Here is a 72,089-nt window from a genome sequence, read left to right as displayed (position 1 = left end):
ACACAGTGAAGTCATCATGCAGGAGGCTAATGACTGACAGCAACAACACAGACTGCAGGGGCCACTTAATCTCTGTGACTGTGGGCCACACTTGTATTTGCAAGTAGTGAAGTACCTATTGGTGTACAATATTTCCAGTAATTGCCAAATGAGCCCTTAAGACTACAAGTGTGTGGAAGATTTTCAGAACACACTGGGACACGCTTGGTGTATGAGTCACTGTTGTTAACAGGAACAATACAATTACAATAAACTGACATGAAATGGAAAACATTGAACACACAGTCAAGGGGATATATGAGGAACGCAACAAATAAAAGTCAATATGTGGAGTTATCTCAATAAAATTAGACAAATATCATAAAACTGCTAATATTCATATTGACAATATCAGATATGCCATTTGGGATATTACTCAAATATAAATATTGAGTTAAAGAAAACATTGTCATTTTTTGATAACCATCGTTGGATGTCCTGTCAAAACTGTAGTTTTTGTGTGTATTTTATTCCATAGCCATAAATATGTTACACCTGTCATATGGAAGAAGTAATCCAACATGGGATCATTTGATCATATCCAACATGTTTGTAAAATATTGTCCAACAGCTAAGCAGCTTATTGTTACAGCCCAAAACTGGACTGGTCTTATGCAGTAGGGCTTAATAAATGGTGTGGCACAATTGGCGCTAAATGCTGCTGTGAAGCCATGTAAGTGTGTATCAAGTTTGGGTTAACAGTGCTGCATGTTGACATTTTTAAGAGAAGGGGCACTTCCCAGATTTCCTGATTACAAGTGAACATATGCTTGAGTGCTCAAGACCAAAACTGCAGGCACCAGGACGGAGCCATGCAGGATGTGAAAGAAAATTATTTGGTCTTTAAACAATAAGCTACAAGGGGCAAAAATTCATCTAGTAGTATTTAATGAAAGAGGAAATTTTATAAAATAGCCCCAATTACCAGATGCATTTTCTAAATACATCATTTGACAAGTAAAACTTTACTGTCATGTCATTATTGTTAATAAGCAACTGTGCTTTGGTTTGTTATCAGCTGCAACCAGCTTGCTTTTAAAGTGAGTCATTCAGAATATAGAGTTTGTCAAACTAATGCTTTACCAGCTGATCTAAACTCAAAGAGATGCAGCATTCGGACTGAAACTCTTCAACTATGTCCTACAATGGGTAATATACAGTTCCTTAAAGGGTTACAGGTAAAGGAGGTTTTGACCATTTGCAGCACTATGAAGCAATTATTTATGAGTGTTTCCTTGTTTTGTTTGTTCTCATGCACAAGCACAAGCATGCGTGTAGCCTGGTATAAATTCCTACCAATGCTTTCACACTATTACACTGATCTACAGATGGCACAAATGCACAAAGAACTACAGCAACATCCCAACAGTGGCAGAGAAGAAGAGCATGTAAATCTGGATGTAAACAATGCAGGTTAAAAACTTTTTTTAAAAATTGGATTTGCATAAGTTTTATCAAGAAAGAAATTTATGCAACACATTCATTAGGACTCAAGGATACAAACATTGAGGTTTGGTAAGTAACACTGGATGTAAATGATAACTCACAAGAAAATTCCACGATACTGTTAAAGCCCCAAAAGACCCATAGCATACCCACACACTTATTTTGCCTAATTAGATGTCTTCTCAGGTCTGTGCCAATTCCATAATACAAATAATTACAACAACTACTACTACTAATTCTAAGCAGGTGTTGAGTATGTTGTGTGCTTACACTGGAAAAGTGACAACGTGAAGTATACTCAAAACGGTCGGTATGCATATACTAAAAAACTCAAAAGAAATGGAGGAGCTGCTCACAGCTGGAAAAAATTCAAACTGACTGTAGAAGTTGGTGAAACAGCTCCAACACATCAGGTAAATCACATCAGGTGTGTGTGTCCTCAGAGAGAATAAAGTAAAAATAATTGAACATTTTATCTCTTTGTGAAATGCCTCCAGCTGCCTCTCCCAACAGGATTGTGATTGGGGCTACTAAATGCCATTTTGCCTTTTTTTATTTGAATACACTGAAATCCCGTTCTCCCTGCCACCAGGTTGGCTTTGGCAAGACCAATTTCTGGGGATATGAGACATCTGTATTACAGCCATTTCATTACTCTCTGATAGTGGAGTGCAGAGCAAAGCTTGGCACATTGCCTTTCTTGCTCATATTTATGTGTCCAAACTACCTACACCAAGGTTCTATGTGATGACAAGCTTAATTTACAACAAAGACAAATAATGAAATTAAATTACACAATTACAACTCATCTGCATCAATGAATTAGCATCGAAGTATAATCGATAAATTAATGAAAATACATAAATTGACAGATTATTCTGTCAATTTATATTTGTATCTCTCATGCTGCCAACAACACTTTAGGGAATGCTTTATTACATACATTTTATTATAAGAAATAGGGCTACTATGATCCATATCAAAATATACATTGCATAAATCATCCTTCATCTCTTTGCCATTTAGATTCATGATTGTTCCATTCATGGTTGATGAATGTATGATGTATAGTATGTGACATTTTTAATATGTGCCAGTTAATTAAGTCAAACTCGATTCAGTGCAATGCGTCATCAACCTGCCTGACCGCACATTCAACCTTTCCAACCTTTCTGAGAGCACTCTGACTGCTGAGCAGGATATCAAATGACATGCCTATGCTATTATGTTATCATAAATGGTAACATGAAGGCACTGACAAGATCTGTGTTCACACTTTCCCAATTGATGTGTAATTTAATATAAGTCTTGACTACCCTGGTCTGGTTGGAGTGTCGCTTTGGTTGATCATTCTCTTTTGCTTGAAGAAAAAAGCATCACGCATTTCCGATCTCTTACTCTATGGTCTACTCTGTTGATTCTTCACTGTATACTTACCCAGTTGTTCCTGTGTGTTCCCTTCCTCCAGAAAGGTGATTCTCTCCAGGACCGCCCAGAACATCACACCTAGGGAGAAAATGTCTGCCTGGGCTGTGTAGGTGAGTCCACCCCACACTTCTGGAGCCATGTAGAAGTCAGAGCCACAGGTGGACGAGAAGTGCTGCCTGGTCAGATCCCCGTCCACCAGACCTATACTCATCTTGCTCAGACCAAAATCTGCCACCTAAAGGTTGGACAGGGAGATTAACTGAAAAAGAAATACAGTATGCTTTGTGCCGGCATATAGCTGAAGTACATTTTTCACAAACGTATAGCTCAAGGAAGTTTTTTTTCTTTTAGGTCTATACTTAAGATAAAAGGTATACAGTAAAAAAAAAAAAGTAATGGCCCGACATTTGATTTACTGTTTTATTCAAATTTTCAGATCAGTGTAAAATATGACAAGGATTTCTGACATGTGGAATTGTAGTACATGTCAATACAGTAGAGCTGAAACAATTAGTCAATTAATTGCCTAATCAGTTGAAAGAAAATTAACCAGCAGCCATTCTGATTGTTGATTAATCATTTTTTTTAATCAATAATATTTTGTTTAAAAAAAAAAAGTAAACATGTTCCACATTCTCAAATGTGAATATTTTCTGGTTGCTGCACATCTTTTGTGTATTTATTGTACACAGATGAGAGCATCAGAATTCCATTTTTATGTGTACCATTACCAAAATTAGATTTGGATAGGTTCCAGGTTCAGGCATCTGATGACTGGATGGTAAAAATTAATTTACAATTGACAGAGCTAAATCATATTGAGAACATAGAAGTGCTTGTTCAAATGCTTCCACAAACCCTTATTGGGATTTCTTAAATAAGGCATTTATCCCAAAAACTATCTGCATGAGTGTCTGGAATTGGAATTTTCTCCAACTTATCCTACTTCTCTTTTCAAAGCACCTGTGGTAACATTTTTTAACTCCTGATATGCACCTGATACTTTATATATTGTATGTTAATTGTTTGAATATTTTTATTTTTAATTAGTTTTGCTTATTTCATTGTTATATTATTTATTGTGTCTCAAGTTCATTGCTGCTGTGAAAACCAAACACCCCCTGAGAGAACAAACTATTAAGGCTTGTACTGCATTCAAATTTAAACAGTGTGAGTTTTCCAATAAGTTCTGCACTGACTTAAAGACAATGCCACTTATTCTGACATAAACATTATCATGTCACAACAATCTGCCTACCTTGACAACAGGGCCTTTTGGTGTGACACAGACCAACACATTGTCAGGCTTCAGGTCTCGGTGGGTGATACCGAGGCTATGCAGGAAGGCCACAGCACTGCAGAGCTGTCGCACCACGCTGTGGTTACGCTGGGCGTCTGGGGGCCTGGAGAGCAAGTACTGATTCAAATCACCCCCATCACAGTACTCCATCACGAGCCACAGGGCCAAGGAGCGCAGGGGTCCCAGCTGCTCTTCCTCTCTCTGGGCCAGTCTCTTCCTGGTTCTGTTTTGAGGCCTTCGTGGGGTTGTAGAATCAGATGCATTTGATTTAGTCTTGTCCTGGAGCTTAGCCCTAGCCTGAACAGTGTTGGTCCTGTCTTGAAGTCTTGAGACAGAGTTAGTCCTTCTCTTGGTGTTAGACTGGGCATTATTCCTTTCCTGACTATGCAGTGCTCCGACTACAGTGCCCTTCAGCACGCTCTCAACTAGACGTAGAGGCAGTTTCCCGGGTTTTAGGGGCTTCAGGCTTCTTGGCCCTGTCTGCAAGAGGCAGTTGTGAAGTGCAATGACATTGACATGGTTCTTGGCTGTGGTTGTCATTGCCCACAGCTCTTGCAGGTAGAGTTCAATGCACTCTGGGTTGCTGCAGGGCAGCCGCTTGATGGCCACCCTCTGTCCTGTTTTGGCCATATGGCCCTCAAAGACAACACCATAGTTGCCTCGTCCTACCTCCTTCTCTAAAGTGTAGAGCTCCTCCATCTCTCACAAGAGCTGGGCCTAATGTGAGTCCTAACACAAAACATAATTCAGGTTACCCAGATAAAAATGGAATGTAATATACACAGGTGTTAAATTAGTATTTAGTATAAAAAACATTGTAATTGTCATAGCTTAAAACACTTAACCAGACTGTCCCTCTGGTTTTTATTTTATAACAGGAGCTTCAGAATTAAGCCGGTGATGCTACATTAAACTCAGCTGGGACTATGAACGCTAACGTTACATTCACGACTACTGTATGTACTAGAGCTTACATTGCCAACGTTAGTGGCTACTTAGTCTCAAAATAATTCATCTTTACCCGTACTTTCTTTAAGTTGAAGTTAACCTACACAAATTTGGTATACAAAAAATAACTTATATGTTCAATGTGTCCTCGAGACCATACGTATTGAATGAATTTAACATGGCGCTGTCTGTAGCCAGTAGTTTAAAAGGGAAGCGAAACACAAAGCTCTAGCTTCAGATGAGCTATTGTTACTTTGATTTCACTTACCCACAAAACTCTCGCTGATATTACTAAATCGACTTGAAATTGCAATTTAAACGACTAACAAGCCGCCTCACACCATATTAAACGAATAGGGCTTTTTATTGTTGATAAACAACCGACACAGCAGAACAACAAAACTTGACACACTTCCGGATCTACATTCGGAGCGTCCCGCTACGGGTGTACGTGCATCGTGATTGGCTTTCAGTTGAGTTAAGTTGCGTGTTGTGATTGGCTTGTAGCGGAGCCGTAGAGTGTAATGTAATTCGAATTGTAAAAGCTAGCACAGGTTGCTACTGTTTATAAAGAAATTGGCACATACTTTCATCTGGTTTAATTATTTTTAAAGGGACGAAAATAGAATGTTGATTTCAGAAGGAATTAAAATAGTCATTGAAGCAATTATTTTAATGGATAAAGGGCTAATAAATCCATAATAGCTCAGCTACAATGCTTAAAGACGCAGTTTTCAAGCAGCAAGTTTTGTCAGAAGTTTAACCCCAAAGGAAACATTTAATTTCATATGCACTGTAGTTTCAAATAGCAAAAATAAGGAAGTTTCTCATTAATTGGATTTAATACCCCAAAACGAAATGTTATTATTTTGTCATATTTTGAGTCATATCAGACAAATTTTGCCATTCCATAGGTTAAAATATTCAGAGAGAGAATAAACAGAATAATAGAATAAAGAATAAATAGAACCTGGTCGGAATTATTTTTGCCTATTTTGGTGGATTCACAACTCATGGACAATATATGCTTCAGTGGGTCTTCAGTTTTCAGTACTGACAAGCATCTTGTAAAAACCATGAAAGAGATACTGAGAATGCTCTAATAAAATGATGTATCTGAATCACTAGTCTATTATAAGCTAGGAAAGTTTTTTAATCAAGCCATTTAATTTAAAAAAAAAAAAAAAAAGCTTTGAAAGTGCAAAAACACCAGACTTCCCTCATTGCTGTAATCCCATTTAATAACAAGACCTTCTGTACAAAACACATGCACCTATACACACGCGCAATGAGTGGGTGCTGCATCAGTATCATATCGACTATATTTTGGTGGAGGAGGGGCAACAGTGGTAACGACAGATAACAGCATTTGTCTGTGTGTGGGTGTGTGTGTGTGTGTGTGTGTGTGTGTGTGTGCGTGCGTGCACACTTACGTGTATGTGTTTGTTCTTCTGAGAGAATATAATAAGAAATGTGGTGTTTCATTGCACTAAAGCACACACTGTGAAAGAAAATAGAAGCTTTGATGTGTGTGTGATGTGTGCCTACTTATGTGATCCATAGCTTCTATCAGTGATGCCAAACATGAATACTCTTCATTACTTGAGGAAGCTGGAGTCAGTCACATTTGATTGGTTTTTATCTTGGGGCAGATGCCCTCTATTCAATTATCTCATCCCTCACTTGCTTTGACAGATATCTGGATGCAGACATTGGGCATACCATAGAAGGCATTCTGGCTGTAGAATTTATTAGGAAATATTTCGTGGGAACCACACAAAGGAGCCACAAAGAATTTCCTGAAAAATTCAATAAAGCTGTCCAGGCACCCCAAATAAGACTTTAATGAGTCCAATAAGAATTATAGTTCTAATCACCTCTGTTTTCAGACTAATTGTGTTTCTGTGGGGGCTTTGCTTGCTAATTATGGAGTCCACCCATAGGAGGAGCAACAGTAATTATTTCCTTGATTGAGGTCAAAACCCTTGCATTTAATCCTGAGGTCTATCCCGAGTTCCCCACACACCAAGAGTAAACATCAGTAAACAACCTCTTAGCATCCCATACTCAGTTTTACAAATGATAATTTTCCTTCTCGGTAAGCCAGCTTTTCAATGGGAAGTCTGTCACATTGTCTGCTACAATCTTCATTACATTATTGTAAACTCAGTGTCCTTTACATTAAAACACTAGTGGGCACTGGGTTAATTGCATAACACCCATTCTCTACAGTTTTTATGAGAAATAAAGTCCCCCTCTGGTTTCAGATCACCTCCTGGTAACTGCAACTGGCACTAAAAAGAAAATATCTTGAGGTAGTTATACAATTGGATTGATATATACAAACATATGAAATACGTCCTGCCAAATGCTCTTAAACAAAACTTTCCTGAGTTTTTTGGTGGTTGATGCTCCAGATTTTCTGAGCAGAGGTGAAATTCTTAATTGAAAAATTAAGGTGGATTTTGGGTGGAAATTCTTTTCTAGGCAAAATAAATTTTTGGCCCTGCTGTTAATAACAATCAATTGTGTCTTGACAGGTGAAAGTCCCGAACCGCCATAAACCACCACAGAGATCCCCCCTCCCAGGTTTCACATCATTGGGTTTTATTGTGGAGGAAGACAGTAAAACACCTCAGCTGGATGAGTTGAAGAGGAGACAAGGAGTTTGACTTGAAATGAACAGTGGACATGAGCCAAACAGCAGTCAGATTTGGTTGCAGCTGTCTGTGAGTTGTATGGACTCTTTTGGCAGGAGGCCCATGAGCCATCAGACAGCACATATACATCACTAAAAACACTCTGAGTTCTAAAAAAAAGTTCTTATAAGTCCAGTTATTAGTGCAGGAAATAAAAGTATAACTTGGTGTCACAAACAGCACACCAAAAAAGTACAGTATATGCAAATTTAGTAATATATTGCCATTTGCCTATATCTCTTTATTGGGAAATTGAGTTCATCAGAGGCAACTGTCTTGGGACAGATAATAAAATTATTCTGATTGGATAATAATTTCTGCTTTTATGTCGGCTATCATTCTCTCACAATTTTCAAATTGTCTATATAAAAATCTTGCAATACCTAGTAAAAGATTTAGTTTCTTTCTTATTAAGGCATTTTAACTAACATTCTCTAATTTATGGAAAAGGGATTTTTGATTGAAGTGCTCATATGAATGATTATTTACTGTGTTCCCATTGATACAAATCAATACATTTTCATTATATCACATCAGAAGGAATTAACTATCTTGTGATAGTTTGCTGTGATATTCTGTAGAGTTTAAATGTTGTCATATGGCAGTTTGGAAACCAATTGCACATTTCTATTGAGGGGTTATTTGCGTTTGTAATCCATGTGGAGAATTACCTAATGATGAAAGCTTCAGTCATAAACAACACTTTTTTGTAAACACTTGAATGGGTTGGGTTCTACTTGAATGAAGAAATAATCTATGTATTTGTTGAAGATTATTCTAGGAAATAATAGTATCCCCCCCTAAAAACTGATACTTTGACTTCATTTTAGAGATTAAGTAAAATGAAAAATGTTTATCAATGGGAACAAGAGCAGCTTGTGACAAAATATCAGGGTGTACGTGAGAAAGCAAGCGCACTATATCACAGCTGGAGTCATGAGAAATCCTCAAATCTCCAAAACCTTTTTAGAAAATGGGAAACAATTTATTTTTTCAGACCACAACATTTTTTTTGCTGATAAAGTAGGGTTTCAATGGATTCTGTGCTTATGCCATTGACAAGAAAATTTACAAAACATCAATTTCAAAAACTGGACTTAAAAGGTTTTAATGTGATGTGGTGCTACCAGAGGAAGCCTTTATGTACACTGGACAGCCAGTGGATAACAGCGATATCAATGACAGAACCATGCCTCACGATGGCTGCTTGTTCTTCAGGGCTCTTTATCTCAGCTGCACCGAGGGCTCTGTCCATGTACCCAATTCATCCATCACTATCAGACCTCACACAGGTTCAGGGCCAGCATTAACACTTTCAAAGGGAGCTAAAGCTAACGCCAGCTCAAGATGTGAAGGGAGTTGAACCTAAGTGTAACTTCAGAATCATTGCTATTTCTATTACATGTACTAACAATCAATTGCTACTGAGTGTTATGTTTTTAGCTACACTAGCATACAGGAATTCATGGCCCATCAAGGATGAATCCTAATGGCTTTGGGGATCCCCTGACTTTTCCTCGAGCACCAACAGTAGGTCAAAGCTTTCATTTATCTAGTGAAATATTTTAACATCTGCTAGATGGATTGGCAAAAAATTCGGTACACACAATCAGGTTCCCAGATGATGAATCCTAATGAAGTTAGGGATACCCTGACTTTTTCTCTAGCACCACCATGAGGATGACATTAATGGTTCTGAGTCAAATGTCTCAAGAATTGTTGGATGGACTGCCATGAAATTAACCCTTAACTTTTCATAAACAGGTCAAAATTTTAATATATTTGGTTTAGGACCAAACACCTGCAAAACTAATGATATTCCCATCAGCCTCAGCTGGACTTTTGTTCAATGCTAATTAGCAATTGTTAGCATGCTAACATGCTAAACTGAGATATGGAACATGGTAAACATTACCTGCTGAACATCAGCATATTAGTATTGTCATTTTAAGTTTGTTAGCATGCTCAGTGGTTTGAGCTAAATGTGCAAACCACTGGTTGTCAAGCAAAAAAGTTGAACCTGGCTAAATTTATGCTGCAACGTAACATCATCCGGCAAGGCGCTATGTTGGCTCATCACATACATGTAAACGCACCTTTCTGGTGGATTACTTTTCAGCATAATTCTACTGTCTACCTTGTGATTGTTGTGACAAAATGTTAAATAGTTGCTGCCATGATAACTTCCGAAAGTTGTAAAATCCTGTCTGTGAATATCACAAACCATTGTGCAGTGCTTTATCGCATTGATAAGCCTCTGAACATGTTAATCTCTTACTCCAAACTGGGTTTACTGGATCATATTGCATTTAATTGTCTCAGTACCTTAAAAAAAATGCTCCCACTAGTGCAGCTCCTGCATTAAAACAACGCCGGCTGTTTTTGGTCTAAATGCCCGCTTAGTGTTATCATTTTGATCTTTAGCTCACCTCTCCTACTTCTCTTCAGTCTCATTTTCATTCCCTACTTGTTTCTGTCTTCACTTCTTGCTCCATTGTTCTTCTGGTTGACATAATCATCATCACCTTAACCAAACATTCAACATATATTGTAGACTGTAGCTTACAGAGAAACCCCTCAGGACCTTGGGGCAGGACGTGTTTGCCATCCCCAAATCTCCTGCATGAGTCATACTAACCTCCTGTCTGCAGACCCAGGCGGGCTGCATGCTCTGTCCATTTACTGCCATGTCCTATATTGTTCATTCTTTTATTTACAAGGAGAATGTAGTCTCTTGTTCAGTTGTGCCATCACCACCAACAAAAAAAAAGGTTTGTTGTTTTACTCTTTTTCATCAACAACCTCACTGACCCATAGTCATCTCCATGACATTGCTTGTCTCATTTGTACTCAACTTGCATTTCTGGAGTAAACATATGATTCCAAGCTCCACTGTTTCCCTGACCTTGGCAGCAAGTTGGCATTGGGGTTGTGAGTTCTATTGACACCTTAGACACAAGGATTCTGAATCTATCCCTCTATGGATGATGCGTATTTTTAGAGCCCCGTTAGCCCCATCGGCTCAATGAAGAGGAAACCGGTGGTGTAGGCAATGCCTCCTACGTCAGCGCATGGCTGTCCAGGGATTGTGTGTAACAGAATGGGGGAATCCACCCCTCTCTCTCTCTAATGCTGGGCGTTGAGCAAGAGCAAAGGGGTGTACCATTATAAGAAGCCTCAGAGGAGGCATGTGTTCAGTTGTTGAAATCCTTAACCTAAGGATACGAGCTGAACCACCAAACTCAAGAGAGGGAGGACTCTAACAGAATATCACAGATACAGGTAAGTGCTTGAGTGTGACTTTTTGGAGTGTGATATGAATGTGAGCTACCTGTGCGGAGAGGTTGTGATGTTGAATGAATAAAAGAAGAGAAAAACGCTTGTTCAGAGATGTGCAAATAGTTAATTAAGAAAGGACTTGGTGTCTCTTGTATGTACAAACCAATGGCTAATAGCTACTATAGCTACCTTTTTTTAATTTGAGTCTGTTGTTTCTGCTTTATCTGTTTCTGACTCTGTGAGTCTGACCTCAGAGGTGAATCTGTAAATAGCCCTTCACTCACCTGGAGTAATCTTTTTTTTTCCATTACTCTATTTGTCTCCCTGTTGTGCTTAAGTCACTGTCAGCATTACCCACATTGCACTTGATAACTACTTAATTAGCAAGAGAGAAAGTCCCAAATCATGGTGAGAATGCAGTTAGTCACTCAACAGCACTTTGTATTGGGCTATATATATACATATATATATAAATATATATATATGTGTGTGTGTGTGTGTGTGTGTGTGTGTGTGTGTATATGTAAATGTATATATATATATATATATATATATATATATATATATATGTATATATATATAAATCCCAAGAAAGCTTCAAAGTAACACTGACAAAAGCTATTTTATTCATCTTGCAGCTGCTCCAGTGTCAACCCAAACAAGTAGGAAAAAAGACTTGAAAAGTGAATTAGTTGAACACTGTTATTATGCTAAGCGTATGGTGATGATTTTAATGATAATTTTAATGAATGTGCATAATCTTTTCTCATTATCAGTAAAGACGATACCCGCACAGACAGGGGAGAAAATTGGTGGTTAATGTGCCATTCACAGATACATTTCTTCATAATGGGGAACTGTTTTTTTAAGAATGGAATATGTTTACAGGATGAAGTCAGATACAGTATTTTAGAGGTATATCAGACTAATGAGACTTATGTACTCAAGTAAGTTAAATAGTTAGAGTCAACTAATTCATTCATATACATTAATTCTGTATTAAAATGCATAGCATATAAAAGGAAAGGCCTTGTTGTTTCATAAAAGGAAAATGTTTTAGGGCTAATGTACCTTTGCTCAGAGATTTTTTATATTTATATACTTGGTCTCTCAATATCTGATTGTTTTAAGAATTAAAATAACTCGTGCAAGAGTCCATAGAAAATAATCAAATTTTTGTAAATCCAATTCTATATATTCTTCTAAATCTAAAATAATTTTAATCTAATCTTACCTCCTGCTATGGGCAAAGAATGTCACAATTGCATTTGCAGTTTATTTAATCAGTCTTGCAAAAAAACATTTTTTCCAGCCTCACTGTCTTCACCTTTATAAAAGTAGAAAGCTATTGTGGCTGTGTTAGATTACTTTCCCCTGGCTCCATGTCCAATGGATTCATGTAGGTGTCAACGCAGCTTAACAACAACCACATCAATGATGACACCATGTCAGCTGCCTAGCACTGCAAGATTTCAGCTATACAGTCTGAGGCTAGTGGGAAGGAAGACTGCATGACTGGGTGCATTATTACGGGCATAATGTCCGTATTGTGTCAAAACCTTTGTTTTCGTGTTGTCAAGAGCTGATTTGGCTTCGATAATTGACATTTTTTAAAATGTTTTTAATCAACTTATTAGAGTGCATTATAGATGGCTTCTTTTTAATTTCAGCATCATGAAACATTTTCCTGTATGTCAATGCATGTCTCTTCTAACAAATGTGAATGTGAATGCACTTCTCTGCAATCTCAGTCTTCACCGTTTTTCTTCTAAATCACCTATCTCCAACAGACTCCCACACATTTAATCCTGCATCAGTTTCAGCCTGCGTGACAGTTTATCAGCCAAACCCCAAGCTGATGTGTCTGTACTGCTCTGTTGTCTCTTACTGTGCTATCAACCAATATGAATTGCACTTTGAAAATGTTATTTGGGGCTATTAACACAGCTTCATGTGGGCAAAATGAGATTATTGTTGATGTGCTTTCCTATGAAGGAAATATCTAATGCTGGGAATGATTGCAGAAGAGATGTCGCACAGTTTCTACCCTCAGGTGCAAAAATGTTCGCAATTAAGAGAAACCCTGCGAATACAGTTGACGGAAACAGTAGTAATGATATGCTCAATTGATCTGACATGATGGTGAGTGTCATATCTCCACTTAATATTTGTGCTAAATGTGTATGCGTCAGTGTCTATACAGGATATGAGAAGAAAAAAATTCTAGAGTTTATCTTATTTCCACTCAGAGATTAAGACAAAGTTAGTTCAGAGGATAAGAAGAATTTCTATTGCATGTAATCCCATGTTATCACACTCTTCTTCATGTGCTTGAATTTAACTGCACACACAAGCATAATCATGACCTCAGTGCCTTTCACTCTTGCCCTTTTTTTTTTCAATTCTGCCTCTGTGTGACAATAACTAGACTTACAGGCAGCAGCAGGGCAGTTGATAGGTACTATCATGAAATCAGATTAAGCGCCTCTCTCAGATTAGACATTTCAGGATCCTTCCTGCGAGGAAGGGAACAACTGCAACTGTGCAACTTCTCCTGCTCCTGGTTGTCTAAACTTTCCACTGAGTCATAGACTGTTTATCTGGGGCTGCACAGACTGGATTTACATTGCTGTGTGGGAGATGACCCTACGGCTGTGTGTAAATCCTGAGGAATTTTGGGAGAGTGACACATAAATTTTGATAGTTATTTATCAAGCAAAAATTACAAATATTTGCCTGTGTTGGCTTCCCAAACATGGGGGTTTGCTACTTTTCTATGTTTTTTCTCTTATATCACTGTAAATTGTGTATCTTAAGGCCTTTTACTGCTGTCCAGCAATTTGAAGAAATCTCTTTGGGCTTTGGAAAATTGTAATTGGCATTTTTCAATGTTTTCTATAATTTTATAGACTAAACGATTAATCAATTACTTGAAAAAATAATCAAAAATGGGGGAAAAAAAACCCTGTGAAACACATTTCAAGGTAATAGCACACACTGGTTGCAGATGGTAGGATCATTATTTGCATTATAGCATGTAAACAGAATTTGTACTCATTACAGTTTTGAAAGCAAAATAACCAAAAAGAATTCCATTAGAGTTGGAATTTCAATTAGTTTATTGAGTACAGTTTAATTGCAGGCAATCAGTGACCATATGATGAGTACTAAAACATTTCAGGGCGGCTGATTTAGAAGATTAAATGGTTTAAAACACATAGGAATGGTCACTTTGGCATAACTCATTTCAGGTTTTGATTTTAGTAATAATAGTAATAATTGCAGTGATAAAAGTAGTTTAAATTCTGAATAACTATACATCTGTCCACCCGTCCATCATTTTTCTAAGACACCCATTCTGTTGAGGGATGTGAGGAGCTAGATCCCATCACAGTATACACTGGGTGAGAGGTAGAGTCAGGTTGCCAGTTTGTAACAGTTTTTAGAATAACCCAAAGTAACTAATTATTTGATATTACACATTGCACGAGTTCATAAAATGTTGAAGGATGTGGTGCAGCTGTGAGTTAAACTCAAAATTAATGTTACTAGTAAATGATTTTAATTTTAACTATGGCAGGTGCTTTTTCCTTTACTTTCATCCACGCTGCCACACTACAGAGGATGGAGTTTTATCTGTTGACATTGAACAAATCCTATTAAGAATCACATTGATTTCTTGTGAAAGGGCCATCTTGAGCCTTTTATTTTTTTCATATTCACATTAAATGGTCAGTTCAGCCAAACTGCAAAAACAAAGAAACAAATAAACAAAAAAAACTTATTTTCTTCGGCGGTATCCGTCTCTGGTAATAGTTTTGGTTTCATTTGTGCTAGATGACATATTTGATACCAAGATTTTTGTCTGCATGCAAATCAGGGGGAATGAGATTTTATTTGTGACGCTCATAGCATTGAAAAATCACATTAAAACAGTAACAACCACATGTCTTTCTCCCAAAGAAATAGTCCCTTTGAAAACTTATCATAGTGGGTTCTGTGCAATGGAACACATGGTTGAATGTCAACACTGACTTGAAAGCACATCTTGTCTTGTGCTTGTCATTGGGGACTTCTTCTGTATTACACCAAGAACATGATCTTTCCCTAAACTTAACCACATGCTCTGAGTGCCGAAACACAACAATAAAAAAGTTATATTGTATAGATTAGAGAAAGAAACTTGAGCAAACGAAACCAAAAATTTGTGCATTGCTAGATACCAGAAGACCTAAGTAAGAAAATATGCCTTTTTTATTACTTTGGCTAACTAACCCTTTAAATTGAACATTTACTGATTTTATACTGTTCCCAGTCGTCCAGAGAAATGTATCAGTACCAGATTTGAAAACTATGAATTTTGAATGGATATTATGAGGCCTGTCTTTGTCTTTCTCCACTCTAAATTTGCCCACTAAACCACACTTTATTGGCCCATTATCTCAGATCAACGCATTCTGAGCACATGATTGCAGATTGTAAGGTGATAAAACACTCAAGACTCTCCTCAGGTTATAAAGAATTAATCAAGTACTATTAATGGTCCATGAGATGTAATAGGTAAAAATAGAAATTTTTCTTCATTTTCCCTAATACAAAGTGACCACATTTTCATTTCATCCATCTTTGGTGGTTCCTGGCTCCAGCTTGGCCTTAATGAAAAGGAGTTAAGATCTACTCACCACTGGAAGAGATTGGAAACCTCTGCAATATGTCATTGAAGATAAAAGATCTCAGCCATAATTCACAGAAGACATGGAGACTGAGAAACATTGGGAGATGAGTGACGGAAGAAAGGGAGTGTTAAGGCTAGAATTGAGTAAAAAGAATGGGAAAATGGATGCAAAAGAGGGAGCAAGAAAGAAACAGAGAAATAGACAGAAAGAGACCTCTAGGTTATCTACGCATTAGCAGACTGCTTTGTGCTTTTCAGCTTCCCACAGATGGCTAATGGATGGAATAGAGTGAGTCAGAGCTTTATCAGAGATCAGCATGGAGCTTTTCTTCTCCCCCACTCACATTCATGACACCTTGGCCCTCTCTCCTCCCTTCATTAAAGCTGCTAATGCTAATTTATCCCACCATTAGCTTTATTAATACACTTAACTTTGCAACTTTGTACATTGTGTGCAGGCAGCTCAAATTCATTTGTTGGCTTCTGCTAGCAAAAAAAAAGCTCTTTCTTTTTCAGGACTGTACAAAAAGTATTGGGGTAGGGCAGGGGGGATGAATCTAGTATTCCATTTTATTTATTTTATTTCTACTCTTCTTTACTTTGAAAAAAACAAGAAGATATGGGGGATATCTAAAAAAAAATATTTATGACAAACATAAGAAAATGGTGCACAAATAAGTAAACAAATTAATTAAAAAGCCCTGATACATAAAAAGATTTGATGTCATTTGAATGTTACGAAGTGCACCTTAAGCATTTTTTTTTAAAGTAAATCTTGTCTCACAAGAATAGAATGAAATAAAAAAAATAAATCTAGGAAGAGAAAATCTTAGAGAAAAAACAGATAACTCCCCATTTTCTGATGCCCCCAACAGTAAACAGATTACTCCAGATTTTTTGCACTTATTTGCACTGTATTTTAGGCTCTGACAAGAAATGTACTCAGAAGCCAAAGCCAAATTGATTAGACCAGTGGTCCTTTTATGAATGCGCTGATTGCTTCCTGTTTGAGTCAAAAGGGAAAATTTTTTCTATTGAAATCATTTTAGGGGTCTTAGTTAACACTAATGGAAGCCCAAAAAATATTTTTTTTTTGGAAAAGATGTGGGTAAAAACCACCTTCATTTATGCAAGATGGAAAAAGTCATCTCAAAATGCTATAATTGCTACAGTCCAATTTAATTTTTGCTTTCATGCCAACATTCATTTAGAAGGGCAGGGTTGTTATTTACAAATGTTATTTATAAATGATAAAGATCTATTTTTAAATGCAACTCTTCCGGTAATGAGTACCCAGGCTCCTAGACGAATTATGCTATCTTGGTGCCCTGGCGGAAAACCCGAAAGGGTGTCCCTCCCCGACAGTGACCATTTTATCCATCCAAAGTTCATCATATACAAGCCCCATGCATCCAGTCAACTGCCTACTCTGTCAGATGGATTATGCAGATGATATGAAACGTTCAATATAGCTGAAAAAGTATGCTAATTCATAGGAGACGGTGGCTAAAATGGACTTGTGGCAATATCAAGACCAAGAACTGAATCATTAGTAAAATAGAGCAGAGAGAGGAGTGTGTAGGTTCATGGCTTAATGTCACACACAGATTCAATTGGAAGTAACTGAGATATGGAAAAGTTGTGACTCTTTCTTGCCCTTGGTTGTTAGGAACTCCTGGGCATGGCAACAGGCCCATATGGAAATCCCTGCATGCCAAGGAAAGTGTCATAACCAAGACATGGGGGTACTTTTTTTTTTAAAAAGTTGACTATAACAGACTTTTGATTACCTTCTTCATCTAATCTTGACTGTACAACTACTTTCTTGTATAAATTATTGTCGTTTTTGGAGTAATCCATAACTGCTTGCTGCTGTATCTGTCCCCAATAGTATTTGCCCTTTTGTAGTCAGATAACTATATTTCTATTAAATGAAGGCTTTCATGATCTATTTTATGATTTTAACAACATAGTCCAGGGTTTCTTACCCTTGTGAGACCTTTGACCTTGTTTTAGGTGCCAAAATTCTGATGGTTTCAGAAAGTTAGAAAGTTGTCAGGTTTTCTTGGGATTTTGAGTAGCACTACTTTTTCTTATCCTCCAAAGAGCATTTACAGAGCTCCATATGGATTGAATAGAACTGATGACATACAGTATATCAAAGTATTGTATTTGGTCTTTTAGCATGTATGTTTACCGTTCTCACCATCTTAGTGCAGCATGTTAACATGCGACATGGATGTGAGTACTAAATTTCATGATAGTCCATCCAATAGTTGTTGAGACAAACCATAATGTCAACCTAATGGTGGCAGTAGTCAGGGGATCACCAGAGACATTAGGATATATCATCTTGGAACCATGACTGTCTGTACAAAATTCTATGGGAAATATTTGGAAATATTTCAGTCTAGACCCAAGTGGTGACTGACAGACAGGCTGACATTATCATCCCTAGAGCCACATTGCTAGCATGGCTATATATTGTAAAAAAAAATATGAATATATCAAATTATCTAAGATAACTTAATTCATGTATAGCAGGTGACCCACACAGGATCTTAACCACAATATAAGAAACCCTTACACTGATGTATGAGCGCTTGTTATTTGTGGTTTTCAAGAACGAAACTCTACTCACCACTTGACTTCCTCCCTTGATATTATTCAAGGTTCATCACAGGTAAAAACAATATCCTTTAGCTTCCACTGCACTTGGGGGACTCATATAGAACAGGTTAAAAAATGATTGTCAAAATGGAAAGACCAGGGGGCTAGATATCCTAATTCTTAGTTCCTCTTTGGATTAAGCTTCAAAAACGCAAAATCCTATTCTTCCCATAATGCAACTGGAAAGCATCTTTTAATTAAATCCTCCCTGCCTCCTAAATACCCTTCTTTCAAAACCCATATCTCCAGTTTGTAACGTAGGCTTTCTGTCTCAAGTGTCAAGACCAAGCTGAGATAACCCTGGTGAAATCATCAGGGTTATTTTTTCAAACTTTGGACAGTTCCTCAAGTGCCACCAAAAATATTATACGTTTTTTCACAGGTTCCGTATTGCTCCTCATAATGAGTAAACTGACCTTAATGCGTAAAATCACAGTAGTACCCCTTTAAAGGAAGTATTTCAGTAGTTAAAGGGGTACATATTTTTTAAACAACTCTTAAATTGCCCTTTACATGCATACATTTTTTGGAGTGGCAGTACATGACATGATTCTAGGTTCTTCTTTTAATTTGAAAGAGCTTTAATTAATTGTATGATGATACACTACTAATGACAAAACATGCTCATTTAAAAAAAATCACACTTATATTTAAGCAGGGATTTGGTATATGTTCTATGAGCTCTGCTTTTTCATTTTCTAACATGTAAATATATTATCTTTGGAAGAATATAATGCAGTTAACATCCACCTAAACTGATCATTGTTTGGCTCTGTATGCATTATCATTTGGCTGCACTCGATCTGTATTTGATTTTATCCCAAAATGAAGACACACAAACTGACAACTCTCATATGCACTGCATAATACCACAGTCCTGATGGAAGGTATAGAACACACTACTACTACCATACTACATTTACTGGCAACAAAAAAACCTATACATTGTACTATATATAATGTGTATGTACTTCTTAAAATATATACAGTGTAGCAAAGTCAGACCAGGGAACTCTCCTGCTAATGCAATAAATCACTGGGCAGTAAAGGGTTAAGTAAGCTGTGCTGTGCGGGGACAAGAGTTGTGCAAACAGATGTGAGAGTATGTAATAAAAGAACATCGAGCAAGTGGAGTCACTTCAACCCATGTGTCAATGAGTTGACTAATACAAATCATTACAACTAACTCACTATTATACCCGCTATAAACATCTCAGGGCTAGAGATTGATGGCAATGTAGCTCATTAACTCTTAATATCCTTGTCAATTGTTTCTCATTAACAATGACTTCCATTTAAGGACCGATGGCAACTGGCAATGACTTGGTAACTCATTCCCTGAGCATTTAGAAAGATATAAACTGCTCTTTATCCACTTAATCAAAAGTCAGATACAGCTAGATACTGTACGTCTTTGTTCAACAAGTCAGCAGGCTAATTAAAGTGAAAAGGGATAAATGCAACTTAACTCACTATGGTAATTTTTTAACAGTCAGTTCAAAATTTCTTGGGTATATTCAATCGACCCATGGTTTTGAAAAAAGAAGATTTGCACTCAGATGCAAATCATTTTAAAGGTTTATCTAATGCATTTGTGGTTTGTTTCCTCTGTGTAGTAAATCATAACAGAAAATATAATAAGAGAAAAATACTGAGAAGCTTATATTGGGAAATACTGATAAACAGTTTAAAAATTGGAAATAAAAGTACAGACTTTCCAAAGCATTATGAGGATATATTTCTGGCTTTGAGATAGTCTTAAAATGTTGTAATTCAGATGATCTGATACTGCTCTCATATTGTTTACCTAAAGGCCTAAATAACAGTTTTGAAATAGGAGTGAACAAGTGAACAAATGGACATCCATTGTGTAATTATAAAGCCATGAAAACATTTCACATACATTTCAATACTTTGTTCATTAACAACAGTGTTGACAAAGAGCTCACAGTGGCTCTAAATGACTGTTTATATTAATACACTCTGGTAGAATATTATTAATGTGTGAAAGCCACATCATTGTGATACTGGAGTGTATCCAGGGCCTACGCCATGACTTATACTCAGCTGGTTTATTCATTTGTTTCACTTACTTAATAAGGGCCACTTAGAGGAGAATATACCAATATAGGATGGGCTTAGTCAGCAGGTTAGCAAATGATCACTGCACAAAATATCTCAGCAAGGCAAACAGGTCCCTCTAATGATTTCCCATAAACCATTTATATATTTCTAAATGGGCCAGAATCCCACACGACCTGGTTCATATGCTATTGACTATGAATGGTAATATCGTAAAGCGGGAATGGTCATGTTATGCTAGTTTTACATATTTATCTATTTTTACTTTAGTGCACCCATCAATACGACACACACTCTGTGTATTTTCAGATATTTTCATTCACTCTCATCAATATGATGTCCTTACTGTGAGATTATAATGTTTCAAGCTGTGATTTCTGCCAATTCATAAAACCTGTGAAAACATTATGAGTGGGAATTCCATTTTGACCAGATGGGATCCTGTATGAGTCAACAAGAAACTTAAAGCATTTTTCATCCTTAATGTTACATGATATTGCATGAAGCAATTCTTGTCATTGTAAATGCATATTCATTTACAAATGAACAATTTACTTAATATTTAACCAATTTTCTTATATCCTAAGTATAGAAAATGAGCTTTTCAACGCCAACCCACACCTGATTTTATCATTATGGCGTCTATTTTTGATACCAATAATGTGCTGTCATTTTAATTTAGAATTGGTATTCATCATATCCTTTTGAACAGCATGTACTATTACTGCTATTGATAGCATATAATGTAGTTGTATTACTATTTATATTAATATTATTTCTAATATGCTAATCATCTTAATATCTGTATGAGACATGACTGCACAACTATCTTAACATGTTCACAATCAAAAGGGAATAAATAAAGTTTCAACGTACATTAGGAGTCTTTAGCCATGGAAATTAAAAATGCTTCAATAATAAATATACATAAAGTTATATACAGTAACATGAACTACTGCTTCAGTTTGTTAGGCATTACCCAACAGGGAAAGGTAATGTGTTTGCAAATTATATCATTTACAGGCTGCGTATACAGTGTATGCACAAAAAGGTAATGCTTTGTTTTGTGGGTCTCATAATTTCCTAAAAATTTCTTAGAAAGTTTCTTGTAAAGAACTATATAATTTGGGACTAATTACAGGGACAATAGAGACAAAATTCTATTGATGTTAATAGAGTTTAGTTGATCGGTTTATTCCAGTGACATTTCCTTTGGAAATCAGCTGCAGGAAATGAATGCTCCATTTAAATCCAAGTAAATATTCAGTCATTATTGATTCATTAATGGAAACTTTATTGGATGTATTTTGAACGGTGGATACATTTCACATTTTCTTGCTCAGCTGACGTGCTATGCACTGTCTAGAAGACTCTAGGTTACCTAACCAATTAACAAAGAGAAGCGTGCACATTTCCAAATCTTGAACATTGTATCTAGTGCACAGTCGTAGCAATCTGAACAGACAAACAAAATACCGGCACTCACAGATAAATAATCTTCTTGTTTATTTTGGTGCAGAAACGAATACATTACAGCTATAAGTCATAATCAGCATCGCTAATAGCAAAGTGATTGCCGGTATTTTCGGTTAATTATTTGGAAGTGTACTTGCTGAACACTGTTGTTGTTTTCCCTTTAATTAGTAACAACTTAAACCGTTCTTTCCAGGGACTGTCCTATACTTTTACAGTACATATCAGTTCCTTTCCAGAAAATTATTGGAAGTGTTACCAAAAGGGGACCTGGATTCCTGAGCTCTAAAATAGTTTCCTGCATCAACTCCTGAAAGCAAGTCATTTATAGCAAGAAGAGTAAAAAATAATTTCTAAACCAGACTGAGGCTTTAAGACCATTACTACTCATGAAATAAACTAACTGGTGTATACCTATGTAGGTTTAACTGGTACTTATCTGTAATGTCATTGGGGAAGCATCCAGGATACTGTAGATATGTTATAGGAAAGTTAAATTGTGGGATTCTTTACAACAACTATAATTAATATTTCCATCCATTCGTATCCATACTTATCCTTTGAGGGTCATGGGGGGGCTGGAGCCAATATAATATTTGATTTTATTATATTATATTTATTATATTATCATTTTATTATATCAATATATTATTATATTAATGATAATAAATATATAATAATAAAGGTTTAACTCATAGTAAATTGACAGAGAATTAGCACCCGGATCTGCAGTTCCTTTCAGCTACATGGTGACAGTGACAAACAGCAGACAGACAAAGTTAGCAACTAGCAGGTGTACATAGTGGAACATTTAGGTGTTAAAGAGCCAGATATTTCCCTCAGGAGTTGGTAGCAACTATTACCAAAAGGATAGTGAATATTGGACTTTCATGTAATGGTCAGGCACCTTCATATCTTAAAGAACTCATAGTAGTACACTATTACTCCAGTAGAACACTGCGCTCCAAAAATGCAAGCTAACTTGTGGTTCCGAGAGTTTCCGAGAGTAGAATGGGAGGCAGAGCCTTCAGCTTTGAAGGCTGCTCTATTGTGGAACCATCTTCCAGTTTGGGTCTGGGAGGCAGACATCCTCTCCATGTGGGCTTAAAACTTTCCTTTTTGATAGAGCTTATAGTTAGGGCCGGCTCAGGCTTGTCTTGAACCATCTCCTAGTTATGCTGCTATAAACCTAGACTGCTGGGGGATTTCCCATGATGCACTGAGCTCCTCTCTCCTCCTCTCCCTCTCCATCTGTACGCATTCATATCACATCAATGCTTGTTACTAACTTAACTTCTTTTTTCTCCCATAGTTTTGTGCTTTCTCGTCTCACTCCTCTCACCTCCTGTCGCTTGCTGCCGTTATTTCTGCCTCTGGTGCTGCAGAGTCTAGATCTATGACTGCAAACCACCCACTGCCCCCATGATCCTGCTCAACACCCACTGCTTAATTAATTATAATTATAATTATTATTGTTATGTTTGGTCTTATTAGTATTATTATTAGCCTTATTTTTATTATTAGTCTCATTATTATTATACATCTTTATGTGGTAACTGTATTGTGCTATGTTCTCTTTCCTCCCCCCTGACCCCCTGGCTCTCTCCCTCTCTCTCTCTCTCTCTTCGCACCAGCAGCAAGGGAGTTTTTCCTTGCTGCTGGTGCGAAGTGCTTTCTCACGGGGGAATGTTGGGTCTCTGTAAATATAACTATAATGAGTACAGTCTAGACCTGCTTTATATGAAAAGTGCCCTGAGATAACTTCTGTTATGATTTGGAGCTATATAAATAAAATTTAATTGAATTTTTCAGGTCGACAGAAACACGTCACCTAACCTTGCTCTGTATCTTATGGATGTGTAAATTAGCTGGTCCCATGTAGCCAAAAATCTGTTAATTCAATTTTAAGTAACTCAAGGGATGAGGATAAATCAATAATTGTTAATAACTTCCTAAATAATCCTAATTTGGTGAACCCAACATAAAGCAAACAAGTATGGGGCTTCATCTTACCCATGCTCTTGGTTCATAAACCTGCAGAAGCTTAAACAAATGTTACCTGGTTTGACAGCAGCCTATAAGAAGAAGCAATCTATGATGTTCTGAGTGGCTGTTTTTTCTTTGTTATCTCTGTGTTACTGGAAGATATAGTGGTGGGTGACAGGATAGATGGGGGTCAGGGAGTGGAGGTCAAACCACAAACACTGAGCCTCTTGTTCACAAATTTGTAGCTAGAGCCAGAGACACCAGGACCCTCTGGAGTTTATTCATTCCTTCAGTTATTTTCCCTTAGCTTACACACACATCTCCTTTGACACATTTTTACAACGTCAGGTGTTAAAATCCAAACATTTCTTCACCTCAAGTCTCCTATGTAGTTGGAGTTGGCATGTTTTATTCCAACACTGACATTAATGTCCTATATTTGTGTCCTCCTTCCTTATATTTCCTATTTTTTCTACTATTTCTGTTTAAAATTGTTGCTTATGGATACTTGCAGCCATGGGCCATGACCCATGTTGAGGTTTAAGCTAATCTCTACAACCACAGATCAATTCTTACAAATCTCTAACCCGTATGGTATGGTTGTATGATTTCATCAGCGATCCAACCCTGCAGCCTATAGTGGCCACTTCCTGCCCACTGGAAAATACTCATTTTCTCATTTATGGCCTCAGGCTGTTCTCTCTCTCCATCCCACCTACATTGTCCATCTCACAGTGTTGAACTGAACATTCACCCACCACCAATGCTTTGACAGATCACCTAAGTCCAGCTAATGATCTTTATAAATTAGAACTGATGCAATATTCCTGTCAATCTATCTGCTTTCATTCTGTAGCCTGGACCCAGATTCCATAGGGTTTATTTCCCAGATACTCCCGCTGTTGGACCCTGACTCCCGTTTTCTACGTGCTGGGCTACTCTTTGTGCCTGCCTGCCTGGGTGTGCTGAGCGATGAAAATCCCGCTGTGGAGCCTGGTGGTGCTGCTGGCATGTCTCTTTGCCGCTGGACAAAGTGACTGCCAGGGGGAATGTGTGGCCTGCAGTCTGTTCCTGCAGAAGCAACAACAGCTGCAGCAACCCTTCAACACCATGGTGAGTATGTGTGTGTGTGTGTGTCGTTGTGATTCACTGTTGATAAGAGGATCCACTAAATGCCTTGTCTGAGTAAGTTATTTTCAGTCTTGATAAGAGTATCTTCATACTGCATTATGTACAGTTTCAAAGTACTGTGTGCACTTTGTCTCCTTTTGTATGTTGGAGTTAATATAGGGTAGAGGGCAGTGTGATTATTGTGTATTTCTCAGTCACTGATTTTTTTTCAAAGCAGTCTCCCAAAGGATTTTACAAATAATTTCTTTGTTTAATTTTATTTTTGGGTCACCATGGTGGTCTAGGGGCTAAGATGCATACCAAGTGAACTTAATCTGTATGCCTCTCAAGTATATACTCAGTTTTCTTTTTAGATGTATTTTCAACTTCAAAAATGGGAAGGGAGAGATATGAGATAAAAAATAAAATAAAAAGACAAAAGAGATTTTTAAAAAAAGATGCAGGACCCTTTAAAAAATATGCAATTTTAATTAAAGCAACATAAAGACTTTACAGTAATTGAAGCATCTGTGTGTAGGGAAATTTCTAGTTCTAATGCCCCCTGGTGGCAATACTAAACAAGTCACTGTGGTACATAATGCATGTTGGTAACAGACTTATATTAGCAAAGGGTCTACAGTCATGGTATAGGCTCTGTGAGGCTATACAGTGGTGCTTTAAGCTAAATGCTATCATCAGCATGCTAATATGCTCACAATGACAATGCTAACATGCTGATTTTTAGCAGGTGTGACATTTACGATGTTCACAATCTTAGTTTAGCTCATTAGCAAGCTAACATTTGCTAAGTTTTATAGGTATTTAGTTATTAACCGAAGGATAAATTAAAATTTTGGCCAGTTGATGTAAGAGGAAAAGTAGATGGATTTGAGCAAATCCATCTAGTAGATTTTGAGACATTTTACTGAAAAACAAAAATCTTTATCTCATAATGGCATAGAGGATAAATCAGGAGAATGCCAAAATTAGTAAGCAAACAAAAAATGCTGAGTTATTTTCAGTTGATCAAAGTGACCTAGAGCCATACAGCTACCTTGGCTAAAAAGCATCGCATTTAATAGATGATGATGATTTATAAATCAAAATTACTATAACCATACCCATAAAAACCTTGTAATGTGTGCTTGCAACCAATAATTGCTTGAAAATGTAAAATAAAATGATACAAGACCACATAAATGAACATATGAACCCTCTAGTAAGTTACACCTGTTATATAGTGGGTATAACAGGGTGGGAAAAATTTTACCAAGCTTGGTCTAATCAGTGGTGACCCCTTCACAAACAAAGAAACAAAGAAACAAAAAAACACATTAGTACAGCGCATTGTTGTTTCTGTCTCATACTGGAGGAGGATTATTTGCATGTGTAAGTATCTACAGCACTTGTGAATGCTTTGTGACCAACATGCAATACCAGCCTCTGCACTGAGAGAATGCCAATGCTCTCCGAATTCAAACTAAAACTTCAACACAGCACACAATCTCAATTCCAAACAGTCTGAAGCACATCAGTAGGTAAGAATAGTCTCTGGGCATCCATGAATAGCTGTAGGATGGCTAATTTAGCTGATAATGATGCAGAGAAAAACAGCTGGGACCTTCTTGGAAGTTGTAATGGAACTATGTAACTGACTTCTGCTCAGTATCATCAGCCTAAGCTTACATTGCTGACTGACACATTTTATCAGCTCCTCATTGAGCCACAGATGGATTCCACTAAGCAATTCCATTGTTTTCACTTCACACTGAAAGAGTGTGTGTGCAGCCGCCGGTGTTTGTTATAATGTCAGAACCCATTGATTTATTCATGCAGGACTACACACTCATGCATGCATCCATACCTACACAGATACACACACACATAGAGCATCTAACTTCCCCTGACTACATTCATTACATAATGCTATTTTTAAAGATAAATGTCAGCTTTTGTTTACATTTGCGCAAATTATCTGTGCTCTGGCTTTACACAATTCTGAAAAGTTCCTGCATATTATCTTTTTCAGATCTGTTGTGAGAGGAGTCTGTAAGTGAGAAAGAGAGTTTGAGCTTCTTTTTGTGTGTATAACTTGTGTGAGTGCAAAACTATGAATACCTTCCATGTTGCCCCCTCTCTATGACAGCCAGCTTTTCACTGTGCCTTCGAGTGTGGACATTCAAAACTGCTCTTAAAAACACTTTGCCTTCATATGCGGTTATACACCATGTCGTATTACTTGTTCTTTTCGAGCAATCCCCGGCCCTTAGGCTTAGGGTTGGCAAACAGTGAGGGTTTAGCTGGTACCTGACACATTAAGTCTTCTTCGTGTTTCCTATTGTTTTATCTTCACTTGTGGGCTGCAATCAGTCACTTTGATCGGACATCACAATCAGCTATAAAACCCATCACATTACTATATAACCAGACAATAAAAATCACGGGCAAGAAACCAATGAGGTAGCGCCATTGTCACATCTTGGAGATACATAATCTGTTCACCTCAAAAGCTTCCTGAACTCTTCCAACTTAAGCTTAATCTTAAATGGCTACATGGTCATGCTCCCTCCCTCCTCAATGAACTTGTTTCAAGATACCAGCTATCCAGTAGAATCAGCACATGGGCCTCAATAAACGGCAAAACCTCAAAAACTCATTTGGACAATCATCCTTCTCTGTTAAAGGAGCAAAACTTTTGAACTGTTTACCCACCAAGTTCAAAATGAACACAATTTTAATGTTTTTAATTGAGGTGTTATGGCTTAAAGAGAAATAAAATTGCTCTCACACCTAATACTGTATAGACACACCAGTATTTATATTGTATTTTTATACCTGTATCATATTTGTACCAGTTTTTATTTATTATTACTATATTTTTTTTTTAACTTTTGAAAAGCCTCTTGTGGAGGTGTAGGTGTTGTAAATTTGCGTTTTGCTACAAACACTGAATATAGTGCATCTGGTGCTTGTACATAATTGTATGTTGCAGCTCCGATGCTATTGTTATGTTGTCAAATAAAGTAAACTAAACTAAAAAAAAATACTCTTTGCTTGTTTTGGTCCTCTTGCTACATATTAATCTATTAAACTGGTTAAGGTATGGTTAATAGTAACAAGTTGTTTTTCAATGGTGGCCCTTACCTCCCCTGATCTGTCAACTCCCTAGATATACGCCTGTACTAAACTTTTCTTCATCTTAACTTAACAAAGAGCTAACCTCAATTCAAACCTTAACATTGTATTTAAGGGCCAACCCTGACCTACTTCCTCTATAACAAGACTAGGTCAAAACCTAGTATATGGCTGGAGTGCCCTTTATCCATTTGCTTCTCTCCTACTGTCTGTGCTCACATATACAGTATATTTAAAGCTGTTGTCATTTACATGTTTTTCTGTTTGTCAGACAACAGAACAAGAATGAAATAGTGATAACGACTACTTGTTAAGCAGCAGTCACCTCCAAGCCATTTTAAAGCTGCTGCTCAGCACTGCTAAAATCCTAATTTTAGAACTGTGACGTTGTATGACAAAATCACCATACACATAAGTTAAAGACAACAGCTGTGCTGTGATATCGGTTATATTTACCTGTATAATGATAACTCAGAGAAAGTTAGAAGCTCATTCATGTCTATGTTAGCTGCTGGGCAGTCAATTGAAAAAAAAGCATAGAGAGGTGCGCCAGCGGAGTGAATGCCTGACATCATGATCGTAGGGCAATATTAGTGAATGTCTTCCACGGAAAGTTGTTAAAAGTTTGTAAAAAAAAGTTGCTAGATTTGTCGCTAGGTGCTTTTGTGATGAACACTCGCTAAAGGGGTGTGAAAACTCAGTAAATCTAGCGACAAAGGTGCTAAGATGGCAACACTGCCTCAAAACAACCCCCTGATTACACATTGGAAACTGTTTGCACCAATTAATTTTGAAAGATAAGTGGCCTATGGGGAAACTCCAACATTTGGCTGGCTGACCAATGGTGTAATGTTAGCACTCAGTCACGCGGCATTTGGCTGACCAATCGTGTAACTTTATCACGCACTCCCTCACTCACTCAGTCATTCATTTAGTCACGGACATTCGCGTTTATAGGACTGGCCCCGCTGTTGCGGTCCACTCAAAAATAAAGCCTCTGAAACAAAGTCACTCTAAAGGATTTTTTATCTTTTTTTTTTCCTCTGTTCCTCACAAGTATACATACACACACATACACACACATCTCCTCTCACTCATAAACTCGTTTAGATTGCTCCATTGATCTGATGTGGAGAATCCCCTAATGTGCTCATTTCATTTACGATGGATAATTAATTTCAATTGATAGATTCACAGCGAAACGTCTTCTTCTCTCATTCCTATGATGTGAGAAGATTTCCGATAACAATGCAATCTTTGAGCAAGATTGGTTGAGTAAATGGGATTTGCTTCTTACCTCGACTGAAATTTAACTCTGAGGGCTCTGGAATTTAACAAAAGGGAGAAAGGGGAGATTTAGATGCATCAATCTTTTTAGCGTGGCAGGTTTAGCCTATTTTCAGATACAGTATATTTACTCTGTCGGAGGAAAAACTAATGTACTGTGTTTCTACATTTATGGGTATAAATGATAAATTGGATCTTATTTTTAGTAAATCAGCAGGTTAAATGTTAGGGCTAAATTATTTTCAGGTAGCCTGACCAAGGCTATGAAAAAGGCTCCTTGACCAAGGCTATGAAAAATGTTGCTGTCACTGCTAAGAAAAAGCAGCTCTATTATTATTATTAAAAATGCAGTTCAAATGTTTTAATATGTCTTTACCCCAATACTGGTAAAGTTGTGAGCCATCAAGCCAAAATGTAATGATAATAAGACAGGAAGGTAATAAAAATTGCCCAGCAAGTCAGTTAATTCTATATAAAAAGTTCAATTCCAAAACATTGTACATCATTTTAAGAGCAAAAACACCATTACCCAAAGTTGAAGAGCCAATCACAAAAAAATGTTATCATTTTGTCAGCAAAATGACCTGCTGTCCTTTAAACTGATTCGTAATTTCTTCCTATTTTGTGCTGTCAATCATTTTGCAGAAGTAGATATCGCATTATCAAATGATGGACATCTCATATTGGAACATAACTTTCCATATACGCTGAAAACAGCAGGAACAAGTCTTATTAACTCCAATGACACACATGCCATCCAGGTCAAGGGACTGCTTTTTCAGCCTGGGTCTGGTTGGGCAAGTAGTAACTCTTGTTGGTTTAAAAAGGAAGGGTGATTGCATTCCCTAAATGATATGCTGACCATGGACAATACATTAATGATTAGTATTAAACTGGCATTCAAGTTCTAAGTGCAAACATCTTTTATTAGATATACAGTTAGGTCCATTAGTATTTGGACAGTGATACAATTTTTGTAATTTTGCCTCTGTACACTATCACAATGGATTTGAAACAAAGCCATTAAGATAACCTGTGATTGAAGTGTAGACTTTTAGCTTTAAATCAAGTGGTTTAAGAAAAATATCACATTAACTGTTTAGGAATTACAGAAATTTTTATACATAATCCCTCATTTTCAGAGGTTCAAAAGTATTTGGACAATTGACAATTTAGATATACTAATGTATGTGTATTAATGTGTTAATTTATTATTTTTTTAATTAAAAATGTACATTCCCCTAAAATGTCACTGTTGGGTGTCTGCTTTTTGCTGTGTGCTTTCTGTCTGAGACACTGTGTCCAGTCTCCTGTATTGTGAATCTTTTGGGGATTATGTCATGGACTTGTGCTTTTAAAGGAATCAAAAATGATGTATTATTGGCAAGTCAGGCATTGCAAGCATTACTCATTTGGAGTACTTGCCATTGTCACTGCCACCATGGTCACTATGTGCTTCCTTAGACCTTAATTTTGTTAACTCCGGGGATTTAACTCTTTAAATTATGCGTCAGTGTCTTCTGTTTTGTGGCTATAATGAGATATTGGACCCAATACTTTTCAGATTAAACTCCAAGAGGATCAGCGTCCTAACTAAAAAGCAGGTAAACCTATGGATAAAGTCTTAAACTGCCTCTCAGTTCTTAGACCTGGTTGCCATTTAAAACTTTCTACATATACCATGGCTAGAAACTGTGTCAGTAAACACAAATTAAGGGACTTTGACCAGAATTTTGAATTTCGGATTATTGTTTGGATTAATAAAGTTGCAAATTTAATCCTCGTATGCACTACGTTAACACATCACTCTTTCATTTCCGTCTGCAGGTGTGCTTGTTGGAGTGTGAGGGTCATGTCTCCTCCTTGCTCACATGGGAGTTGTGTAAACGTTCTATCAAAATGTCAAACAATCCTATGTTTCCTGAGGGAGGTGCTCTGTTCAAGAGAACAGGAAAAGAGCTGGAGCTGACCTCTCTTGACCTAAACTCTGATAGTGAATTGCTGCAGTCTGCAACCGCAGAGCGTTTGCAGGTGGGGGATCAGGATGAGACATCAGTTGAGCAGCCCAGTGTCCAGTATGACTCATCACTGCTGGAATCCTCTGATGAGGGGGAGGGCCTGCAGGGTTTGGATCTCGATCGGGTGGATGAAGAGATGACACCGAGTGAGGAGAGAAATGTGGCTTGTGACAGCCCGCTAGAGGGGGATAAGGGTGACAGCTCAGAGTCTATCAAGTTATCCAAACGCTTTGGTGGCTTTCAGAGAGGACGCCATGGGTACAGAAAGCTCATTGGCTCACCCATGAGGCCCCTAGAAAAGCGCTATGGTGGGTTCATAGGTGTCCGGAAATCTGCCCGCAAATGGAACAGTCAGAAACGGGTGAACCAGCTCCTCAGGCAGTACCTGAGCATGAGGAGCAGCCACAGTGGCAGGTTCAACAACATCCCCATAACTCGGGTTTGGAGGCAAAACAAACTGTAGTATATTTCTTTTGCTCTCAAAGAATCCGGCCTCAGTTACCTCAACCAATCAATCATGTTTTCAACAGCTCCAGTTTGAACTGTAATGTCATCGTCATCAGAAGAACAGACTGCCATCTCGCTGCACCTCTCTTTGTGTCTCTAAGTAACAAGGAATGTTTTGACCATGATGTCCTTCTTATTAAGCAAATTTACATGCCAATTTGTGAATTAGAAAAGTACAATTGAAAATATTTTTGTGCACTGGTATAATAAAAGGAGCCAAATGAGATTGGAAAACTGGTTCACTGTAAGGTTTTTCAGACCTGAGGTTGTGACATAATAAAATCATGTTGAGTGCACTTTTACGCATGTATAGAAGGGGCTTTAATTAAGGCTTCAGCAGTTTTTTGCACCTTATAGTTTGTCTTATAAGAGTTATAACTGATGTCCAGCTCTCATGAAATGGACTTATGTTTCAATATACAGGCTTCCCCTTATAAAATGGCATTTTGAAATAAATCATGTTCGACAGGTCCAAAACTGTTAAGCTTCCCACATGTCAGAGCAGACACAAATAGTAGAAGCAAATAGGAAGTGAACGAGCGCTGTCTTTTTAAGATGATTCAATCGGATGTAAATATGATCAGTTCAACTTTCCAACCCACCAAAACTCTGCATCTCCTCAAAAAGCATTGTTACCATTGCTTCACTCTTAGTATTGACAGAAAAAATGCAGCTGGCTGGCAGGCTTCCTTGGGCACCTCTCACTTGAGAACAATTGAACAATATTGTCCTCTAGTGTTTCAGGAACAAACATGTTGCCCTTGGATTATGACTTGGGATCAGTTTTGCCATGTGCTCAGTGATATTTAATGTAATTTTTAGGATTGACACCCTTTTTCTGCAATTAGTGTGAAATTAGAAATTAGCATATACTTAAGTTATGGCTGATACTTACCTGTCCATCACAGTCAAACAAAAAGATCAGAAAAAATCCTAAAAACAGCTTAAGTGTTTTCTGTATGACACCTCATAATTCATCATATATGCCAACCATCTAAGGAACTGTACAAAAATTATGTGGGGGGGGGGCTGAACCTTTTGTTTCACTTTTTAAAAAAGCAATGCCCTCCCCAGTGTTATAAATATTTTCTTTGGACCCTCACCTTAAAAAAAACTGCAACACTCAAACTCAAAAATATAAATATATAAATAAATATAAATTCTTACAATTAATTTCACTATTGATAACTAAAAGAACAAAAGCACTAAGAATTGTAACGGATTTAAGTACACCCAAATTATAAGTGAAACAGAAATTAAAGCGTTTTTATCTTTGGTAATGTAATGTATTCCCGCCTGAAACTGAATATACGGGCAGGAAGCTGTTCATGTTGCTTTGTACTTAAGTCCATGAATCTGGAAAGTTCCAGGGTTATTGGGTGTGCATTGCACCATAGGAGGGGAAAGGAGGTCTGAATGACACCAGCCCTGAAAATCACAATCTTAATGTACTATTTATGAAACAGAGAAATGGGATGAACTGTGCATGTCAACTATGGTCATTATTATACAGAAAAGGATGTTTCGGCTTGGGTGAAAAAAATATGGTAATTTGGTCTGCCATCAAGATATTTTCCGCCAGAAGTAGATCACCTCCATTCTTCTGCATCTTAATAGTGTTTATTAGTGTTTGATTAAGAGATATAATGTAATTATGTATATGAGTGTGTGGGTGATTGCAGAGAGTGTGTGATTGTGCATGTACATGTGTGTTTGCTTGTGCGATTCTCTGTCAAAGTCAACACAAAAAAGTGTGAATACAGTGTACATTTCAGACCACAATTCTAACATTATAACATTGTTCTGAGTCTTCATACAAAAGGTGTATAGAGAAAACTACGATAAAATAGTTTGTTATTTCTTTTGTGGACTGTCATTCAGAAGAAAAAATAACAAAAAGCATCTCAAATTCTTGTTTTTTTTAATGCGTTTGACAGTATATTTCCTTTTTTATTACTATTACAAACTGATTCCCCTAATGCTAGTCCCATTATTATGACTCCATAACTTCCTAGGTAAAACCATATAAATCTGGTTGTATGCAAAAAACATGGGCAGGAAGGAAATCGATTTCATGGAAGGAACTTGGTTGAGTCAAACCAAATGTAGCTTATTCTTGTGAAGTCATATTCCAACAAAGTGCCAAAAAACACGAAAATTCCAAAAAATAATCTGCCCAATACATGGGCTGAATGTGACAATAAAAAAAGTATAACATGCTCGTATGTAACTCAAAGCACACAATAATGTACATCATAAACACTGTATAACCACTGGAAGACAGGGTTGGAATAATGGAAACAGCCAAGTAGCAGTCTAATAAAGTGGAGTTACCACTGATCCTTGCGCTCCACTCCATACACCTTGCAACACTTTTTGGCCTCCCCGCGACCCTTTCTGCAGATGGAAAGACACAAATCGCGAGGATGAGGAATGATGCCAGAGGGCAGGAAGGGAAAGGGTGCTGCCACATATACTTAAAGTGATGTATCAATATAAAAATGAGAATGAGGCAAAATGGACTGATAACTAATGAAGAGTTGATTGAATGTGAGCAATAAAATACAACCTGGAGGAGACAGATATTGGATAGAAACTGGAATTAAAACAGAAAGCTGAAGAAAAATTTGGGGACCCAAGTCAATAAAGCTTTATTTATAAAGATTCATTTACACTCGGTGTTCAAAATATAAGGCACCTTCCTGATAGTGTGCTGCTGTGCTTTGATGCAACATCTACATCTAAACTATAAAATCAAAGGAACAGCAGCATCTCCCCACAACCAAACTTAAAACCCTGGAATGGAACCTGTTTTCACTCCCAAATTGATTGACAGGTCTTTTGATACACATACTAATATTGGACAACTCAATTTAAGTTATTCCTGTTTTTTGGAGGTATTAAAAGTTTGTTTACAACAATAATGTTGGAGGAAAACATGCATATTTTTCCTTTTTTAATAGTTTCTCGTCCATCTTATGCCTTTTTAAGACAGTGACAGAAAAAATTAAATGAAAGGAGAGTTGGGGAATGATATGCAAAAAGGACCCAAGCAGGATTACAACCCAGGAGGGCACCTTTGCCTAGGGGTTAAATTGCCCTCCCTGGTTCTAATCCTGTTTCGGCTAATCCTGCATGTCTGATTATTCAATTATCATCAGGAATTGTGATTGAGGAACACAAAAATGCTTACTTTTTAATAATTCACAAATTAGTACATTAAAATCTAATTATGCAATCAGCAAAATATGACTGTTAACTCCTAAATCACAATGATGGATTAACGTCAACAACTGAATTAGAGGTTTCCCGAGTTGTTGTTTGGGAAAACTGAAGCAAAAATGTATTCATTTGGGACATAGATATGGAAATTTTAAACATTATTAAGAGAGAGTAAATAAGCAAAACCTCAAATTATGTTTGAAATGCCCTGTAACATAATAGAAATGAGAGTAACAACAAGAAAATTAAATTTAGAGTGTACCAGTCGAATATTTGCATGGTTAGCTATTGGATTCAAGGACTTATGGTGTTTAGTCAGTATTAGCCACAAAAGGGACAACTACTGGATGGGTTATCATTTATTTTTTTGTTGATCACATAATGAATTGTAATACGTTTGGTGATCCCTTACCTTTTCATGTAGTGCCATTATCAGGTCAAAATTTCAATTTGTTCAATACTCACAATACTTAGGAGCAAATACCTACAAAACAAATGACATTCCCATCAGCCTCAGTTGTACTTTGTATTTATTACAAGTGTATACAGCAAGATGTGACATACACATTAACTGCTAAACATCAGCATGTTAGCATTTAGCTCAAAGCACCACTGTGCCAAATTTTAGCCTCACAGAGCTGCTAGCATGACTGAAGACTGTAGGTCTTATTAAAATTTTAAAAGCAGGTAAAAAATGTTAAAAGTCAGACACAGAACAGTAACAAACCCAGGTATGTGATGTCTCACCTGAAAGAGCGGTGAGTGGGGGGGGGGGCGACGCACTCATAGGCTGCAGCCTGTTCTGTTGGAGCCCCTGTTCCCCAACACTGACAGACCAGCAGCGAGGTTTCACCATCTGAGGAGACAACCACAGAATTAATAAAAACCGTATCTTGAACGAAGAAACAGAGACTATTGCCACTGCTAAGGTATGTCAGTGGCAGTGAGTAAGAGAGTAAGAATTAGACTCTGCCACAGTGGTATCAGAAAACATTTTTTGATAATAAAGTGAAATCAAATCAAATCAAATAATGTAAACGTAAATGTTACACAGAAGGCAGATTTATAACAGTGGTAACAACAAAAGAAAACAACTTGAAAGAGAAAGATAAAGAGACTGGTAGACAGGCAGGCAGGCAGTCAAACACACACATAATGACAGACCCAACGGGACAGCGGACCCACTGGGGTGTTACTGGGGCCAGAGACAGAGGGGGTGGGCGTCCAACCCTGGCAGCCAATGCTTCTAGGGGCCACAGATACCTGGATGGGGCTACAGGCCTGCAAGGAGCAAAGAAGAGGAGACAACACATGTTTCAGCATATCTGCAGGACCTTAAACTGGCTAACAATCTCTTTCATATGAAAAGTAAATAAATTTAATTTTTGGTACTGGCCTAACAAGACTAAGTCAAAACTATATAAACCATGTATGGCTAATATGCGAAATTGAGGACGTAGATGAAAACTGTTGTGGAACCACTGTAAACAACTTTCAATGGAACGTAGAAAAGCCTGCTCAAAAAGTTACTAAATGCCGATAAGTTGACGTAATACAGCAATTAGCATAATCATGGCGTCATCGCGTCATATTTGCATTCTACCTTGTGTCAGCCGGTTTCAGCCCTTTTATCGGTTTGCTTCTCTCCTACTCTCTGTGCTCACATATATAGTATTTTAATACAGCCAAATTCCCAATAAAGCTGTTCTCATTTACATGGTTTTTAAGTTTCTGTCAGACAATTATAAAATAGTGACTGAAATGCGGCCCATTAAGACTACATGTTGACCAGCAGTCAATTCCAAGCCATTTCCAAGCTGCTGCTCTGCACTGCTAAAATCTGATTTTATAACCGCAGCGGCATCTGACAAAATCAATTTACAGATAAGTTAAAGACAACGACTGTGCTGTGATTTCAGCTATATTTACTTGTAAAATGATCACTAGAGAGAAAGTAAGAAGCTCATTCATGTCTATATTAGCTGCTGTGTGGTCAGTTAAATGAGACGCATAAAGAGTTGTGCCTGCGGAAAGAAAGCCTGACCTCGTCTGCAATACTGGCAACTCTCTTTTACAGAAAGTAGCTATGGTTTGTCCAAAAAGTCAATAGATTTGTTGCTAGGTGTTTTTTTTTTTAAAACCCGCTAAATGGGTCTGAAAAGTGTAGCGACAAAGGTGCTAAATTGGCAACGCTGCCTGTAAAAGCCCCCCAGATGATGTAATAGAAACTGTTTTCACCAATTCATTTTGAAAGAGCAATGGCCTATGGGGAAACTCCCAACACCCAGCCGGCTGACCAATGGTGTAACTTCATCACTCAGTCAGTCATCCAGTCAGTCAGTCGGTGACAGACACTCACATTTATAGGGCTGGCTCCACCTTCCTGTTGTGTGTTTGGTTGTTTAAATTCCTGTCTTTGTGTTTTTTCCCACCTTTTGTGATTGCTTGTCCCGTTCTAATTAGGTTCTCCTGTGTCCTACTGTCTTCCCCTCACTGGGGTATTGAAGTATCTGTGTTACCATCAATCCTTGTCAGTTTGTTGGTGTTCGCTCCTTGGTGTTTCTCTGTGGATTTTTCTATCTACTTTAGATTATTTGTTTTGTTCCTGGTTAAGCTCCTAAGTTTTCCATGTTTATTTTCCTGCCACTTGTATTCCTGGATTCCTCTCTGCCATCTTGTTAACCTAAATGAATGTAAGTTTATTTCACTAATTAAAGAGCCACTTCAGTCATCTAGCCTGCATCTGTTTGTGTCTGCATTTGGGTCCTGAAATCATCCAATATTACAGATTTTGTCTTCCTCATGTCAGCCACATAGTTACAAATAATCAATTCATGCCTTTTGATTCTATCCATTTGCTGTAACAAACAGGCAACATGGGAAACCTGCCACACATTAAATATTTTCCCTGTAAAGATGTTCTCATTCCCTCTGCCCTACTTCTCCTTCCTGTGCAACATTGAACTCTCTGAACAAAACACATACCTACATTCGTTACACCCTGCCTAACACCCTTTTCTCTCAGTGTAGGCAGTAAGTGGAGAAAATTTGTGAAAAGTACACTACTGTCCAAAAAAACATGACAATTCGAAACCTACACTGTTTTAACCCTGGAAGTAAGCAGGTGTGTCCAGATCGAGAAAAAAACGTGCCCATGTGAGTTTAATGCTGTGGTCAGGCATTTCATACCACAAGCCTCCAGCAGCCATGACACACACACAAACACTGTTCCACCAGAGTTACTGACCCACAATTCAGCTCGCACTCTTGCTAGGCAGGACCCCAATAGATTTCTATATCCATGAGGAAATTAAAGACAAATGTGGTACAAAATGGACACATTTTCTAACACCTGTATCATATGAAAAATGCATAATAATAATGATAATAATTTTCATGGTTGTTTAAGTTTGCTGGAGACATTTTTTATAAAGTTTATATGTTGAATCAGTCCAAAGTGGGCATGACATGAGTCATGTACACATGACATGAGTCCTAACTGCTGTACAACTACACTGGAAGAATTCATGTAGTGTTTAACTGCCTTTTACAGGCTGCTTTGAGTTTAGTCTCCTTGGGGGAGCAAACAAGTCGACAACTTAGTCTCTCACTGTCACAAAGCATCCATTTACATGCTCATGGTACAGGGTAAATGCACGTCACCAGTAAAATGTGCTGCTTTGTGATGATTAAACAAAGTTGCTAGTTAGAGGGGTATCTGCATAGGGGTGCTGGGAAAGGAGGGTCTCTGGAACAACACCCTGACCGTGTAACGGAGACTCCTGCACAGAAAGCCCAGTAAAGTAAAGGTAAAGTATATTTTTCTATTTAGTAGAAAACGAAAACTAGATCCATTTTTTTTGTTTTCATTTACAGCCTGATTTCATGGAAAAAGATGATTGAATCTGGGCAATGGGAAACTGCTTAGAAAGTAACTTTTTATATGCAAATTTAAAAGAAAAATGGGCTGAAGCTATAACAATTAAATGTAGCATTGTGTTTCCTATCACTGTAAAACATTTTTGATATGATTTGGTATTTCCATTTTATTTTCTGACCTTCAGGAGAGATAATGGATTTATTGCCAGGGCAGCCAACATTATATGACACTAATATTTAGTTTCACTCTGAACTGATTTTTTTTACCCAATCTCAAAGTTACTTGTGGACACTCTTTCTGCCAGTGCTTGATAGTCATCAGAGAAAGCGGGCCAAAAACTGAGAGCGATACTGCTGCACCCACCTGATAGAGATACTCTGAGTGGATCTGCCAAAAGCTGCTGGGGGCTGACTGACTGAGTGGACTGGGCTTGCTTGGGCCCGCCCCAGCGGTGGAGTTGGACCTGGGCCTGTGAGCCAGTGGGATCTGGAGCCCTGAGTCTGAAGGAAAACCACAGGAGACCCAGCTGAGATGAGAGAACGAGGCCTGGCCCAGAGCCTGCTGGGAAGGAGCTGGAGCGGAGCTGGCACCCACGGTCTCACAATATATCTTGATGTAGTAGAAGTCCTCCTCTCTCTTGGACTGATCTGATCCACTGCTGTGTGTGTGGTAGGGAAAGACCAGTGGGCACACAGAGGGAAGAATGACTTGTTTGTTTGGAGTGTTACAGAAAGCAGCAATCACTATGGCCCAGATGTAAAATCTCAAAAATATTTCACTTCCCACAACTAAGTCAGAGAAGTCTGTCAATAAAAATGTCACTCCCTCTCAGAAATGTTCCTGAATACAACGGAGAAGTGCCAAAACAATGTAAAAATGAACATAAAAAATTACAATGTTGTACATCACCATGTCTCTTGAGTGACCAATTGATTTAATTCCACAAAAAAGATTTATTCTATTTATATGATTACTTGACTTTCCTTCTTTTTAATACACATCTAAAATGGTATTATCATGCCTAAAAACTGTCTGGCCAGATTTGCAACTCTGTTGATTAATTCTCCAACATATAATTACTGATTTAGATCTAAATTTTGCAGATATATAATATATTTAATTTCAGCCATCCCTTGCAAGATTTAACGCTTAAAAAAACAGACAGTCAAAGAATTGTTCATTTGAGGTGTTGATAGCCAAAAGGCCTTCCATTTAGTTGTTCTGGGCTAAAAATAGAATGGTCAGAATAAACAGGACACACCCAGTTTTTTATGTTATGTTTTTAAACCATAAATTGGGTAATTGCTTGTTTCACTTCTTCAAATTAATAAAAATAATGATTACAATAAACAAATATTAATGCTTAAATAGGGGCACACTATCTTAATTTTTTATACTTTGTCTCTTAGATAATAAAGGTTAAACTTTTTTACCATTCTATGTTATTGGAGGAACTGTGGTACAGTTTTTATAATTCATCGGATTGTTGAACAAAACTATAGATTACCCTAGGCAGGGTCTTTCTTATTTAAAAAGTAAAACATAAGATTAGCCTGTTTAGGGGACCTGGGAAATCACAGTCTCTAAAGTATCAAAAAAAGTAACATTGTGGTATCTGTACCTAAATTAGTACCTAAAAAATTTTAGGCAATATCTATCCCTAATAAGCATGTAACTGAGATGATAGCTCAACCGAGATGCAGCACATAGATGTGCCGTTTTATTCCGACTGAAGATGGGAGCACCTTGCCACAACTGGGCCACAGACACTTATAAATACCTCGGAAAGAGCTCTTTGAGAGAGAGAACACAGCACAGGTAAAATACAGGAGAGAGGGTGGAACAGAAAAGAAAGGGAAACATACAGAAAGATACAAAATGCAGAGAGAGACACAGAAAACAGTGTCAGTCTTTCAAAACATTACAGCATGCTTGCTTTGCTGATTATAGGGGCTTCCGGGGCAACAATTTCCACCATACGGTGTTACAACTTCATCACTAAAAAGTTTTAAGGGACCATATACAGCTATTATGTACCTTTGGCTTTTTGGCATTAAGCTCCTTTCCCTGCTCTTGTTCCATGTGAAGGCCCTTATCGAGGCGGCTGTCCATGTCCTTGACAGGCGGTGAGGGGGTAGGGCTCATGTTACCAGGGTCCCAGCTCCAGTAGCCACTGCTGCCACTGTCGGAGAGCTCACTGCCACCACACTCCATGTCAGCTGATGATGAGCCAGCTGGAAAACAGAAAGATTCAAAGTAAGTTTTTTAAAACTGCCTCTTGTCCTATTTGCCAGACTCAGTGACATACTTTCTCTCAATTTTGTAAGGATGCTAATACTTTAAACAGGTTATCATATTTTTTTACCCTAAAAAGAAAACATAGTGGTGAGTTGGTGATGCTGGTTCAATCCTGCTAAAACTCACTAATAATAGTTCTCTGTGAAAATATACCTTATGGTTTAGATTTCAAACATTCCATGTTCCTTTGTGATAAAAATAGATATCTGCATTTGGGCCTGCTTCCTCTCTGCCCATCCTACATAGAACAGCAGGTGTCTCACACTGGTGCTAAAGTTGTGACATGCATCTGTTTTATGAGACAGTTTTACCATCATTTTAGCCTCTCTTTACTCCCTCTTTGCTCAGTTCTCTATTTAGTGATATTTTGTTTATCAACTTGCCAAAAAATTACCAATACAAACTCGCTATTAGCAAATAATCTATTTTTACTCAGGGCCAATTTGCTTACATCAATTAAGGTAAAACAAGGAGTTGCTGAGTTTTTTATTAATATATGATAATAAGGCAGTAATGATTGATTTATTCACTGAGCTTGCAATAAGAGCTTGTGACCACAAAATACAAAATAAAAATTATCATGATTTTGTTGATTACAGTTGTAGCTACTATTTCATTACTGCCAGTTTATTTATTTATCTTGTGTATTATTATTTGCGGGATTTTCACAACTCCTCTTAAAGTGAGACAATGTAAATCTTGCAGCAAGAAGGAACACATTCATATTACAAATGAAACACTGAGCAATAAAACTCACCATTGCTCAATTCAATGCACCCACAGGTTGTGCTGCTACAGTCTTACTTGGTCTGTTGTGACTAATAGCTTATAGCAGCTAATGTTAGCTAAGTTTAGCTCATGCTAGCAAACTTTACATAGATGTACAGACGGGTGAAAAATTAAAGGATAAACCTTAAAATGAGTGGAGAAACAGGTCAATAATGCCCCCATCCATACGGCACAGGTTTGATGAGTATGAAAATTATGTGAATCATATGCTATGGCCTTCGCAGTCACCAGATCTCAACCCAATTGAACACCTATGGGGGATTTTGGACCAATGTTAGATAGCGCTCTCCACCACCATCATCAAAACACCAAGTGAGGGAATATCTCTTGGAAGAATGGTGTTCCATCCCTCCAGTAGATTTCAAGAGACTTATAGAGTCTGTGTCAAGGTGCACTGAAGCTGTTCTGGTGGCACGTGGTTGCCCAGCACCTTACTAGGACACTTTATGTTCATTTTTCCTTTAATTTGTCACACATCTGTAGCTGTGTTACTGACATTACTGAGTCAGATTCCTAGCTTTGAGACTCTTTTCTACCTGTGCTACTGCTATACTACATGTTAGCATTTGATATTCTAATACAAATGCCACAGTGATATTATTCAGCAAAAGTTACATATTCTAGCTTTAAAATAGCAAAAAGATAAGCAGGTCAAATTACTGCAATGTCTGTATGATATACACAGAGTTTTGCAACAAGAATGTACAAGACCAGTTTACTTATGTGCTAATTTAGCAGACAACTGATTCCACTAAGTTTTTCTAGGAGTTAATAGGGGAAATTTTAGTTTTGCATGAAACTTCTTATTTGCTTTGGACCCTCCATTATTTTTAGTCCATATACTATTCAATACTCCTTAATGTAACACTCATTATTTCTTTTTGTTACGTACTGCTTATTTTGACTTTAATTTATTGAAAAGTTGGTCTATAAATCCTGCTTTGCTAAAATAGCTCACAGTCCTGAATCTGGTTTTTGCAAGGTTAGCAGTCTGCAACTACAGACTGAAAACAAAGTATCAGTTTCAAATAAGTCAATCTTTATAAAGGCTTTTCAAATTGTCACTAAAGCTTTATTAATGGTTCATAAAGAATTTACTAAATCTTCATAGATAGCCATTAATATGAACAACTTTTGAATTGCCAGATTGTGAAAACTTTGACTAGTAAGACAACTGACTACTTCCCTGGACCAAAATCTATGAATTAACAACTTATTAACCCTTAAAACTGCAGACTTAATAATTAAAAGTCTTTATTAATGACTTTTTAACATTTACAACAACTGTCTTGGTGGTTAATAGAAAGTGAGAAACCTATTACCAACATTTTTAACTGCTCTATTATCAAATAGGAAGGAAAACCGCCTGCCAATTGGACCACAGGGCTACAGGACAGACTGGTCAGAACCATGGCAGCCATGATCTCATCCATCTCCACTGACTCTGGGCTGCGGAAGCTGGAGACAACATACAAGAAATAACACTTGACTGGTGTGATAAAGTCCACACTCACATTCTTACACTGTTAAGTACCCTTCACCTGTATGGGGCCTTCACAGTAGTTGACACATTGCTGAGGTGCACTGTGGGTCCCATAGTTTGCTTGCTCAGCCTCCCTCTGCAGATGAACTGATGTTTTGCTCTTGTGATGTCCACTTACTATCAATGCTTTCTCAGTCCGTACACAGCTCTGTGTATACACCTTTAAATGGAAGTAGAAAAATGATTAGGACCTAATTAAAGTCAGCAAAAGTTATGTTTTTTTGTGCCTTGCTCTGGTTCACTTCAACATTACCCTTCTAACCAGTAAATCAATGGAAGTTGACATGGACAGACATACCTTAATTTGGTTAAGCTGTTTACATGAGTATTTGATACTCTGCAAATGAGTCTTGCTGTTGCCATGAATAAAACAGTTATTTGAATATTTCCTGTCCATCTGTGGCATCCTGCCTGCTCAGCACAATCTGCCAGTGATGCAGTGTGAAAAGGAAGTGGCTGCCAACCTCTGACAAGGCAGTACAATACATCTAACACAGAGGAAAGAAATGGTGATCATTTGTGGGTGAACTTTCTTTTTGTAAGTAAGGATTTAAACTTGAGAATGCTTAATGTCTTGCTAGTCCTGCTAGTGACTGGTGACAGGTGTATTTAGAAGTTTTTAAATGAATAACTCAGTAAATTTATGAATAGATGGGGGGTTGGATGATTGACAAAACCATCTAAACAACATCAGGATTAACAAATACTTACTAGGAAAACAATAAATTTATTTCCTGAATGGGAGTCTTGTCCCTCTCAGTCAACTCGACGGAGTCTGCTGCATGTCAGGCCCGTTGCAGTAATGGATTGTTGTAGAGATATGGGCCTGTAGAGATATGGGCCTGTAGTCCCGATGGGCCAGCTGCTGTCCCGCCTGGCCCTGCTCCAACTCTGTATTCAGGTCCTATTGCTGCCATGGTGCTGCTGCATGCAATGAGGGGACTCAGCACAGTGTCACACCTCCCTGCAGACGAGACAAGAGGGATAAAATGAGATTTGAACCAATCCAGTTATCTGACTTAATTTTTAAATGTTTCTACAACGGTGAAATATTCCTGAAACTGCCTATTAAGAGGGCACCCCAGCGATTTAGTATTGACCTTTAATAAAATTGGGGAACACACAGAGGACGTTTTAAAAAAGGATGGTCAATATCAAAGCAACAGATATCAAGATATCCTGACTTTTTAGTCTCGTGTATGCATCAAGATTGGCAGTGAATCTTACATAATTTCCCATAATGCAACTTAATGGTGTCTTTCATCTGACCCTTTCTAGTACCTTAATGCCCAATTAAAGCAAAAACTTCACACTTTCTGTCGGCAATGCACGCTTTCTGTTAAAAATTTCAAGTCTAAAGCTGAAGCCAAGATAACCCTAAAGACATCACCAGGGTTAAAAAATAACTCTGATTACATCATCAGGGTTGTTGTCATACACAACCAAGGTCCTCCAGAACACGGAGGACGTTATACAACTGTTTTCACAAGCAGACTAGTACCCCTCATGATGAGTAACCTGGGCTTCATGTGTAAAATCGATTGAGTACCCCTTTAAACTGTGGGTCTATATCACTTTTATATTATATAATATTCCTCATAACTGTCCTTAACTAACTTTTGTTGTAATATTTGTACAGCTTCCTACCTAAAAGCATGATAAATACTTCCTATGATGAATAAATATGTTAATCTACACAAAAGGCAGCCTTGGCAACGGGTGAGTGTTGGCAAACACTCATGCACTTGACACCATCTTGCATCTCTCTGCCTGACAGTGCAGAGCAAAAACACCAAGGGAGATTTGAAAATTATTGTAGGAATTTGAAGTTAACATAGACTTGTGAGGATTTACATTGTGGCTGAACCCAAATGTTGCTGTAGTTGTCTACTCTGTTAACTCTGATAGAGGTAAAATGGGGGCAATGCTGTATTTAGGACATCTAGGAATAATCCATATGAAATGGTCAAATGGCCGTGACTATGACTATGTTTTCAGTAGTATAGTAATTTTACGCTGTCACACTCAATTACTGAAGTTTCCTTAAGAATTTTGTTGGCTCTGATCTGCTGCTTCATACTAGACCATTATTTGACAGATTTATGGATAATGAAAATAACTAATGTTTTATTATTCTTATTCTTCTTAATACTGTTAATAAAAAATACATAAAAACAAAAAACAATACAACAGCACCACAAAACACAACAATAAACTGTCCCACAAATCGGTACATAAAAACAGTTGTGCTCTGAAATAGCACTAACAATGTACTACTTTACACTGTATACGACAAGGCTGTTTCAAAAAGTTAATAATGTAAATTAAACAAATATTGCTTTATTTTAGTAACCTCTTATGAAAAGAATTTACTATTATTAATGAACAAAGTTCTCAAGTTGTTTACTCCATGAAAACCACCTAATAGTATTTAACAGTACCGGGCTCAACAAACTGAATCAGAAGGCCTACTCAGTCCTGAGGTGGAGCTGAACCCTCTGCATTTATTCGCGGAAAGGAGGATGTTGTCAAAACTCCTCCTCCATCATGGATAACATTTCCCACCCTCCTCAAAATGTTATGGTTTGCCAGACTAGCATGTCCAACTAGGGAATCAAAATGAGTAAATGCTCCACTGAACGCCACAGGATGTCCTTACTTCCTGTGGCCATCTAGTTATACGATTCCTCCCCTTTATGCACACTTCCATCAGTACTGTACTGTTAAACTACTGTTAATCTACCATTGTCCCATGTTACCTTTACACATTACGGTTAATTTACTTTTAAATTACTGTTAATCAACTTTGCATGTTCCCATTTTTGTACTTTTGTCCATACTGTGATTCTACCTTTCACATTACTTACTTTTTGTACATTTGCTTTTTTTTTTTTTTTTTTTTTTACATTTTTCTATTCACTTACAGTGTACTTATTATTATTACTATTTTATTGTAGTTTTTACTTATTTACTTCCTGCTTCCTAACTCAGTGTTGAGCAATTGTAACCAAGCAACTTCGCTGCGGGAACCATTTAAGTTTTTCTGATTTTTATTTCTGATTCTGATTCGACAGCGAAGCTTCCATCTCAGAATCTTTACTGTGAGCCCGAATTTCCCCACCTTTCCACCAATCAGCGCCGAGTTTCAGTAGTAAACAAGCACCACAGTGTGGGCGGCACGTCGCAGCTCATTGGCTGGGCTCTTATTTCCAGGTACACACCCCTTTCTGACAACGTGTAGTAACGAGATCCGCCGGGAGGGACTCAGCTGGACAAGGGAATATCGTCGAAAATAATCTTATTTTTAAACGCACGAAAAAGCCAATCACACAAATGACACATTATGCAGGTAAGAATTGAAGAATGTAACTGTAGTATGTATTAAAACCGTTGTTAAAATTTAAAAAAAAATAAAACGTCATTCACCCACTGATGTAGTAGAGGTAAATGCAATTGAAATCAAATTTATAGACGCATAATTGTGCAAGATCATCGTATAATTAAATACATGCATTTAAATATAAGGCAGTAAAATTTGTGCTATCCCTCTTCAGTAGGCTACTGCACATTCGATGCAAGTTAAACATGATGACAAAGCTTCAAATGAGGCAGGTTACACTTTTTCAAATTAATATGTAATTAACATTTTTTTTTTTATAGTTGTGGTTATGATGTGATAATAACCGACTAGAAGTCAGATTTTATCATGCCTCAAGTACATCACTGATCTCCATCTGGCAATGCAGATGGAGATCAATATTTTTCCTGTGCTGGCTGCAAAAAGAAAAGCTAAACCTCACAAAAACATGTTTTACATGAACTCACTCGGTTGGTGGCGACCTCTTACGTGTCCGTCCCGAAGTAGCTGCAGCAGCGGGTCTTAGCTGTCTGGCTGTCCCGCCGCTCGCTGGCTCTTCAGTCTGCCGGGGCAAACGGGGGTTTGTCGGTTGGATACGCGCCTACGTGTGTCTGCTTGGTGGACCAATGTCAACTGGCCAGAGTGCAGAGATATAAGCCTACAGCGCACCGTGCACAATAAGATGATTTAGGTAAGGGGTTACCAAAAACAACAGCAGCAGCAGCAGTAGCATCCTCCCTCTGTCTGTCTGCCTGCCTGCCTGTGTGTCTGTCTGTCATAGGCACACACGCATGGTTACTCATCTGATATTTCTCAATCACATGTGCATCAGAAATGATGTTGATTAGATTAGATTTCGATTGTTCATCATAAAAATTTATTGCATTGAATTTATGGTTATAGAGATTTGATTTTTACGCATTTTATATTATGCCATACAATTGCCAGTGCAACTAAGATATATAAGATGCAATATAGATATAATCTAAAAATTGATAAAGTGTAATTGATAAGATGTAAAATAGTTTTTATCTTGTCTTTAAACTGCTATTACTCTGATACAGAAAAAAACTGTCTTATAATTTTATTAAAAAAACACACAGATCAGTAATTGGACCCCTTCGAACACAATTAATTGTTTTAATCAAATGCAAATAGCTCACAACAAATAAAACTGCTGACTCCATGGTATACATATGAGCCCCCAACATCACGTGATAAACTGCCAACATAGATATTTTATGTGTGTTTCTGTGTGTTTTTGAGAGACCAGATTAGTGTTGGTTATTGCACTTGTTTCACCAGACATCCAGACAGCAGGGATTCCAGGCTCTGAGCATTTACATAGTCAGAGAGAGAGAGTGAGAAACCCAATCCTAGTCTCAATCTGATTCTTAAACCCGACAGAATGCCTTCGCTTCCTATTTCATTTATTAATGACACCATGTAACCTTGACAGGCCCTCTGGCAACTGCCTTGACTGGTTAGACAGACTGAGATTGATATCATGAACAAATGGATTTACATAGCAGGAGTTACAGAGTAAACATGTCTAAAAAACTTGACTGCAGTGGATTTTAACAAGACATGAAGAGTTATTGTACAATAGGCATAACGATTTTAAGGGTAGTGGTCAGTGGACAAATTAAAAGTCAATTTAGACGGGCAGTAGTGTTGCCTGCAGTTTTGGCAGCCTGGAAATTGGCTGAAGTCCAATTGTAGGTCATCAAAAAATTAGATATCCTCTATTTGAAACAATGGCACATTCTCTTAACAAGGTTGAGAGTCTACAGTACGACTAGCAAATTTCAATGCTAACATGCTGTTTAGTTTAATTGTTGAGACATTAAAAAAAAAAAAAAAACCTGTCAACCTCAGGCTGCCACTAGAGGAAAAGTCAGGGGATCTCCAAAACCAGAACACTTCATCCTCTGGAGAACATGAATGTCTGGACAAATTTCTTCACAATCCGCCCAATACTTGTTGATTTTTTTAGTCTGGACCAAAGTGGTGGACCAACTGACCTAAAGCCATGACACTAGGTTGACTAAAAATGCTTGTTAATGGTAACTACTGAACTCCTGAATTTTCTTAAAAGAGAAAGTGTCCCAGTGTCTACCAGTTAGTTACTGAATAAAATATGGACTGATGAACAAGTAGCATATGATGATTATCAGATGATTTTGAGTTCAAAGTGAGAAGGTTTTCAGGGCTTTAAATGCACAGTGGCAAGAGAAGCAGTATCACTGGCATCAATGTTGTCTCAATTGGGTGTGTTTTATTTGGACAGTTCAGCAGATTAATATGGGAACACATGGCATGACAGCTGGCATTACGAGAACGACAACTTCACCCTGCTTTGAGAACTTGTGACCTTTGGTTCACTTTGAATTTTCAGTTAACTCAGGTGCCACTCCCATCTCATCACAATCAGCCAGGAAAGCTAACAATGTTTTTTTTAACTGTCTTTGTTTCCAGGACAAACAGACCCATAAGTATCATGAATTTCATACACGTTTATAAGTAACGTAATTCTACAGCCTAGACTTCATATGAACCAGATGACATGACCAAGGACTGTTCAGCAGCAGACTGAGAGACACTAAAACAGACAGAGAGGATACAAAAGAACAACTACAAACAAAAAGTTGATTCCTTCATTGATAATGAAAGTGCACCAAAAGTTAGTACAATCCCCTCTTACCACAATTAAGCACTGTCAACACATGCAATACATAACCAGAAGTCACTTCATGGTTTTCCATTATCTCATTCAGCCCAACAGTAGAAACAGTGTAGGTAAACAGTATGATTGAAGGACCATGCCAGTAGTTTTGCACGTTTTATCCCTGTAAAGTATATATATATATACTGTACATTCTGGCAACCATTTTTCAAGAGACTGCTAAATGATTTTCATACAGTACAGAAATTAGAAAAAAGAGGTAACCAGTGGCTGCCAGGAGTGCTAGGAATAATACATCCAAAGATCCTAAATTCTACAGTATGCATTTGTCAATATTAAAGCAATTGTTCAACATCCTAGAAACTTGTATATTTGCCAGCAGCATCTATCAACACATTTAAAGCTAGCAAATTAACATTTAATATGCCATTTGTTTACTTTGTACAAAAACCGTGTGATTAATGTGTGATTATGTCTTAGCTAGGTGCAGTGCCTGGACTGGCCAAGAAACAGTTAAAGCACATAACCCCCCTAATACCAAATGTCATTTTTACACTTAGTTTTTTTTGTACCGATTAAACAAATGAGATATGATTTTTTAATTAGTGAGCTTTAGAGATATTGGTAGGTTATTTTTTTGAACAGCACCAAACTAGGTGTTTCCCCCTGCTTCAAGTCTTAGTGCTAAACCAAGCTAACTGTCTCCAAGATCTATCTTCATATTTTTAACAGGAACATATGAGAGTGGCATCGATTTGTGTGACTCCCAGCAAGAGAGCCAAAAAGCGTATTTCCCAAAATGTCAAACTAATAAGTAAAGACAATCTGTTGTAAACAAGACAAAAGTTTAACTGTTATAGTCCTTAAACTGTTGTCTTCAACTGCATTATGCTCAGGAAAGAGCTTCATGACAATTACATAAATTGATCAGCTCCCTGCTCTGGGTTCACTTAAGATTGGGAAGTAGTAATTTCCTAACAGGTTCTAATTCATCTGCATCATGGAGAGAGCAGGCTGTCCAGTCATACCATTGGCTGGACAGCAAAGTCACAAGTGTTAAAAATCAATAAGGGTAAGCACTGATCGGAGGTAATACAATAGAGTAAATAAACCCCAAATGAACACCTCTCAACTGAATCTGTCAGATTAAAAACAACACAGATTAACTCTGGCAAATTTGCTGCGTGCAAGATTTGGAACTGACAACAGCAATGATTTGCTATTGCAATAGTTTTTATTTTGCAGGCTTTATAACTGCTGATTTTTACACCCAGAGTTAAATCAACCCAGGCATATTTTGTGTATGATCATATAGTTGCTGCGTAGATAATGACAGGAAAAAGACAGTAAACTAATACAGAATCCAAAGTCTTCAAAATACTGTAAAATACTCAGAGGAGTCAATAACTAGTCAATAGAAAGTCTTTAGATGAAAGGTTCTTGTCATATGAATTCAGAATCCGTAAATGAGAGATTATTTTTTAAAGGGGTTCCATCCAGAGAAGTGAAAGCCTGATGGGATGATGGCAAGGTGTGGATGGGGGCTTGAGCTGGCAGAGGATTGGGCTAGCTTTCTCTCCTTCCTCTCGTTTTCTGTACATCTGTCCATTTGGGAAAATGTCAAGTGTGGAAAACTTGGTTTCTGTGAAATGGAATGTTGAGCATGTAATTGGCTGGTTAGTTGGGTAATGCTTTAGATCTTTCTAGTGTATTGGGAGGCATGTCTCTGTGGTCTCTCCATATTGAGTAGGCTGCAGTCCCTGGGTCTGGAAATTTAGATAAGGAAATGTAAGCAAAATTTAAATGTATGATTGAATTTTTTTTTCAGTTTACAGAGAACTCACAGGTGGGTCCTCCTGTCTTTGTACCAGCAGTCCCATTGGCTCCTCCTGCTCCAACAGTCTGTCATCGAGAAAGACAGAAGTAATTATAAAGACATAATATCTGTATGTATGTTCATATGATAAAAATATGAAGACCACCAGCAGCTAGTTAGTTTAGCTATAAGCATAAAGACTGGAAATAGCTAGCCTGGCTCTGACCAAAGGTAACAAAATCCATGTACCAGCACCACTAAAGATCACTAATTGGCACATTATATCTTACTTGTTTAATCAAACCCAAACTCAGTCCAACATGTTATTGTTTTACAGTGGATTGACTGTTGAACTACTTTGGCCCCTACTGTAGCCCCAGGGAAATAGTCAGTGAAGATCATCATTCTGTATCATTTCTGATGAAAAATGTGGGAGTGGAGTTTATTTTTATAGTTTATAAAAGACCAACAGAGAGGCAAGTGTTTTTTTATGCCTCCCATTAATTTCAGACAGGTAGCTAGCATATAGTTTGGCAGATGTCAAGTGTAAATGACAAGACAGCTGGCAAAGAGAGGTTGTCGAAATCTTCCAGTTAAACTTTTGAGTGTATCATATCATTGTTTCAAGCTTATCACTGTAAAAGCCCTCAGTTGAGACCCCCAGGATGTCAAGCTGTGAAACTGTCAGTTTGAGAAGCTAACGTAAATGTTAGCTCATGCTGCTACAGTGCACGGCTGTTAGCATTAGGGTTTGTCAGTCTGATATAATGCCACTTCTGAATGTCATGATTATAATTCATTATTTATTGATGTCAAGTACACCACTAATGCAATATCTTAATAAATGTGAACAGCAGTAACTGGTCCATTCTTTTACTGAAAACTAGGTAACTTTACTTAGAAGTGGACTTTTCACCATCTGACTGAGAAAGTAGATACGGTTTGTACTTCTCTTTCAAGCTCTCTTTTTTTGTATTCATCATACAAAAACTTAACTCACCTTTAAGGCATACATCAGAGTGCAACACCATAAATGTCCTTAAGCAAGAAATATCTGAAAGTACTGTATGCAACTATCTATGACGGCAGACTTCTCCCCCGCCTTGAAATGTGGTTATTTGGAACAAATATAAATACTTTTGCCTTCATATTGTCTTACGATTTAGTTTCTTTGAAGCATACTAAGACTTTTATGCTCACTGCTGCTTGGAGCTAAAGGTATATTACAAATATGCAAGGGTGAAAGACTTGCTTTATGTGTGGTATGCAGTAATGCCAATCAAACTCTCAAAGTAAGGTTCTTTGCCACAAAACAGGAAAGTAACAGCAGCTAGAGTGGAAAAAAACAACTTTTCAGCAACATTGTTAACAGTTTTTTTTTCATTGCAGACTGGCTGTGATCCTCCTCTTTTCTCCTTCCATGCCTGTGGTTGTATCATGGATGCTTGTTAGATTGAATTGATATTGACTGTCTCATTGCTTGTGAGTTCCTCTGTACTTGTACTATCAGCTGAGTTAGTTAATACTTGACTGAAAGCGTATTGTATAGCATATTAAAATTTCCAAAGTGTTTTAGCATGTTATATTGTATTTGTAACATCTTAAATCCATCAGACATTTGCAGGTACCATAAATGAGCATCCCTTCACAATATAGCCAATAATCTCTTCCTAGTGATGTGGATTAGTGGTCAGTCTTAATCCACCTAGACCTCAGTGCAGTATTTGACACAATGGACCACAATACAGTGACAAAAAACAGGGGGTTGCTACTAGGTAATGTCCTATTCTTACTGTACAAACTGTCACTTGTTATTGATAGGCATACAGGCCTCTCTCTCAGATGTCTGAAAACTTCGTCCAGTTATATAACTGTAAATCTGAGATCTTTTTTAGACCTCCCAAGTTAGTAAAAAGTTCAGTTATTTCTGACAATCACATTTGGAGATTATGTTAATGAGGGTAGTGCAGTTCTGTTCTCTTTATCTAGAATCAAATCTGTTATTGGTTGCTGATTTTTCAAGGGTCCTTTACCCTTAGTTTTGTCTGTCTTTATCTCCAGGATGTGTAATATGCTGCTGCTTGGATTTTCATACTTTTCACTGTGTTCATTTTGGTAGCAAATGATCCCATTAATTACACTGTTTTGACATTTATTTCAGAATCTATTAAGATTTTAAGAATTAATTACAATAAAAAACAATGGAAGGGCAAGTATTTGCTTTTGGACCCCCTGAACTTTGGGAAGACCTACAAAAGAACACCTGACTTTCCATGTCTATTATATCATTTAAGTAACTTCTAAAAAATGCATTTAATAGGAGGACCTTATAATTTGGTCTCATAGTTTTATGCTATTACCAAGTGTTTATGTTACTTTTGTCTATTTTATAATTTTCAGTTTTTGCCTAACATATTTTTTTTTCTTTTTATTGATGGCCTAATATATTTTCGTATATTTCCTAATTGGCAGTTAATGAACTGCAATAGATACTACGTGTTACATTTAGATATTGAAGGCTCGGATGCATTACAGAACTGATAGAAAGAGGGAGGGAAACAACTGGAAACAGAGAGAGAGGAAAATGAGACAGAGAGGCAGCTCATACCGTTGTTCCACTCACATCATATGCATTGCCAGTGTTCCTGTGGATAACAAAAAGAAAATGAGAGGTTATCAGGTGTTACGATGGTATGCCATATCTGTGTATGCTCAGGGTGTATGGGGACAGAGGTGTCTACAGTCCCTTTTACATATGCAGATTCTATTTATGGCTCAAGAGCTTTAAAACTCTGCCTTTGTGTCACGTGCTTTGTCTTTGGCTCTTTTCCAAGTTTGTATACTTGTTGTTTTTATCAACCTGGTTACACACAAGTTAACTAGACCCTCTGTTCAGTCCCCTGTTCTCCATCCAAAAAGTCTTTGTGTCTACAGTGGTCATCATCCTGACCTCCATACTCTCCAGTCCTGCTTCACAGCACCATTTAATAATCAAGTGCAGTATACAGTAAATCAATATTGATACCTAAAATTCGTTGGAGTAGACCTGACTGGTTCAGCTGAGCCTAGGCTGAATTTCTCATTCAACTGCTGTTGACGTTTGGGAAGGACTCTGGAAGCCGATACTGTCCTTAGTAAAATATAAGTAATTTCAGGCTCAAGTCAAATTTTAGTTCTTACCATCCACAGTGCTGGACTCAAGGTTAAGGGTTTTGAATATGCTGGTCTCATTGTTTTCCTAAAATTAACTGACAAAGATTATAATGTTATAACAATATGTTATAACATTATAATATATATATTATATATATTATAACAGCAGTCAGAGGCATGACCGATTTGCAACTGATTCGAAATTTACTTGCTAAGACTTATGACTTGTCCTGAATTTCCTTTGGTAAAACTTGAGGTTTGACTTGGACTTGTCTCGACTGAGACTTGACTTGGGACTTTCTTTACCAAGACTTTAGAGTTGACTTAGACTTGCCCTCAAGCCCTTGAGACTAGACTTGGACTTGCTTTGACAAGACCTATGATAACATGGACTTGCCTTGACAAGATGTGACTTATCTGGAACTTGATTTGTCAAGATTTGAGACTAGACTTGAATTTGCTTGGGCAAGACTTGAGGCTTGACCAGGATTTCTATCTGGTGCATTTCCAATAAAACAACATGCTGAATTGATCAGGCTTATAGGTTGTTGCTTAACTCAATCAACACTCATTGCCTCCAGTGCCTCATTTGAATGTACAAACAATCTTCAGAGTTATGAGTTATGATTCTTATCTATCACTACAGTCCCATTCTAGTTTCATTCCTCTGAGCAACAAACAAGCCTTGGAATGTACACAAACAGACTGCACAAGATAAGACTGTTGTTTCACCCTACAGTTCCTCTGTGTCACTGGCACTGGTATGTTTGGCGTGACAACTAGAGTAATGGGCGTGCAAACAAATGTGCACTTAAGGATGTGTGGAAACTAAAATAAATCACTTGTTCCTTGGTCTGTGGCTTTGCTTTCTTTCAAATGTATTTACACTTTTTTGAGATACCCCACTAAATAATTAAAAAATAATCAAATAAAGAAACAACACTGCAAGCATTATGCCCACGATTTCCTAAAAATTACTGCTGAGGATGCTTTAAACCATTTTAACTTTGATGGAGCGTGCATGGACACATACACATAAAGATCTCATTGGACCATCGGGTTATTGAAGCTTAATGGCCCAAGCCAAGCCCATTTGGCTTAACTACCTCCTTACAATGATATTTGACTGCACACTTCTGCCTCCTCCTCAAACAGGCAACACCCTTCATCCAAAACTACACATCCAGTTAAACAAGTCTCTGTTCTGTGCTGCTGGAAATTGATGAATAGGAATGAAAGCCTGACAAGTTGGTGGACAGAAAAATTAATCAGTCAACGTATTGTGAGCAGCCACTCTAAACGGAAAAACACTTGTTTTATACTGGGTGGCAGCGTTGGTCATGATTACTCATACATTAGGGGATACTATTCTTAATTCCTTTAAATCCCTTTGAGTGACAACCTTTAGGAGTGGAAACAGTTAAAGGCAGCTTATATTTTACTGGGGGAAACCAGACATGACTTGACACAAATATAATCAAAGTAGTGTCACTCTTTATCATCACATTTCCCTCACCTGTGACACTTGGCACAAAAGGCAAGGAGAGTAATGCTGAGGATGAGGAAGATGAAAAGGGAGAAGATGCCCACCTCTGGGGATGAAAACCAACCCAACATGTCAACCATCCCTACTGGAGCCATTGTCCTGTTGCTCTGTAAAGAATGGCAAAACCAGCAAGAAACTATACACACTGTCAAAGCAAAATTCATGAGCAACCGAAGTGGACCGTTTTATAAGCTATGTGTAATTTTTAAAATAAATGTCACCTTGATGTCTTGTAAAGATACAGCATCTCATATTTAAATCGAGCACTTTTCAGATAAACAGATTCGTCAAGAAGAACCATAATGATACACAATACAACAAACAAAAATAAAAATGAAAAATGAAAAAATAAAAATAAAAACTGGGTTTATAACTTACGTTGGATGCTGTTCTGACTCCGCTGTAGGTCTGTCACCAACTGCTGTCAGTCATTCAACTGCCTTTGGTTTATGTGGCTCACAGCAGACAGGTGACTTAGGGAGGGACTGTTCAAAGGCGTCCTGTTTGCTATGAAGGAGGTGCTAACACGTTTTGTTTTTTTTATCATCACTAAATTACATCCAAACCTGAGCACCTCAGCACCTGACATGCCTGTTGGTTCCACAAATGTTGGAATGCACAGTTAGTCAAAAATACTGGCTAATACTTAATCTAACAATGCTACCACAGGGTTCACTAACACACTGCTGGGCCCACATTTTTAAAATTCTTATTCTTTCAAACAACTGACTACAACACATTTTCTGATAGCCTCTCCAAAATACAATATTTTTAACTCTTCTGTCCTGACATTTCATTATTCAATTAAATATTTGAGGGCATTTCCTCTTCGGTTAAAATTTAATAAGTAGTTTGACAGTTTGGGCAATACACTTATTTGCTTTCTTTCTGCGAGTTGAATGAGAAGTTTTATACCGCTCTCATATTCGTATGGTAAATATGATACTACAGCCAGCAGCCCGTTAGTTTAGCATAAGCTCTGTCCAAATGTTAAAAAAAAGTGTATTCAGAAAGAACAAAAGGCAAATTTTAGATGCAGTGAGTGTGATTGCATTCAAAGTCAATGGAAAGACGTGAGTGAACAAGAAAAAATTGAGACGAAGAAGTCCCTGAGCGTAAAATCTGCACTTCCTGGGGCTTTATGAATCTACTTTATAAACAGAGACAAGAGCAAAAAGGAGCGAGAGTGGAGAAAAAATAACAGAAACAGCTAAAAACAAACACAATACCAGACATACTACCAGACATATTCAGTGAATATGTTGCCAGCTGACTTACAGCTAACATCTTCATTCAGTACAGTCACTGTTTGAGGTGAATAAATACAGACTACACAAGTGGGCCAACAGTCGAATCAACATAAATAATGCAAGACAAACACAAAATATATTCACTAATTAACACTGGTTGTCTGGATACTTCAAGGTACAATAAAGCTCCAGGCAATCACTGCACCTGGCCAAGACATTGTCTAGCACATAACCCTTTGTAAAACCACATCTCTACACTTTTACACCACAATTCTGAAGATTAATTCCCCCTGCCTCAGAATTAAACTAACCTCTTTGTGCACCTAAATCCCACTATTTGGCTAGTCCACTTCAGTGAATAGCATTATCCAGAGTTGCCCTTTCACTCTGTCTTTCAATGCTGACACTGGTCACTCACCTTGGACAGCAGAGCGCTTTTGTGGCAAACAAGAATTTTAAATATTGTTAGACTCAAAAAGCAGGTTTCCAGTAGCAGTATGTCCAAAACTGCACAGTAAACTAATTCTGAAATAGCAATTGCTTGTTTTCTTTAACAGATTGAAGAAAAATAGCTTGAAAATACATCCTCTCTTAGACACTGACATTATATTTATTATCCTTATCTATTCAAAAAATATGAACAGATATACATTTAGACAATTCTAGGTTTATTCCTGGTATGTTTCAGACTAATATCCTTAAACAGCATTCTCCTAAGCAGCAATTAAATGGGAGGATGAATCACTGTGGAAAACTTTACTAAGCCATAGTTAACAAACTATGGAGTCCACTGTGTCAACTATTTTTTCACTGAATCAGAAATTAAATCCTATTCTGCCTGGATTGGTCCTGGTTTCCAGATGGAACATGGTACACAGGGACAGAAACAGGTAGATGATCAGGTGACCCGGGCCCACAAAGTCACAGTGGCCTGGGAAGAAGCGCTCAGGGATGGAACAGGAGAAGAAGAGGGCAGACAGCAAGAAGGAAGCAATCTGGATGACATGGAAGGGCAGTGAGGGCTCTTGTGTCCAGGAGACGGTGAACAGGCGGTAGGCTACCGGGCTAATGTCCAGCAGGAGCTAGGGTGGTAGGCATTAGCTGGCAGATCTTACACCGCAGTGGATATGGCTGCCTCTACCTGGCCTTAGCGTAACAGCAGCCAGCACAGGAGAGCCATCCAAAGAAGGTAGCTCCAGGCAGAAACAACAGCCCTATGCAGCTTTCCCTCCCTGCTGGCAATGATGTGTAGAAATAATGTCCAATTTAGCAACCATACTGATACACAGCTACACCCACATAGTCCATGAAGAAGAAGTAGTGTGATTGTATAGAGTGAGACTGGAAGTTGTGAGCTGCCACACTAAAGAACAGATAGGGGAAAGAAGACACCAAGGATAGGCTCAGAGGTAGGGATGCCAGGTCCAAGGTGTACCCCAGGGCGCCTATGTTGGCCCACCAGCGGAGCAGCAGAACAGGACCTGCAAGCAAATGAATCCACACGTTCAGGGATTCATTGTGTCTCTGGAAGAGGCTCAGGAGGTAGCAGAACCGATCCTGTTGGATGGGACAGTATCCTGATAGGATGTAGGGTTCTCGGAACAGGCTGGGGACCTTGAAGGTGATAACGTTGGGGCTGGGCGGCAGCAGGGAGGAAGGTATTAGGTCTGACAAGCGAGGGAGGCGGCTGAGGTGCTTGATGTTCAAGGTCAAGGCGCTGAAGTGTTGCAGAATGTCGCCAGACATAGCTGAGTGATGGACGTGGGAGAGAAGGAGGAGATGGAATACAGATAGAAGAGGACTGCTAAAGACAAAACTGAAAAAGGAAACAGTGAATTAATGCAGCAGCTCTTTTTATAGGAGAGATTGTTACATGCAATTCAGTGAATAGTGCAATATTAATGCATGGGGATTTATTAAGAAAGCCCTTATAACAGCTCATAACCTATGCTCTGCTTTGATGTGATGCCAAAAAGCAAACATCTAAGATGTTTTCAAGTTGTTTGTAGGATGCATCAATCTGCACAGTGAATCGGAGGTATGAAGGTGGAAATAGAATAAACGAGAAAAAAGAAAGTGAAGTCTGAGCTGAATATGAGATGAGCAGATTAAAAATGGGGAAGAAAGTCAAAGCTCCACAGAAGAAGCCAGAAACATTGTGACATTTCTATAGACAGATTAATAAATAAGGACTGCTTTTGTGAGCCATGCAGCAATTACTGCAGCTGCAATTCTCTTGGTGTTTGTCTGTAATGTAATACGTGTATAGGATGTTGGCCCAGAGTGAATTATTTTAAACTAATTTTCATCTACAGTTTCTTGGCACATAACAATTAAAAACTTAGTCCAGCATCGACACAGTAATAAAACAACAAATTCACAAAACACAAGAGCATGCATTACAATAGGCAGCCATTCTTCCCCATGAGTCATGCAGGTATGTAGTCTAACCTGTAACCATCAAGCTCCTCCTATGACACACACACACACACACACACACACACACACACACACACACACACACACACACACACACACACACACACACACACACACACACACACACAGAAGAATGTTAAGTAAAGTTGTCACCAAGGTAAATGAGCACCTATGGAAGCAACAAGATAAAAAGTCACCCATCTGAAGATAGACTGCTTTTCACATCAGCTACTGTATGTATGCCCTCCTAAAAGGTGCGCCCTAATAATTTCCCCCCTCTTTTGTTGACAAAAAAAGCACTATCCCCAGACCAATCCTCGGACCCTGAATACGTGCACCTATTTAAATCCTCCAAGTCACAGTGATCTTACACAACAAGGTGAAAAGCTTCGTCTATGGGTTTAATGCAATCGTACAGTCCTCCTTGCAAGTTTGTCCAAGAGAACCGGCTGCATTTGCATTTTTAGCCCACAAAGCAATTATACAAATAAATAAAATGCTCTTTTCCGTTAATTTATTTCGTCTTAGAAACGAAAAACTATATGAATACTGTCACATCTTATTACATGTCAACAAAATGTCTAAAATAAAAATTTTAATTTGCAAACATCGTAGAAATGACCAAGATACTTAAAATGAGGCGTGTCCAAACTAACATACTATAACATATAACTGTGATTTCTGTTAGTGTGATATCAAAGAAGAAACATCATCTCACCTCCTTCAACAGAACACCTGTTTCCCTCTGGTGTCACACGTCTCTGCAGGAAGGGGGAAAAAAAAGTCTCGCTACACTACAGGCTTTCCATCATTAGAAAGTGCACATGCTTACTGCTTGCAACTATAACATGTTGAGGTAAAGCTGTATTTCGGAGGCTGCAGAGAAGAAAAGGGTAACAACATGGCTTAATTGAAAGCCTGTAGAGCTGGAAGTGTGGGTGAGTTAAAAGACCAGAAACGCCCCAAAGTGTAGTTAATATCGGCCAAGATCAGTATCAAAATAATGCAGTATATTCTTAAAATAGACATTGATTGGTGCTTGTTCTGTGACAGCGACATTCAATATTAAGTTTGGGTTTACGGTTATAGTGATATTATTTACCTTTTAATAAAATCTTGGAGGAGTGAATTGTTGCATTGTTTATAATTACCAAAATTCTTTGGTATATATGACATTATGGTAAAACCATAAAGACAATGATACACTTGGAAAAAAAGGAAACATGTTAAATTTTGCATGTGTGTCTCCATCTACTGTCCGGTACTATACACTGCATTAATGTTCAAACCTAGATGGTCTAGGTTTTTTGCTCAGCAATGCTCTTAACCACATAACAACAATTCAAAATTTGTTCACTATTTATTGAGATAGTCATATAGTGAAAATGAGAAAAAGCAACCCCAAATCATTCCAGAATACACTGAAATCTTGTTATTCCGCGTGACTCATTATAAAACTGAATCAATATATTCCCTTAAATTAATTTCTGGAAATTTTTGAGAGAATTATTTCTGTATGGAAATTATTATTGAAAGAGGTCAGAATGGTTAATCGGTTGAAATTTCGATAGAAATTATGCAGAGGCTACTGGTTTTGTGGCTTTTTAGTTGATGATTAATGTAAAATATGAAAACACATTGTTGGCAAGTGTCAGTTTAAAATTTAGGCTTTTTTAAACCTACAATGAAGAGTGTGATATTGCCTTTTTGCTTTTTAAGCAAATATTCCCTGGCCACAAAATAATCAGATGGGAATAAAGCAGGTTAAATCAAATCCACATGTGTCTTAGGATAGTCTTTCTTTAAAAAAATAATTTACTAAAAAATGTAGGAGCACACCAGTACATTGATGCAGGATGTTATTATTTTTATTGTATTTTATTTTATTTTATAGTTTCTAGTCTATTAGGTACACATAGCTAATGCAGTCTAATACAACAGTCCTGCAATAAATCCTTCCTTCATTAAGATTATAATGTTTTGTCCACCCTATTTATATCAATGAGGGTAGGCTAAATAACGGAAACACCTCTTTGTATAACCAATCCTTTTAGAACTGCTTTTCAGTGAATTGTTTATAAGATTCTTGGTGTTTATTCATTGGGATTTTGTATTTAGTTGCAATTTTATTCATTTTGCTTGCTGTTATTGCTTTCATTTTAAGGCACTTTGTAACTCTGTATTGAAAAATGCTATATAAATGAAGTTTACTATTATTATTATTATTATTATTATTATTATTATTATTATTTTTATTATTATTAGTTGTGGTAGTAATAGTAGTAGTAGTATGCAATACAGTTCACCTTCATGAAAGTAGGATTTACTACAGGATTTAGGCTACACTACATTTTAGCTAGGTGTACCAAATCAACTGGCTACTGAGTGTAGTTTACTATGTAGGCATTATTTGAAATGTATTATAGTTTACACCTTAAGAAATTTAGCTCTGGCAGATTGATATATATATCAATATAGATGCCCAGGAGAGTTCTGAATTGACATGTATGGTTGATGACTGGTCTCTATTGGTTTAAATGTGTGTTGTTCCTATGGGCGCTATTGGTTTTGGTAGGATTTTGGAGATAGCATCGTTAACATGCAGTATGTAGCGTTATTAAAAAAGTTCCTGTTTATGTCATCGTCTCCTGGACAAATGGACAAATGTTTATTTAGTAGGCTCCTACTAGTAGCTGTTAAAAAAAGGCTTCCTCCTTTTTTTAACAGCCCGCCTCTTCCTGCTTTATTTTAGCGGGAGTTCTTGAAGGTGGCGGGGTCATATGCTGACACTGAAGATTCTATTGGACAGTTGCACGTTTACCCGCCAACTATGTAAAGGAGTGCGTGTCGAGTTGACCAATCGCATCATACGCTTTACTTGCACCCGGCACGCAGTCGCGCGAAAACTCATCAGATGTGTCTTTTAACGCCAGGGGAACATACATCGTATCAAGCTCTGTGTAATATTAAAATATTTGTTAAGTGTAATAAATAATCACACATAATGGCAACCGATGTCGTAGATGACCGGGAGATGAGGGAGGCTCAGAGAGATTATCTGGACTTTCTGGACGATGATGTAAGTCTGACTTTTGTCCGGTTAAACACTTTGTTGAAGGGATTAAATGAGTAACCATGCGGTCACAACAAAAGAAACCTTAATTCGATTAGCTTGCAAGAAATATCGCTGTTGGCAGTTAAATGACATCAGTTTGCAAAATTCTACACGTTACTATTAAGTTTGGTGCAAACGTTTGTTTGAGTCGGGCTAATTGTGTTCAGTTTGCCTTAATATTACCCATTTTTTTCTTCTGAAGCTTAGTGAAATCATTATCAAAAAAGTATGTCTTAAAATAAACAAACATCAACAGTGTGCCTGTTATCCTGACTTACCTGCAGCAAGACCAGGGGATTTACCAAAGCAAAGTCCGGGACATGATAAGCGAGAATAAAGCTCGGCTTGTGGTCAACGTTAACGATCTGAGGAGACGCAACGAGGCCCGGGCTGCAAAGTGAGTAAGGAAACCCTGTGTGTATGCATGGGAACTGATATGTGTGATTTCCAGGTCTTGATAAGTCAAGCAACTTACACAAAGAGGTGATTTGAGCACTTATGGCTCCATATATTGATTAGTTTCAGTCCTCTCACACGTTATAATTTCTTGCATTGAATAACTGTCTATTGAACACTGCCCAAGGTTTACAAATTAACACCGGACCATATGTAACTTTTGAACCGGTGATAACATATTTGTCCATAAACAAATATAACACATTTGTCCTTTAAACAAATTTAAACATAAGTTCATAAATATTAAAGTACATCCCTTCTCTAGTCAACACACTTAGCTTTACTGCCACAGCCTTGCTTGGTCTGGTTTTACCAGTATTAATGGTGGCTATCGTTAGCTAATTGGTGTGTAACTGAGATTGCTGAAGTCAGTTTGGGACATTCAGCTAAAAATAATAGTTTCACTTTGAGTGTAAAAAGTTAAAATCCAGATTAAGTATGGACGTTTGGGATTGAAACATGTTTAATCTGACAGTGGTTTAGTTTAACTGAATACATAAAGTAAATAATGTTCTAAAGCATGCTATAGAGGCCCCAAATACACATCTGGACCGATGGAACCACCCGATAATGACTTTCAGTGTTTTGGTGTGTTATTCCCCTATATCTCAACAAAAAAGAACTCTTCACCTAGAGTAATAAAATCCATAATTAAGTCTTTGACCCAAATGTTCATTGTCCCTGCCAGACTGATGAACAATGCCTTTGAGGAGCTACTTGCGTTCCAGCGGGCATTGAAAGATGTGGTGGCCTCGGTGGATGCCACCTATGCCAAGCAGCACGAGGAGTTCTTCATCGGCCTGGAGGGCAGCTTCGGTTCCAAGCATGTCACCCCTCGTACCCTGACCTCCCGACTGCTGGGCTGCATGGTTTGTGTGGAGGGCATCATCACAAAGTGTAAGTTTATTATTGGTTTTCCTCCACTTTTGGGAACTACTGATCACCACTAGCCTCTGATAAGTACTTTATCTTAATTTTTTGTAATGTAGTGATTCGTTTTGGAAGAGCAAGTAAACACATTTATTTGCTATCCCCACTTGGTGCAATTTTAGGAAGAGCTGATAATACTTGTATAATGACATTCTTGGACTCATTTCCTCCTTTCCCATTCTATTTCAGGTTCTCTGGTACGGCCCAAAGTGGTGCGCAGTATCCACTACTGCCCAGCCACCAAGAAGATGATGGAGAGGAAGTACACAGACATGACCTCCCTGGATGCTTTCCCTTCTAGTGCCATCTACCCAACCAAGGTAACTATGCAGACAGGAGGTCTGATCTTCTTTTTCATTTCAGGTATTCATATGTTATTACTCAGAAGCAAAGGTATTTAGAACAACATATTAAGAAGTCACAAGAACCTTACTCACATTGTTACTATCTCACCTAACAGGATGAGGAGAACAACCCTCTGGAGACAGAGTTTGGTTTGTCCATCTACAAAGACCACCAGACCATCACAGTGCAGGAGATGCCAGAAAAAGCGCCTGCTGGCCAGCTTCCTCGATCTGTGGACATCATCTTGGACACCGACCTGGTGGATGTGGTAAAACCAGGGGACAGAGTGCAGGTTATTGGAACATACCGCTGTCTGCCTGGAAAGAAGGGAGGATTCACATCCGGCACATTCAGGTGAGATGGGAGCTCATATATTAAATGCTGTAGCTGCTGAAATTATCTGCCTGCTTTATTAATTTCGCTAACCTTTACTCCTCAGGACTATCATGATAGCCTGCCACGTCAAACAAATGAGCAAGGAGGTGTCCCCCTACTTCTCTGCTGATGATGTGGCCAAAATCCGAAATTTCAGCCAGACCCGCTCCATAGTAAGACTTCATGCTCTGTCACCCTGCATGTGCTCAGCTTTTCCTATTTTACAAAAATCAATAATTTAACTAAATGAGAAAATTAAATCTCTTCCGTTTTCACTCAGGATGTGTTTGATCAGCTGGCTCACTCCCTAGCTCCAAGTATCCACGGACACGAGTACATCAAGAAGGCCATCCTCTGCATGCTGCTAGGTGGTGTGGAGAAGGTGCTGGAAAATGGCTCACGCATCAGAGGAGACATTAACATCCTGCTCATTGGTACCAGAGCATTTCCTGCTAATGTTCTCATTCAGCCAGGGAAGTTGAATTTATTATCAGACTAATATTTCATCATGCATTTGTCTTTTTTCCAGGTGATCCATCAGTAGCCAAGTCCCAGCTGCTACGTTATGTGCTTCACACAGCACCCAGAGCCATCCCCACCACTGGACGAGGCTCCTCTGGTGTGGGTCTGACTGCTGCTGTTACCACTGACCAGGAGACGGGTATGACACACACTAATAAATACACAAATGCATCCGCAGTGCATGAAAACAGCGGTACACAAACGTAGATCTTCACATTTCCGGCCATTTCCTGTAGATCTCAATTCTTTAGATCTCAAGTCTTCATTTTTTGTTCCAATCAGAACTAGTGAAAACAAACAAACACAATACAATACAATAATATATTAGGTGAACGCCGGCTGGAGGCAGGCGCCATGGTGCTGGCTGACCGTGGTGTGGTGTGCATCGATGAGTTCGACAAGATGTCCGACATGGACCGCACAGCCATCCACGAGGTGATGGAGCAGGGCCGCGTCACCATCGCCAAGGCAGGGATCCATGCTCGCCTCAATGCTCGCTGCTCTGTGCTGGCAGCTGCCAACCCTGTCTACGGCAGGGTGAGCAACTCTTTGAATAAAAACCACATACATGTATTCAGCTGACATTTTGTTTTTGTTTTGTTTCTTGTTTTTTGTTTTTTTTCTTCATAAAATTCTTCTGCCATCTTCTGTGCAGTATGACCAGTATAAAACTCCTATGGAGAACATTGGCCTCCAGGACTCCCTGCTGTCACGTTTCGACCTCCTCTTCATCATGCTGGATCAGATGGACCCTGAGCAGGACAGAGAGATCTCGGACCATGTGCTCAGGATGCACCGCTACCGTGACCCCCACGAGCAGGAGGGAGCAGGTACTGTGAATCAGGGGTTCTTAAAACAGTATTCTGTGTAAAAGTTAGTATTTGTTTAAAAATATATAAAATTATGCATTTCCTTGGTTTGCTGTTTAGCCATGGCTCTGGGTGGGACAGTAGATGTCCTTGCTACAGAGGACCCAGATGCAGTAGCAGAGGAGCATGAGGAGCTGCAGATCTATGAGAAACACAACAACCTATTGCATGGAAGCAAGAGAAAGAAGTATGCACACATTATCTTTCCTGGCATGGGAGAGAAACATCATAATCAAACCTTTAACTTTTGACAACTTTTTTCCACTGTAGAAGTCATAATCTTGTGTGAAAAGTAAACATTTGTGTGAAAAGGTTCAAATAATGTTTCCTTTGTTTCAGGGATAAGATCGTCAGTAAGGAGTTCATGAGGAAGTACATCCACATTGCCAAGGCTGTGACACCTGTGCTGACAGCTGAGGCAGCCAGTCACATTGCAGAGGAGTACTCGAGGCTGAGGAGCCAGGAGCAGGTGGCTGCTGATATCGCGAGGGTAAGCAAGAGCAAGCTCACACCCTTTATATGTACACCAGAGCTTACTGAATATACAGTACACACAACAGATGTATGTTACTGATTATTAATTTTTCTTCAGGACTATTAAGTTCATAAATATTAAAGTACATCCCTTTTATTTGTATTTAGCTGTAACTAACATCTCCCCCACTCTCCTGTTAGTTTTGTTGCACATGGTAAGGTGGCACAACACATCTTTTGTTTTCACTTAAGTCATTCTTTTTCATAAGATATTTTGACTCATCACAGCTGGAAATGCACAGGTGTGAATAATAAAATGAATGATAGCTGAAATCCATTTAGCTGCTTTATTGGAAGCACTTGTGTGAGCGTCCCACAATTTTATAATAATTTATATACTAATTCTAAGGTTTTTAGTAATGTGTTCACACTGGAAAGTAACAAAATTAAGAATACTCCTCTCACTATTGGCAGTGGCACTTCAAAGAGGCAATATAACATATCGGCACACATAATTTCTGTATCTTTTCCAAAGGTTTTGTCTTTGTAATGGCAGACACTTGGACTTGTCATAGCACTAGAAGCACAGGTGTTACTAATAACATTAACAATGCTCAGTTCCTGTGTTCCAGTGAGCCAGTATCCATCCAGTAGTATCCTCTAGTACTGCAGGACCCTGAAACTGTCCCAAATGAATGTAATGAAGAATTAAAGTTATCAATTACACCTGTGCTTTTCCTGTTATGACATGTCAAAATGACTGCTCTCTGTCCTAAAATGCTGATAAAATCAGTTTCTAGCAACAGTGTGGATAGTTTAAACTTGGTCAAATATATACTACTTCATCCACTTAGTTAAATTCAAAAAGGTGTAGCAGTGTTCATGACAGGCCACCATTTGTAGTTATGTTTTCATTTTGCCTTTTATTTTAAAGTCATGCAACCTGTGACAGCTTAATTATAAGAGTCAGTGTAACATCCATGCAGATAATATAAAGATGCACAACTAGTACCACCTGATTTGTTTGGATGTATGAAGTTGCTCTTATTTTGTTCCCTCTCCTCCTCAGACCTCTCCAGTGACAGCCCGAACACTGGAGACTCTGATCCGTCTGTCCACAGCACACGCCAAGGCCCGCATGAGCAAAGCTGTGGAGCTGGAAGACTCAGAGGTGGCCGTGGAGCTCGTCCAGTTTGCCTACTTTAAAAAAGTGTGTAATGCTCTTCAGTTCTTAACAATGGGTTGACAGGATTTGTGAACACAGCAGAGCAAAATGGGACTGAAGATTTCAGTAACATGTCTATAAACTCTTGTCTGGGTTGTGTACTTTTCTGTACAGGTTCTGGAGAAGGAGAAGAAACGTTTGAGACAGGAGCGGGATTCTGGTTCAGAGGAGGAACAGGATGAGGATACGTCCACTCAGCGTTCACAGAGACCTCTGAGGAAGAGGTCAAGGAAACACAGCTACAGTGTCCATTTCTCTCTGTGCATGGATTCCTATTTTCTGGCTTTCCTTCCTCCCTTATTTCTGCTGTCAGTCATCATTGATATTGTTCTCTGTGTCCTGCAGGGGGTGCCGTGGTTCTCAGGGCAGCGAGCCTTACAGCCCATATGACTTCAGTGAAGAGCAGGATGTCCCTGAGAGTAATCATCACAATTTTTATTACTCACACTGCTGTAGTCTGCTTTCCCATTCTGAATGACTAATTCCAGACACAACTGAAAACTCATTTTCAGTCAAGGACGATAACTTTTCCCCAAGGGGGCAGTTTTTTGACAATTTTTATTGTATTTTTTTTAAAGAGGCATTTAATTAAAAGCTGTCATTGACTGTTTAAGGTATAACTCGCATGCAAAAGTATGGCCCAACTTATTCTGAAAATAAGTGGTGGAAAGTAAGAGCATTTACTCTGGTACTGTACTTTAAGTATGATTTTGAGGTACTTGTACTTGAGTATTTCCATTTTATGCTACTTTGTACTTTTACGCCACTACATTTCAAAGAGAATATTGTACTTTTTACTCCACTACATTTATTTGCAAGCTTTAGTTACTAGTTACTTTTGCAGATTAAGATTTTACATTCAAAACATATGGTCAGCAAATTGTGACAGATTAACCTGCCTAACAGTATTTTAAAAGTTGTTAAAATGAGCTGAACCTCGACCAGGTACAACATTAAAATGCGTTTTACAAGTGTATTTAGTATTATTGAGAAATACTCAAGATTTTAAGTTTAAAGGGGCTTTACATCCTGTACGTCATTATCACATACAGGTTTATTATGATTATCTATAATGGAGTTCTCGCATTGTTCAAAATGCTTTCTAGTTCAGGCTGGAACCCCTAAACCAGCGAAGTCACAGCAAGATGAGGAGGAGCCCATGGATGCCACATCACAGGTTGCCGACTCTGAGCTCTCTGCAGAAAGGTGGGTGACTGATTCCTGCCAGAATTTCAATAATGTAGGTAATAAATGATGCTCAGTCCGTTGTGTAGTTGATGTCAGTTAGAACTAATTAATTAATAGGGCTGTAGTCTCCCGGTCGATTGGTTGGTTGATATGCTCTTGTCCAACCAAATCGCCAGTGTTACTTTCATTAGTAGAAATCACCCCGCCCCCATTTTCACAACTTTGAACTCACTACACCTAATGGAGACTGCTAGGTCTAAATTATTTAAGATTTACTGAACATTAAGAATGTCGGAACATCTGCTCCAAACTAACTGACACCATGTCAAAGAGGTCGTCAATGTGGCTGCATTTTGTTAAAACGGCTGATGAAAAAGTCAAGTGTAAACTTTGCAAAAAAGTAGCTTGCATATCACAGCTCAACAACCATCATGGGATATCATTTAAAAACAGTAGACTAACTTGTCTGCATTAGGATGCTCCATCGCCTTTCGTCTTTAACGCTTGAGGCTTTGAGTATATATTTGTCAATTGTTGTTGTGCTGGGTTTACCAGTCGATATAGTTCTATTTTCAAAAATCATATGAATATGGGCAGCTACATGCTGGTCAGTTCTGAGTCTGTCGTCATTTCAGTATAAAATAGTTATTTAATATGCTGCAAATACTAGCTATTTATGTTCATTTATAATACATTTAGGCTAAGAAGGCTACCAGGTAGAACTCACTCAGTTTACTGTAGCCGATTTACTTAATCCAGAGATAATGTGTAATTTTTTTTCTCCGTGACCAATCAATTGATTGAAGAGTAGAGGTGATTTAGTTGATCAAGATTTTCATGGTTGCACAACGCCCAATTCATCACAAGGGCTAGACCTGGGTTAATTGAATTTTTGAATGAAGGTGAGTCTGACTTAAATAGATCTGTCAAATTTATAGGTAAATTGTATTGGTAAAATTACTGTGATTGCCTTTGAGCAAATTACACCCTGTATGTTATGTATGTGCTGTAAAAAGTTATCAGCCCAAATGTTGTTTTTTGTTTTTTTTGTTTTTGTTTTTTTCACTAGACTGAAAGAATTCAAGTCCTCCCTGTTTGCGGTGTTCCAGTCTGCTCACGCCCAGTCTGTGAAGATGAAGACACTGATGGACAACATCAACAAGGAGTCCCAGAATCGGTTCACAGAGCCTGCGGTTCGTAACGCTTTGGCTCGCATGCAGGACGACAACCAGGTCATGGTGGCTGATGACATCATCTTCCTTATCTGAGGGACTGTTTCTGAAATCGATTACATGCACTTTGAAAGAGAGAGTGATTTTATATCAAACTACATTTGTTTCACCTGATATTAGACATCTCATTTGTTTTCATGCTGTTTTTCATTCCATTTCTTAAAATGCAGTCTAAAATGTAGTGCAAAAGCATCAAGTCTATTCACATATGTGCCTGTTTCTTTTCAGGCAGTGTTACTTTGTAATGTCTTTATTACCATGTATCAACAGATTACTGTTAGTGTAATTAATGAAAATTTCAGTTCATAGGATAAAGGTAGAAGGGTATTGCTGCCCAGTGCATGTACAGTTTTAGCAGTGTCTTGTGCATTATTGCGGCATAATGGGGACATTAATAAGTAGTTTTACCAATACTTCTGTTGTCTGAGTTTGTATATAGTTGAAGACAAGTTTTGAAATTCTTCATTAACTAGTTGTGTATTAAATAAAATGTCATGCTTTGGAAATGGCTTAGATTCTTAAATGAATTGAAAGTGCTATGATACAGCATGTTACTTCATATGTAAAGTACCTACATACTATACATGCGGTGGAAATCACTGTTTGCCTAATGCTGGTGAATTTGTTCTGTTATCTCCCAGGTTTTGCTGGAAACCGACCCTGGCTGTATTTTATGTAATTTTTTTTTTTTTTTTTTTGACAGTAAACTTAGTTGGAAAAATGGTCAACAAAGAGTCAAGTGATTAAACCTCTTCCTGCAAGTTTACTGGTTTGTTTATAAGAAACATTTTATTTGGAATCCCCAATGAATCCAGACCTCATTTTGTGTGGGAGGAAGGTAACTCAGAGTTGAACATGTCTTGACTGGTTTGGACATCGCTGTTCCGATTCCACCATCATTATCACACTTCTCCTTTGTAAATTGAACAAGCTTACCCTGAGTCAAATATTTTAGGTGGTGGGGGAAACAGAGCATCTTTGCACCCACACATTTTAGATGCACAGTATGATTTTTGGCTCCATAATGTAACATGACTGTGGCTCTGATCAGTCTGGAGATACGACCAAGAATGACTAATTTCACGCACCAACCCCTGACGAGCTTGAAACCGCTGCCACCATCAAGCACATAAGAAGCCTCTAGGTATTAACACCAACAGCTGGCTCATAACATTTGCAACAAATGCTACAGCTTGTGCCTTCCTCACATCTTTCAGTTGAGCTAAGTCCAAGTTTAGTTTTAGTTTTTCACTTATAGCTGGGGTTTGGTGATGATCATAGTGACTATTTGAATAA

General features: G+C 38.0%; 5 protein-coding genes across 6 annotated transcripts in view; 2 read left to right on the top strand and 3 right to left on the bottom strand.

Annotated features, from left to right (window-relative positions):
• Positions 1–5,594, bottom strand: part of si:ch211-63o20.7 (uncharacterized protein LOC566836 homolog) — a 7,930-nt gene extending 2,336 nt beyond the window's left edge. The window contains exons 1-3 of one of the 2 annotated variants that reach the window (XM_040124421.1): positions 5,430–5,594; positions 4,172–4,942; positions 2,923–3,148 (exon numbers count right to left, since the gene is read on the bottom strand). In XM_040124421.1, coding sequence (XP_039980355.1) covers positions 2,923–3,148; positions 4,172–4,912 — 967 coding nt within the window. In that variant the 5' untranslated portion in view covers positions 4,913–4,942; positions 5,430–5,594. Of the gene's footprint in view, positions 1–2,922; positions 3,149–4,171; positions 4,943–5,234; positions 5,328–5,429 lie in introns of those variants that run through there. The other variant, XM_040124422.1, reaches the window with a different exon arrangement.
• A 19,403-nt stretch (positions 5,595–24,997) lies between these two features.
• On the top strand, positions 24,998–32,226 carry LOC120789198 (proenkephalin-A-like). Its single transcript, XM_040125771.1, has 2 exons — positions 24,998–25,138; positions 31,385–32,226. Exons 1-2 carry the CDS (start codon positions 24,998–25,000, stop codon positions 32,036–32,038), a joined length of 795 nt encoding a protein of 264 aa, XP_039981705.1. The 3' UTR covers positions 32,039–32,226.
• A 2,186-nt stretch (positions 32,227–34,412) lies between these two features.
• On the bottom strand, positions 34,413–44,731 carry znf395b (zinc finger protein 395b). The gene is given in 14 exon segments (XM_040126023.1): positions 34,413–34,479; positions 36,052–36,077; positions 36,080–36,160; positions 36,490–36,585; positions 39,548–39,839; positions 40,164–40,167; positions 40,878–40,977; positions 41,222–41,418; positions 43,635–43,729; positions 43,813–43,875; positions 43,877–43,974; positions 44,113–44,167; positions 44,585–44,661; positions 44,663–44,731. Coding segments are annotated over 14 exon segments (1,320 nt in total).
• A 13,714-nt stretch (positions 44,732–58,445) lies between these two features.
• On the bottom strand, positions 58,446–59,369 carry paqr8 (progestin and adipoQ receptor family member VIII). The gene is given in 3 exon segments (XM_040126022.1): positions 58,446–58,477; positions 58,480–58,703; positions 58,705–59,369. Coding segments are annotated over 3 exon segments (921 nt in total).
• Positions 59,370–62,889: 3,520 nt separating this feature from the next.
• mcm3 (minichromosome maintenance complex component 3) lies at positions 62,890–71,488 on the top strand. Its single transcript, XM_040125790.1, has 17 exons — positions 62,890–63,141; positions 63,462–63,574; positions 64,322–64,530; positions 64,753–64,883; positions 65,024–65,262; positions 65,348–65,456; positions 65,564–65,717; positions 65,813–65,944; positions 66,134–66,342; positions 66,461–66,635; positions 66,735–66,861; positions 67,014–67,164; positions 68,218–68,358; positions 68,488–68,597; positions 68,719–68,792; positions 69,480–69,579; positions 70,631–71,488. Exons 1-17 carry the CDS (start codon positions 63,067–63,069, stop codon positions 70,827–70,829), a joined length of 2,448 nt encoding a protein of 815 aa, XP_039981724.1. The 5' UTR covers positions 62,890–63,066; the 3' UTR covers positions 70,830–71,488.
• The last annotated feature ends 601 nt before the right edge of the window (positions 71,489–72,089 follow it).

The sequence above is a fragment of the Xiphias gladius genome, chromosome 4, assembly GCF_016859285.1.
Source record: "Xiphias gladius isolate SHS-SW01 ecotype Sanya breed wild chromosome 4, ASM1685928v1, whole genome shotgun sequence".
Taxonomy (NCBI): Eukaryota; Metazoa; Chordata; class Actinopteri; order Istiophoriformes; family Xiphiidae; genus Xiphias; species Xiphias gladius.
The sequence above is the reverse complement of the archived record's forward strand: the minus strand, read 5'-3'. Positions and strand labels throughout refer to the sequence as shown.

What these genes read in the sequence shown, in the direction of transcription:
- LOC120789198 (XM_040125771.1), top strand. Translation starts at nt 24,998, where the DNA reads ATGAAAATCCCGCTGTGGAGCCTGGTGGTGCTGCTGGCATGTCTCTTT. An exon ending in AGCAACCCTTCAACACCATG is followed by an intron (nt 25,139 to 31,384) that starts GTGAGTATGTGT and finishes TTCCGTCTGCAG; the next exon opens with GTGTGCTTGTTGGAGTGTGA.
- mcm3 (XM_040125790.1), top strand. Translation starts at nt 63,067, where the DNA reads ATGGCAACCGATGTCGTAGATGACCGGGAGATGAGGGAGGCTCAGAGA. An exon ending in CATGGAAGCAAGAGAAAGAA is followed by an intron (nt 66,862 to 67,013) that starts GTATGCACACAT and finishes CCTTTGTTTCAG; the next exon opens with GGATAAGATCGTCAGTAAGG. An exon ending in TCTGAGCTCTCTGCAGAAAG is followed by an intron (nt 69,580 to 70,630) that starts GTGGGTGACTGA and finishes TTTTTTCACTAG; the next exon opens with ACTGAAAGAATTCAAGTCCT.